General features: G+C 38.5%; 1 protein-coding gene across 4 annotated transcripts; it reads left to right on the forward strand.

Annotated features, from left to right (window-relative positions):
- The first annotated feature begins 39,128 nt into the window (after window positions 1–39,128).
- Window positions 39,129–55,600, forward strand: FAM204A (family with sequence similarity 204 member A). Of its 4 annotated transcripts, none has more exons than XM_033066550.2 (8): window positions 39,129–39,176; window positions 39,828–40,126; window positions 41,066–41,156; window positions 41,687–41,720; window positions 42,284–42,386; window positions 44,087–44,176; window positions 54,788–54,894; window positions 55,242–55,600. In XM_033066550.2, the coding sequence occupies exons 2-8, from the start codon at window positions 39,905–39,907 to the stop codon at window positions 55,291–55,293; spliced, it is 699 nt and encodes a 232-aa protein (XP_032922441.1). In that variant the 5' UTR covers window positions 39,129–39,176; window positions 39,828–39,904; the 3' UTR covers window positions 55,294–55,600. The 4 variants fall into 4 exon arrangements, with proteins under 4 accessions (XP_032922441.1, XP_032922444.1, XP_032922442.1 ...); XM_033066553.2 differs by having other exon boundaries at window positions 42,287–42,386; XM_033066551.2 differs by lacking the exon at window positions 39,129–39,176 and adding an exon at window positions 39,507–39,613.
- Window positions 55,601–72,089: the final 16,489 nt, after the last annotated feature.

Raw genomic sequence — 72,089 nt, forward strand, 5'->3', positions numbered from 1 at the left:
TTAGATGGACAGTCAATATGAACAGACTGCAGACACACCTGTCCCAGTATCCAGTTCACCAAGTAATGAAATGGAAACAATAAAAGTCTTTGAACAAACAACAGACATTTGAGTCTTTGGGTTTAAACAAGAGGATTGTAGAATTCAAATGGGTTTCCTCTAGTGCTGCCAAGGCAGCCATATCTGTATTGGTGCCAATGCTGAGAGCCACACAACAAAGCTTGACTTGTGTCTGCCCATGTGCTTTTATCCCACAGAGTATGGATATATGTACTTCATGGGGTGGGGGCTGAGGGAAAGAAAAGAGTTTTAAATTATACTTATTTTATCTACACTTTCAATGAAACTTCCAGTTGAAACCTGAGGAGAAAGTGGTGTGTGAGTTTCTATGATTTTAAACTACATTTTGTTTTTGCCATTTAAACATTGCATTCTGAGATTACGGCAGTTGTGTGAATTAATTGAATTAAGACACAATAATTTGTCCCTGGAAAAACTTAATTCTCTCCTCACATGGAAGCAACCTGCACCCCTGCACACCATGCTCATTTTCTGTCAAACACTCCCAGCCTGTGACTGCAGGGTCAGATTTACCAAGGCTACATCTGCAGAGCCTTAGCACAAATCCACCTAAGGGAGATTTTCAGCAGGGGTACTAACCAGTGGAACACCCAAAATCTTCCTTTTTGTGCTCCTCCAGGGGACAGTGCCAAGGGAATCCTCTGTCACCAGTCCAGGGACTTCCACAAGAGATCCATGGGCGCCACAAAGCCCTGGGAGAAAAGGAATCCCACCAAAGGTGAATCCAAATCTCCAACCCTACTGAAAAATAAAGCTTTCTAGTTTTGTTTGTGCTTGTTCTACAAAAGCAACACCAACTCTCAACAAGAAAGGTGCAAAGTAGTAGCTGAGGTAAAGCTTTTTATTTGATAAAACATCTGGGTTTTTGCTTTAAGACACATCCCAGCTGCTCTCTTTGAAGTCCAGAGGAGCTATGCAAGTCTACACTTGAGGGCAGAATTTGGCCCAATGTGATAACACAGGAGCCTGCAATTGGAAAATGGAGTGTGTTTTTATTACATTTTAAAGATTTTGTGGGTTAACTCAAATTAGCCAGGAAGAACTCATGCCTCTGAATAATTCTCCATCTCAACACACACTTCAGAATACTGTAAAAATTACAACAAAACTCCACCTTTCTTCCAAGGCACTGGACAAAATTTGCATTTTGGAGTAAGCCACTAGCTGGAGCTAAAGACCTGTAGAGCAAATCCAGGGATAAAAAAAAGGGGAGGGGAAATCTGCAAACCTGAGGAGAAATCCAGACTTTTTAAGGCAGGCCTGGAACAGGGTTTTGAGTAAGTTGTGAATACTGACTCTCATCTTTTAGAAGGACAGAATGATCAGCCTAAAAATGTGAAAACATCCATATTCCTGAATTGATGGCTAGTTGAACTAAACTGTGCAAAGTCTGGTATTTAACAGAAAAATGAAACAAAACAAACATACTGAGCTTTTAAAAGCACCCAAAGGAGCAGTGAAGCAATGAAAGTTAAGAAAATCTGACTAAAGAAGTAATAAAAGGCAGAAATTGTTAGTTAACTTGTTTGGAATTGGGAAGGAACTACCTAGAAATACACAAAGCACCTAATGAACTCTGTGACCTATTTACTTTTAATTATTGATATTGCAAAGGTTCTTTAATACATAATTGTTTATTCATCATCCCCAAAGATGCTTTCATGGGAGCAGAAGGAAAGGTCTCGTTTTGTAGATAAAGATCAATTTATCTTTGGCAATCAGATACAATATATCAGGTGGGAGCTGAGCACTCCCTGGTTTTGAAGGATCAGAGGGAGACAAAGAATATTCTGCACATTCTCCCAGCTCAGTGGCACACAGACAGGATTTGATCTTCCCATGTAAATTGTGGCACTGAGACATCTGCAGCGAAAACACGAATCTCTCTGAGTCACACGGCTGCAAGAAAATGTAATTCAGTCTCTCAAAACTTTTCAAAACATCACCAAATAAATGCCTAATGTGCTAAATGGGATTAAAAGGGCCAGCTTTCGCTGCAGGCTGGCATAGAGGAAAACCAGGAGCAAAGTGCTGCTAGGGCAGCAGTAAGCATTTCTGAAGTTGGCATTTGTGGCTCCCGTCCCCTCGGCTGCCAGGCTGGGTGTCACACCTGGGGACAGGATGTTTATGCATAAATTCAGTGTTCCCACAAGGGTTACACATGTCACACTAATATCGTGCTGCCCTAGCTGAGATTCAACAAAACACTGAAATGTGAATGCAGATTTCAGCACTTGGTGAGGAGCTCTCCTGGAGCTGCCTGATAACTCCCAGCCAGGTGTTCAGTATGTGCCGCGCTTTCTACACGCAGGCATTTGTTTTCCACAGCAAATTTAGCAAATTTCCACAGCTTCCAGAGGGTCACATATGCATCCTGGGAATGGCTGTGGTAATTTCACCATTGGGATGATTTTCCTAACTGAAGTTGAGTCCTGTTCTTTGGGCAGCTGGCCTCTCCTGGATTCCTGCAGCACCCACACCAGCAGCAGGGCAGATTCCAGCAGGAGCTGGGAGGGCACTCTGCTCTCTGGCCACTGCTGGGGTGTTGTTTTGAAGCAGTCATGTGTGACAGACTGTTCTGCTTATTACATTGAATGGGAGATGTTCTTTAATAATTTTAATATGTGACCTAATATTTTTTAATATGTACTCCCTCTTTATTCATAGGACTAAGTGCATTACACTTGGATAGTTACTATGCCTTGAACTGGACTTTTTGTTTCACTCTTTAAATTGAAACAGAGCTGCTTTCTCATGTGAACATGAGGCTTTCTTTCCTGACTCAGGATAGAAATTTGTTTTTTAAAGCAATTTCCACTCAACTAATTTCTCAAACCAATAGCCTGCAGACAGAGTAAACAGCTACATTTTCTCAACAATACCACAATTCTGACCATTTCTCCTTTTCTTTGAATTTTACAAAAAACCTTTGAGTTAACACCACCTTCAGAACTCCTTTACAACACTATGCCAAGTGTATTTATATGCTGCTCCATAGGATTCACAGAGAAATCATGTTGTTTCAGTGCTCCAGGCAGCATTGCAAATAAAGCTTTTATATTGATACACATAATGATTTAGAAAAGTTTTCTTCTGGGTCAATTTGTGGTGTATTTAAGTTCTGAAAATTGAGACAGAGAAAGACATAAAAACCACAAGGAATTCTGTGTGTACTTATGTATGTTCAACTTCAGCATTTGAAAAATTCAGCCAGGAAAAAGTACAGTGTTCCTGAAGTAGCAACTGCTTTTATTCTATTGCACACACACTTTGAAAAGTCCTGCCTGAACATAGGAATACCTTTTTATACATCTAGATAGGGCTAGGGCAAGGAGGAATGGTATTAAACCTAAAGAGAAGAGATTTATATTAGATGTCAGTAAGAAATTCTCTGCTCAGAGGGTGGTGAGGCACTGGCACAGGTTGCCCAGAGATGTTGTGGATGCCTGGAACACATCCCTGGAAGTGTTCAAGGCCACGTTGGGTGGGGCCCTGACCAGCCTGGTCTAGTGGGTGCCATCCTTGCCCATGGCAGGGCTGGAACCACATGGTGTTCAAGGTCCCTTCCAACCCAGACCATTCTATGGTTCTGTGAATTTAGAATCCAGCAGGGCAGACTCAGCTTTACTCAAGGCCCAAACTTTCTCTAGTGATGGCATTTAAAGAGCTGAGAAATTTCCAGAGGAGGTAAACAGAGGAAGGAGCCTTGGCTACAAATCCAAGGAAAGCACAGAATGACTCCATTTCCCTAAGGCACCCTGTGCACCCTGCATGAATTCAGAGTCCTGGGCAGTTGTGCTACATCTGATCCTATCTGTTGTGCATATAATCCCTTCATTCCCTAGAAAGGAGGGAACAGCCCTTTTAAGCTGTCCCCTAGTGAATCCTGCCACACTGATACCACAGTCCCACGACTTTTTGGAGTATGGATGCGTCGCTGTTGGGGCAGACACGACACACGAAAAGATGCACTACATTTCAGAAGGCTAATATCCCATTTATTACAACAGCTGGCTGTCTTTTATACACTCTACAAAGTTCACACTTTGCTGATTAGTTACAATAGATCAACATAACATTCATTGGTGTAAAACCATCACCACCTCTGTTTTTACAAAACCTTTCTAAAAATACTTTTCCCACCTGCAGGTTTTTTCTTGCTTATCTTCTTCTTCTCTTCTTGGTCTCCATACCAACAGCCTTGTTCATAAATAAACCTTACCCATTAACCCTCTCTGGCTCACAGGGCAGCTGTGGATGGGAGATGACAACAGAACAAGCAGTTGTGCTGCACAGAAATCAAGACATGGCGCAAGAAAAGCAGGTCAGGAGCAGAGGTTGGGCAGGATGTTTGTTTGGGAGAGGAGGAGCAGCAGAGGGTTCAGAGGCAGCAGAGGGTTCAGAGGCACCAGGCACAGCGTGTACAGGAGCACAGAGGGCTGGCTGGGCAGGCTGTGCCTCTGGTGACTCCGGGTCTGTCCCTGAGGAATCGCACCTGGGATCACACCTAGGGCACAGAGACATTGCAGTCATTGACACAGCCCGGGCTGCAGTGCGAAATGGCTCCTCGTGGAGTCAGACATTTGGGAGCAGATAAAGCCCCTAAAGAATGCTTCTTTTCTCCCTGAGAGATTAATGTAGATGTGAACGCATTAGCGCTGTTTAAGGGAGAGTATTATCTTTGACAGATAACTGGGATTGGGAATATTAGATTACCAAATAATGGACCTTTTAAATTCTGTCATCATTACTTATCAGGTACATTAGTTTAAAACCTGCAATTTTGAACTTAGCATTATTGAGCTTTTGAAAGATTGAATTACTGAGCTTTTGTTTGTGAATGGCTCTGTGAAATTTCCTGAAAAGGATAGTCCTCCTCCTTCATTGTGTCAATGTGAATGCCAAATAACATACTTTATTGATATTTACAGACATACAAATGATAGTACTAATGCACCTCGTCTGTCTCCCCAAGTGAAAAGCCAGAGCTCTGTGAGATAATATGGTGCACTGTATCTCTTTTGTAAACCTGTTTTTGGAAGAGTTAGTGTTTACCCCACCTCCCCTTCTTGCAAACCTCATTTGCACAAGCAGCCTCACAAGGGCAGGTTTGCAGTACAGGCTTCTAAGGGTCACTTTCTTTTACTCATTAGATAATCCAAAAAATACAAAAGTTACAGACATAGCTTGGCTGCATGGGTTGGCAGGAGAGCCATGTCCAGCACGTTAAAAATCAGATATTCAAAGCACATCCACAATTGGGTTAGATAGGGAGGATAAAGCCCCATATTCATTAGGTGATGAGTCTCAGTCAAGGGTTTAGGAGCAAAATTCCCTGCTGGACTGTTCAATCTCCCAGCTGCCTGCTAAGGGCAGTCAGGAACAGGGTGGTTCAGCAAGATCTGCTCCAAAAGCCATCACAGGGAACTCGGGACACAGGCACCGTGTGTGACCTTCTCCATACTGAGCTGTGAGATGGAGTCTTCAAGGCAGGATTTTCAAAGCAGAACAAGGAAATTAATCTCACAAATCCCTTAGACACAGCATGCAAATTGGGTGTTTTCTCTATACCAACACTTTTGAAAACTCACACTGAGTTTCTCAAAGTTGTTTGGTGAGAGCAAGACTTTTTTTTTTTCAAACTTTTCCGACTTTTTAAGAAGTCAATGGAGTAGCGAGCCAAAAAATATGAAGAATGATAAGCTACAGCCATGAAATGCAAAAGGAATGTTTGTGAGAATATATGTTTGTTTAATGAGGTAGGTTCAAATCATGCTCATAAAACAAAATCAGAGAAAAAGAAAAGATATCCAGTAAATATCCCTGACACTCCATTAGACCCCAAATGTAGGTACCGCCTCTGCCTCAACAACTCAAAACACTTGGAAACAGTTTAAAATATATTTTGTTTTGCTTGTTCAGTCTTTATGTGTTTTTTTCCTCTTTTTTTTTTTTAATTTACCACATTTTTTCATGCCTCTGAGATAAAACCTGTTATATTTGTGAGCCAGACTTCAAATAGATGAATGCTCTGTAAATGTTAAAAGAAAGAAAATTATTTCAAAAACAAAGTCTCTTCTTCTGAATGATGCTTTTTTTTTTTCCTTTTTTTCCCCCACAAATGAAATATACTCTCAATTCAGATGAAAAAAAACCTGGACATCTATTCAACTCATCAGTTCAGCCAACAGTAAGGAGCAAATTCTAGCTACAGTATTAAGGAATTGTTTATCAGGTCAAGTTTAAAACTTGTATGTTTTTGTATGCTCTTCCAAACTCCTGTATGTTTTTAGGTGTCTTTGCCACAGAGAGAAGCTTCATTGTTACACTTGTAAATCTTGGAAAATGTTACATAATTATCCAGAAACCCCATCCAAATTACTCATCAAAAATCAGTTTCATTCTCTCCTCAAAATGGTATTTCTCTTGTCTGCACTCATTGAAGGTGAGAAACATCAAGATAATGCACTTATTTTTAATGTGGAGCAATTTTGTTGAATCTCACCTGAATTACTCGAGGTATAATTTGTGGCACATAACAATGACATTATTTTCTACAGATATAAACTGCCCTAGCTATTTATTTGACTCCTAAACCATTGACTGCTCATCACTCTGCACTGGTACATTTTGAAATGTACCTTCCAGTGGAAAAGGTCCCTGCTTGTGACAGGGGGTAGGAACTTTAAGGATGATCTTTAAGGTCTCTTCCAACCAAAACCAGTCCATGATTCGATAGAAGGATAACAAAGATGTGCAAACACAGGAAAATACAATCAAGCCCAAATGAGTACAATGATTTCTTAGCCCAAAATTAACAAAGCTATGGATAAGAACACTGGAATATGAGGGTGGAGACATGAGAGCATCCTCTTTCTGTGTGACATGAAGGTGTTTTGTGCAAAATGGAACAAGTCAATATGCCTCATTCCAGCCAAGGCTAACATCTGCTTTTGTATTTGGGGAGTAATGTGACTCAGAGACCCACAAATGCTTTTTCTTGCCTGTACAAGCTCTTTTCATTATGCTAAAAGCTCATTACCATTTTAATTTTTAGATCACGATTCTCATTACTTGCTACTTAAAAAAAAAAAAAAAAAAGAAAAAGGCTTAAAGTTTGAGCTGTGTGTAGGGCTGGAGAGCTTGCATGAGCATCAAAACTTTTTTCCCCACAGTGCATGGGAAAGTACTCAATGGCTCAGCAGACACTGGACTATCCAGAACCTCAACATAAGGGTGGTAAATCTTTCCTCCTTGAGCTGTTGTTCATGAGGTTTTTTGCACCTTCTTTGAAATGGATGCTCAGATCCAAAGGAAGATTTTAGGATTTTGGGGGATGTGGTTTAGGGGTGATTATCATGATGCTTGGCTTACAGCTGGACTAGATGGTTTGAGTTTCTTGCAGCCCTGATCCTGTGATTCTGTGATCAGTTACTAAAAATCCAGTTTTCTCTGGTGTCCTCCTCAGAGGGAGCAGGTGTCTGTCCCAGGGGTGGTGAATGTTGTCAACTCACAAGAAAGCAGAACTGCTTGAAGTTAAACCTTTTCTGTTCAAGAAGAGTGGGAATATATTCAAACTGCTTCACATGACCTTACTCAAATTCACAGAAGCCTGTTGAAAGAGCACATCCTACTTCTACCTTCCCAGAGCAATTTTTAAGCATTTCAAGCCACATTCTGTTGACTTGTACAACACCACAAACACCCACTGCCATTCCTGCAGGCTAAATGACATGAACATCTCCTACCCTGTGGAACTTCACAGTACTCCAGTGAAGATGATGGGAAAGGAAGGAGATCCAGCTTTTCATTGCTGTCCCACTTCAGCCTCCTCTCTTCTGCTCCTACAAATCTTTGCATACTGAATGGCTGAAATGAAATTTTTAACCTGAGGTCAGCTGGGCCTTGCAATGCCCAGCATGAAAAGCTTTTGGGCACCTCACAGGAACAGCACTGGGACTAGAGTTATGTGCATTAGGCACTACCACTGTTATTTATATCTGTTAATAAAGAGTCTTCCAGATAATGACCGACAAATGTTCTTTAGTTTAGGGCACAGAACAAAAAGATTACATGCTAGTGGCAACAACCAGGAAAGAAACATGATAGGCAGGGACAGAGAAGAGTAAACAAGAGAGGCAGAATTTGAAAATGGCAAAGATGCAAGCAAATATTTGTGCAGGCTAGCTAATGTCAACCTACCACCACAGTGCCTGGGGGGTTCTGGTCCCCAAAGCTCCCTCCTGTCTGTGTCTCAAGGGGAAAAGGCTTAAAAAGCCAGAAAATGCTCCAGCACTTTGGGGAAGAGGAGATATTTCTCAGACATATGCTTTAGAGTGGAATTCTCAAAGAGATACTTGAGACACTTTGTTAGGCACAGAAACTCAGAAGCTGCTGGGGTGCAGGGCCAGACAAAGCCCCCGTGGGGAATTCTGAGGGAGCAGAAATGCTGGCACACACTCCTCGAAGTGTTTGTATTTTGTTAGATCCAGAACTGAAATCCAGCTAAACAAAAATATTCCACTTGAAAAAAACAAAGTTTAAGTGCCCAAATGCCTGTGTTTAAAGCTCAGGTACATTTGAAGTCAAAAGCAGAGACAATGTTATTGGAAGACAAGATGCAAATTAGAGCCTAATCTCTGTGCAGTGATCAGCACACTCACTTTATCAGGTTTCCATCTGTCATCTGAGCTGCAAGTTTACAGGCAATGTACTGTGTGTCCTGAAATCTACATCTCTGATAAGGCATTCGGGTTTCTGTACTGGAGAGTCTCCTCCACGGAGATAACCAGTCTTTCATTTGGGGATAAAGGTAAGGGAATTTATTCACAAACATCCTGGAAAACTGACAGCTTTTCTGTCTGTTTTCACTTTTGAAAGAACGTTGCTTCTTTCCAAGTTTTCTCCTAGAATGGGAATGAAATTTGCAAGCTCAGAAAAAATGTTTAGAATGAACAGGTTTTTTTCAGGTGATGGTAAAGAGTACTGTCAATGGAACTAAATGGAATTTAAAAGATCATCAGATTAATAAACTCTTCTGAATAGTTTTCCTATAAATTGTTTTTCTAGTAGATCTCCCTGTTAGAGAGTCAAAAATATTATTAAACAAAGAAATTAAAAGCACAGGTGCTATGGTGCCATGCTGGACAGAAGTCTTTGTTGAGGAAGCAGAAATATTGACATTTCTGAGTACTGAGCAATGTTCACATAGGAAATTTCAAAGGCTTTTCCTCATTTTATGTGTGATTTAATTTCAACCTAAAAATTGTTCTGTGCTTGCAATAAAGCACCAGGAGTAGCAAATCTGAAACCAGTCTGTAAATGAGATATCCCATAGACAGGGGAAAGGCAGAAGTGTTTTGTATCAAACCTGTTTAGTCCCTAAAGCAAACTGTGCATAGAATCCATACTTTATGACTGTCAGGTAAGACTGACCACAGATGACTTGGGTATTATTATAACAGAGAAAAACTTAATTGATACATCTGTAAAATTTACAGACTTTTTTTAAATGCATATATACTTTTGCAAAAGGAAATAAACACTTCTGAAACACAGACCCTCTCTGAGCAGCCCCTGATAACAAATCTGAACCACCTCTAAATAAATCTATTGTTGATCTTTGTCCACATATTAAACAGGATTAAAATAAAAAGTAGAAAAGCAGAGTGCCAAAAACTTGCATAAAACTGATTAAAACTTATAAGCCCTTTGTGCAACAGGTGTTAAATCTAGATGCAATGTGCATTATGTTACCACCTGGGCTCATCTTATCCTGGCCAAAACAATATCCTCTGCAGGTGTGCAGGAGAAGCAGGAACCTAACAGTGCTTTAGAGAAAGGGGAGAAAGTGGCAGCTTTGGCTGAAGCTCTCACATCAAGGGTGAAAAAAGCAGTCAAGGAACTTTGAGCTTGAAGGAGAGGATGAGCAGGTCTGTGTGCAGAAGTCTCTGTGTGCAGAAATCTCTGTGTGCAGAACCATGTGCAGATGTGGGCACTGAGAAATGCCTTTTGCCAGAAACATTTCTCTGAGTGTTTCTGCTGACCCAGCTGGAAATGGCAGCACATGCCAGTAGCAATGTTTCCTGGGATTAATAAAAGAAGGATCAATTAGACAAACATAGTCTTTCATATTTATCATAATCACCATATTTATGAGCTGATTCTGACATTTCTTTTTCTTTCCACTTTTCCCCTTTCTGCTGCAGAAGTAGCTGAAGAATGCTGATGAGATATGAATGACAGTAATTCCACCCTTAGCTGCACCCAGTGCATAAAATTCAGACCCAAATGAGAAGGTTTTGGTCACAGAAGTAATACATTTCACTGGTGATCCTGGTTTCTCAGCTTCTGTGAAGTACCAGATCCACCAGGAAAGCACTGGTTGCTTCATGAATACCTGGTGTTTCTTTCTCATCAGTTCAAAATTCATTAAAACTGTGAGTGAGACCCTGGAAGACTTTTCTTAGACCTTCTGCATTATTTCCTGTATAGGAAATGTATAATTTACATCCCTCTCATTCAGCTGAGAGAGGTTCTCAGCAACATTTTTCCACAGTGACCTGCATCACTTCTCCACAGCTATTTGGAAGGTAGAGCATCCAGACCAGGGGAAGAGATACACTTCGAGCATTTGCAAGACTTTGTTATTCAAAACACAGTTTGAAAATGGCTGTAGAAATTTAATTAGAAACTTCCATTAGGAGATTAGATGACTAGAACAAAGAAAACCAGTGAAAAGGCTTCTTATTAAAACCAGTAGCACTGCAGAATATTGATAATATAACAAAGGAATGAGTGGATATGCATAGCAAATTATTAAAGGTTACAGATAAATGTCCAAAACTTGCTTAGTTTCTGCTTGTCCTGGTATGTACAGAAGTCACTGAGAGGAGATGACACGTGGTCCCTGTCCCTGCAGAATGCAGTGCTGAGGTAGCCAGAGGTATCAGAGCACAAAGCTCAGCAGTGCTGTGCAATTACTTGTTTGCATCTTTCCAGCTCTAGTGTGTAAGTGGAACATGAACAAACACACACAGGTTGCAGCAGGAATTGTAGCCACAGAGATTAGTAAATGTAAACTCCTCTGATAAAGAATCATGCCTGGAAGAAGGTGAGTCTGTGCCTGGAAAAGGACTGGAGCAAGAAGAGACTCAGTTCTGGGCAGTGTAGAATCCCTGAATACCCTCACTGGGCAGTGTCAGCTCAGGTGAGCTTAACCCTAGAAACTGCTGCCCAGAAAAGTGTCTGAGCAGATTCCCTGGCCAGAGAATGAGGAAAAAAATAAATGAGAGATTTAAGATCAAACCTGAACATAATTTGATTAGGTTCACCTTCCTGGAATGCAGACAAGTTGTTGCCATTTGTGGTCAGTACTTAGAATGTTCTTACACAGAACAGCCCTATTGTTTCCCTCCAAGAGTGGTTTGTATTCTCAGTAACTATCTACCCCAAGTTCTTATGGCTCTGTCCTCTACAACCCTCTCATCTGTGCCTAGTTTTACAATTTCTATAACCAGGAGCTCAGCCTTACTTGACTCAACCTTTCTGATGCAGTCTGGCCCCACTTTTGAATCCTCAAGACCAACCAAGAGCAGTCAGTGGGTTTGCAGGATGTGGGAGCAAACAGCTGAGGCTCAAAGCACCTTTCTTTTCACATCAGAAATGCTGGATTCCCCCAGCCATCAAGGGTGACACTCAAGTTATCTGAGCACTGTGGTGATGTGGGTGCTTTGCTGTCAGCATGAGTTATGTCATGCATGGTCTGATCAGATATCTTTGCATGATGCTTCAGAAAACAGTGAATGATGAATTGTAATTTTTAAAAAATGCCTTTCTTACCAATGATACAGAGTTCAATTTATATGAATACAAATAAATATGCCCTCTATTATTGCTTGAGAAAGAATCCTTAAATAACCAAGACGAAATCAGTAGATGAGTAGCACTCAGCTGTGCCTCAACCAAAGATTCTCCCGTTTTCCACATTCCAGTGGGCTCCAGTGAGCCAACACCAACTTGTGCCTCATTGCACTGCTGTGAAAAATCCTTCTTAATGAGAATAATGTGCCTTCCTACCACCCTGCCCAGCTGGAAGTCAAGGCAGTGCAGGTACCAGCTGCCAATGGCCTCCTTTGGACAGTTTTTGCCTGTGAAAAAGGGGAGTAAACCAATAAATTAGCACACAAAGATGTGCACAGAAAAGTTTCCTCTTCGTTAATACAATACAGCATTTTAGTGGTTGTCAGTTAATAAAAGGTTAATAAATTTGAATATTTCCAAGAAAAAGTAAGGGTATTACAAGATGAACAGATAGCTAGATGGATGACTGTAAAATACTAGAAAATTGCTGATTACTTTGCTAAAGGGCAGAGGCAAATTACAATCATTGTCTTTTGTTCTTGTGAACCCAAGGCATTCTTTTTTTTTTTTTTTTTTTTTTTTTTTTTTTTTTTTTTTTGTAGTCAAGTTATTTTAAAATGAACCATACAAGAAACTATGATGTCCTAGGAAAAACTGAATATAGCCCAGCACATTTAAATGGGTCATGAAGCCAACCTGGAGCAATACTGAAACACCCCAATATGTTTGAACATTTCAGAGGTTTCATGCAGTTTGGAAAAGGCCAGAAAACATTGAAATGACATTGTAACACTACTACAGTATCTTAAGGTCAGTTTTATGGAAACACAAGCTTCCTTCCCTTTGAACACAGAGAGGAAATTGTACAATACAAAATCTCACCTAGTTCACAAGTCCAAAAAATAAAAAATCATTTATTCTACAGTACTTGCTGATGAAACCAGATGGGCTTACCTGCTTAGAAAAGTAAGGACTAAGGAGGAGAAGCACGTGATGGTGGCAGAACAGCTTTGAAACAGACCTTGCTTGGTACTTACAGTTTTTCCATAATAGTTATTGCTACCTTACTGAAACAAACCAACCCCCTCAAATCCAAGCATCACAAGTCTCCACTCTTTCAAAAGATGGCATTTCAGATGGTTTCTGAAAAAAACTTGGTTATACTGTGACTATTTCTTCTTCTAAACTCAGAAGAAAAAACAAACTCTGTCTGAAGAAAAATGAACCAACTGGGACCTTTGGAAGTCAGCAGCCTTGGGAGTCTCTTGGGCCCCTTCTTTAGGCAACAGTTCCTTCAAATTTCACTCAAAATAACTCTGCTATTCCCCCAACCCCACAACATCTATTTAAACGTATGTTTATATGGTAATATTTAAATTATAAAGGACTGGCCTTTCACCTTTAGGTTCCTGACTGGATTCAAACCCTCTTCTATGGGAAATGAGTTTGGTGGCCTAAGCAGAGTCTCGGGTAGACAAAAGTCCTTATCTCTAAACTCCAAACAATTCAGCACAACATGTCATGATTGGAATTCCCTGCTCAGGAAAAGACAAGGAATGAGCTTGTGTCAAAAGTAAATTACCTAAGTAATCAAATCAATACTGAATTCAAAGTGGAAATATCAAAATTATCAGGTGGTGCTGTGGAGGCAACAAAATCTCTGTTTAGCACAATGTTTTCCAGCTATATTCAAAATGAGAAATGTCATTTAGAGCAGATAAACTACAAAAAATGAGGCCAAAGCTGCAAAGAAGCATTAGCTGAGAACCTTAATAAATTAAAAAATTTCCTTGAATAGCACTTTATCTCCCCTGGAAGAATGCATAGAGTCTGGAACTGTGTGTCTTCCCTCCTCACGAGTAGGAGGCAAAGAATCATGATCTGCATCTCAGATACATTCAAAGATGGGTGAGCATGGGGCAGAAATACCTTTTAGAGGAGAGTCCTTACACAATGTGATGAGTTTAAAATTGGACATTGCATGTTGTGACAGAATACTTAGAGATGAACTCTTGTAACTTTAAGTTAAAAGGAATTCAAGAAAATACAGGTAAGTATAGTCCCTTTCTGGGGTTGGAGGGGATAAAAAGATGTAAAAGGCAAGGAAACTTTTCACCTGATGATGAAAAAAGCAAAACAAAGTACCTCTTAGCCATGTTGTGAATCCTTTAAGCACCTTGTGATCAAGTTCACGTGGCATCAGATATGCACTTCATCCCTGGATGTTTGCTTTATAGTCTCTACCCTTAACTCACCACAAAATGGATGACAGTTTCATTACAGAATGGCATCACTTGTCAGACTTCAGATTACTGATCATAAAAATATCAGTTATTCTTTGAAGGATTGTTTGAGCACTCTTCCTTTCTTTCTTTCATTGTTTTTTTTGGTTTTTTTTTTTTAATTTTTATCAGCATTACTGTTTAGTGCAACATACACAAGGGGTTGAGTGGGGGAGCGATGGTGGAAAGAAATCAAACCTGGCTGAAGAGCTAAGAGTTTGCAATACCCTACCCATACAAACAAGCTTCTATCGCAGTTATAGACAGCAGAAATAAAAGGGAGCTTTTTGGCTCACAGCTATAAAAAAAAAATTATCATAGTGATGAAGTTCCTCAGCCATCAACAGAGCTGTGATAACGCTGTTTGATGATGATTTTCCCATGAATGTTAAACAGCCGCCACTGCGGAGGAAAAGGAGCTTATCTGCACCTAATACTGATCTCTAATTCCTGCCCTTCTTGAACCATCCATTTTCTAACAGCATTAACTGGCAAATTTACATCCCATCTTAATGCTGCTAAAGAGGACAGGAGATGAAGAGTAAATGACAGCAGTGTAATGAGGATGGCTTTTTTCTCCTTTCTCTTTAATGGCTGAAGATTTACACAATTGTCTGTAAGCTTATATAGAGAGCTTACCTGAACCTTTTGCCAGCATGGATTCAACTTACAGGAGCTTTTGTTAACTAAATACACATAAATATTTTTAAGGAGGTTTAATATTGTGACTTCAAAGAAAGCTAAAAGACAGGATGAGAAAAAATATTTTTTTTTTAGCATTTTGATTGTGGATAAAAATTGCTAATATTCCTTTCCTAAGCAGATGCAGTTATATTTACAGAATAAAAAAATCAGATCGCAATAAAAATTCCTTTTCTGCTAAAAAACGCTTGTCTTTTATCTGTCACGTGGAAGAAGAATTTTTTTTTTCCAGTTACAGAATTTTAGTGAAGAATTATCTGCAAAAGTCAGAAATCAATGGTTATCCAAGCACATTATGTAGAGCTGTGTTTCACATGTCACCCACAATATGGATTGCTTTCTGATCATGTCGCTGCCATCGGAATAGAAGTGCTGCCCTGCATGGCAGAGGGGAGAGCAAGGAGAGAATGTTCCAACACAGGAAACCACAGCAACAACACTTGGCTAGATTCAGTCAAAGTCCCTCTACAGATCCAGATGATAATTTCAATGGAAATGAGAACCAGTTCAAGATGTGTTGTTGATATTCAAAAGGCTCTTGGTCTGTCTCTGATACAAAAGACTAAATTTAATTAGCGAGAAATTTTTTTAAGATAGCTTTTCTCCCCTATTCTTAATTTGTTTCATATATGCTATTTCTCCAGGGTGTGTAAGGAAGACTGGAGTTGAAAGGGCAAACAGAAAATATTGTTTAGAAATACAAGGGTGGATGCTTCAAATCCCACTCTATGAGAATAACCCAGGACAGCAAAGGTGTATGGAAGAAATACAAGATGAGGACATTGCTATTTTCCAAAGACTTTTGTTAAAATATATTCAATTTAATCATCAGAAATTTCAGTCTTTGTTTAATACACATTGCCACAATTTCCATGTCAGGCATGTTTCAAGTATTTAATACAAGATAAATATGCATCTATGCACATGTGCATGTATACACACACACACAAAAGTTTAATATTGTACTGAGGGTACATGACCAAAAACTACAGACCATAATAAAATATTAAAAATTAATTTTTATTTTTCTGTCAGTAACATTAGAAACCTGTAAATGTATCTTGAGAAGAGCACCTGTGTGTTGCCCTACCCCTGTGATGGCTCAGCTGGTGGGGGTTCAGGAGCCCTGAACCATTGCTGTGCTGGAGATGGGAGCAGGAGCAGCCCCAGGCCAGGTGCTGTGTCTGCAGTGGCTGTGGGGACACTTAATCCTGGAAGCACATGCATCTCAGAATGCAAACTTCCTTTACTCTTAGGATAATATTTATAGAGCATTCTCATCTAAGACTCCAGGGCCTAGATTTTTTTAAGATGTTTAGGTTTCTAAACTGTTTTACTACCTTTGATGACTTTGGCATTTATTTTTGAAGACATTAGAACATGCTGGAGGTAAAACCCAAGACACTCAACACAGAATGCGCAGGACTGATTACTGAAAGACACACTTTTTCATTAGCTATAAATGAAAATTTGGGTGCCTGCCCCTCTACATCCATACCTTGGTTCTAAGAGGCTGTAAAAAATTAAGCTAATTTGTAATCTGTCTTTTCTGTCCACAAAAATGTAAACAATGTGAGCTTCAAGCCAATCTAGTCAGCCCTCAACCCTAGCAAACTCAACACAACTTTCTTCTAACCATTTAAAGACACTTTAATTGCCTGCCATAAGTAGATCTCAGTGAGTGAAATAAAAGTCCTACACAGGATAAATAAGAGGTTCATCTGAGAGGTTTTGTTTACTGATCAATTCAGGGTTTTTTTTAAATAATTGATTTTTAAGTCACACATTGCCATGGCCCAACACTACTTAGGTTCCAGAATCACTAAGGAAGTTGTCACACAGAGGTCTTCACAGAACAGAGAAACTTGCATTTTGTGAAATGTATAGACCAAACCCATTTCAGAGGCTAGGAAGGTCTGGATAATCCTGTTTTGGTTTTGATTTTCTTTTGAGCATCATCCAAGCCTTCACTACAGCTGGCTTTTTGGCAGATAGAAATGTCCTGTCACAGACCTGTTTGCCTCTTCCAAGGAGGTCCCAAACTGAACCATTTTCCTCACCTTTATATGCAATAACCACGTGCATATTAATGGAGCTGTCTCCATGACATATTAGTGCTCTCCAGTCTGACTTTCCTGGCAGCCCAACCTTCTCATTGCATAAAACTTCCTGAAAGGACACAAAGGAAGAGCCCTAAACTCAGAAGCAAATGAGAACCCAAATACACAGCAGGATAGAGATGTAAGGACACTGGAAAAGATTCTAGGAATAAAAAGCTGCCATTCGTGTCTCACTCTCTCTGCAGGGCTGTAATCATGAAAGTATCTCACTGCAGCTGGGTGAGAATTTTTTACAAAATGCTGTTCCCAGGAAAAATAGTGCTTTTGTCATAAGAATCAAAATGTTATGATTTTCTTATAAAATCTGAATAGATCTGTCAGGCAGGAAGTCCCTTTGAAATAACGGGTTTGGGGTTTGCTTTTGTTTTAAAATGAAACTGAAACTGATTAATTGAAAACATCTGAATTATACTTCCCATGAGTCACTGCAGTGTATTGTGAAGAAAAACAGTTCAAACTACACCACAGAAAACATCTGTTTGGTGTAACAAGCCAAAATGAAACAGTTTAAAATTTTTATATTATTTATATTATATTATTGATATTAAACTGAAAAATCAGTGTGATATAATGAATCAAGATATGTCAAAACTTAAGAGCATAGTAGATATTTCTGTTTCCAGCCAGTTCCTCCAGGCACACTTAGATCCAGAAATCAAATGAATTTCCAGGTGGCTGGATGGCAAGAAGGTGCAAAGCCATGTCAGCATGGCAGTGTTTCCAATGACCCTGCAATTAAACCAAATTTTCATTTTGCTGCCCACCATAAATACATAGAACAGTATGAAAGAAAGGAAAGTAGGAGCAACAGAACATATCCACCTGCATTACACGTTTGAAATGAGATTAAAAGATAAAATTTTGTCACAAAATTTCAGTGTTTCAGCACTGTTGGAAATGCAGAATGCCAAGTGTACCAAAACTCTACCTCACTATGAACTGCAGATTTTTTTCTGTGCATATTACAAACATTTTAGCATAACAGGACACAGCCAAAATGCACCTTCAGCTCTACTTTGCAAAAAACTTGATCCTGGGCTTCTTATTTGTGAAAATTAAGAACGGGGAAATAATGGAAGAAAAAAATAGAGGCAGAAATTAAAGGTTTTAGAGAAAGAGCAGACACACCCTCACAAGAACTAAATAAAGAAAGAAACAAAAAGCCCCACATTCTGTTAACACAAAGCCTTACAGTGAGAGATGGGAAATATGATGTAGCATGACTGCATTTAATCAAGGTGAATCCCTCTCTGATGATTATCAAGTGAGGATAGATTTCTTGCTCCACTCTCTCTATCGTTGTACATGAAGAAAGATACTGAGATAACATCAAGAACCATAATAAGGAAGAGAGATTATGTTAACTATTGCTTAGGAAATTTCTTTGTACCTGAGTAACAAACAAATTGAAGGCTTTAGAAATCAAAGGGCAATTTAATGTAGCAGTTCTACACAAACACAAAAGGACTAATAAAGAGCTGTCTCCTCTTGTTGCAGGTAGATGACAGAACTCACTGTTTCCAGCATGTCAGCAGTGCTGCCTGCTACCACCACCTTGCACCAGCCCTGGGCTGACTGGCTTTATCTTCAAACCTGGAATTTTGGCTGTCCAGTTTAACTTTATTATAGTACCTGATAGAAGAAAAATGCACTAGGAAGAAAGCATTCAGTATATCTGCATAAGCAAGGTGTGTTTTTCATTTGTCATGTGGCTATGTGTGACCTAACAGCTATGTGGAATACCAAGCCAGAGATCTCTCCTCAGCTACAATGGTATTAAATTATATAACAGAAATGGATTTTATCTCAGAATAAAACAAGGTAAACACAGAAGGAACAGGCTGCATCAGAGACCCCTACATCAGGACCCAGAACAACAAAAATCCCAATATGCTTGACCAAACTGAAAATCCCTTCTCACATAGAGGCTGTCTGAAGGTACAATATCTTCAGAACAATGAACAGCTGGATTCTGCTGCAGTATGAAATGTTTCTGACTACATTGAACCCAGGGAGGTGTTTTCAGGTGAGAGAGTGCAGTGACTGCTCTGTAGTGCCACAGGTCAGTGCAGGACATTGCAGGATTTCCCTGCACAGACTGTGTGGTTCACCTCAGGTGATCACCCTGATCTTTGTCTGTCTCTCCCTCCCACACCCTGGCTCAAAGATGAGGATGTGGACATTCAAAAAGTCCAGTGCCACCAGCTTTGAACTTTCCATCACCCACTCTAAGGCTGTCCTAGAAATCCTTCAGATTCCCATGAGGCCACACATACTTCTAGTATGGTTTTTGCTTTGTTTTGCAAACCAATGTATTAATTTCAGTTATTGTGATGAGGAAATAGAAGAAAAAATAAGAAAGAGGGAGTCATGCCAAAGTGATTTTATTTCCAACCACTCAATAGTGGGCATCCAGATTTGGTCAAATAGATGGAAGCTGTCAGTTAAATTTTTGTACACAAAACCCAGTGTTTTGCTTGTAGCTGCAGACTACATTAATTTTTGTGAATGTATCAAATTATGATGCTTAAAATGCAGTATTGTGGATTCAGCCTCTGCAAAATATCACCAATGGCATTTTTAGTGGTCCAGTTTGAAAATGTGACCCTTAGAGACTTGATGAATAAAATTAGTCAACTCTGTAACTTTAAAATAGCTCTTTTCTAATTAAAGTGTGATGAAGCTTTCAGCCTATCTAGCTAGGGATGCAGAGTGCACGAGCAAACCAATTAGAGATAGTGGCAAAAACAAAATGGTGTCACAAAAAGATTTACCACATCAGTCCCTCCAGTAGCTGCACCATTTCTGCTGATAAAGGTGAAACAACAGCTACTGCTGCAGCTAAGGCTGAAGCTAATGTTAAGCTGACAAATCAACTTTTAGAGTCTTGGGAGATTCAGCAGAGCTATCAAGAGGCACAAAGGCTACTAATGCTTGTGTCATACTTCTCAACTCTCACACTTTACCCAGGAGACACCAGATTTTTTTGGCTTAAAATTTTTTTTTGATTTTTGTATTCTCTTGGGCAAAAAAATCAAAGAAGCCCATTAATTCAATGAGAATTTCACTTATCTTGCTGCTTGATTTTTTTTTTTTTCCACAAGACTCACACTGTTTGAGGTTGAGAAGTATGCTCTGCTTTGACAATGACACCCTGAAGGATGAGCACACAACAAAATCCCAGCTGCTGCCATACACACAGGACATTTGATGCTTGAATTCAGTGGAGGGACCACCACATGTCACTGCACTGCCATTGTGGGGAGCCTGTGCAATCAGACCCAAACTCAGCCAGAATTTGGAGCACACAGCACAGGGAAGAGAAGAGCTTGGCCTGGCTCCTGTGAGCAGGCACACAGCTAGTAATAATCTGTCAAACATTTGCACGCCTTGTGGTAATCTGGTTCACCACTTCTTAGAGGACGTGATTACATGCTTACTTGAACAAATCTCCCTGGCTGTCTAGTGGTGAGCATTAGTAGCAATGGCAGGAAACAAACAGATATGATGCCACAAAAAGAAAAAGCAATGATTTTTATGGCAGACTTTCCTTATGGCATTCCAGTCTTTCCTATATCAACATACTGAGGAGTGAAAATGATTTTTTTCAGTGATTGAAGATCTAGACAAAAGCTAAAAGCAAAGTGAGTCTTAGAGGCTGAAACAACATCTTGCAAGCAAAGTATTTCTCATGTTAGGTTAAAATTAGGTTCCAAAAAGCCCCAGATTACAGGTCCTTTGTGGTCAAAAATACACAGGTATGGGCACCTGAGAGCAGAATTACTGGACCTTCTGCAAACTGTGTGTTACCCAAACCACCCAGTGTACTCTGTAGTCCATTCAATGTTATTCCACATGACAGAATCTTAGCAGCACAAGATTAGGAAGAATTACATGGTTTACATTTTCAAGATCTATATCCAGCTTCAAACAAGCAAACACATCCTCCTTGCTTCAGTTCCAGATAATTCTGTAAAGAAACAGTAAGTACCTACAATATACATCATTCAGAAATTAAGGTGAACTATAAATTGAAACAGAGATGCAAATTTTCAGTGCTCAGTAACCCAGTGTAGTTCACCTGTAAAGTTCAGATCTGAGACCTAATTCAAATTGTACACGTGTAGCTCTTCAAAGCCGTCGACTTATTTCAAGCTTAGCTGCAATATTATTATTATGAAGAAATAGTAATTAAAAGACTAAGTTAGCCAGAGGAATTGCAAGAAAATGTAAGACAAAGCGTAATTTTAAGATGTAGGTAAATATGGGAGAATGATGTCTAGTTAATTACATGCAAGAGAATAGAAATAATATGAGTGAGGAGCATGACAGTATTGAAGGTAATAACATCCAGTAATACATCACAGATTATATGAGATAAGTGGAAGAAGAGAAGACTCTTTTCAGTGCATTCAGAAAAGGCTACAAGAAAGTAACCATCACATAGATATGTATAGGATGTGATATGGAAACTGCTTTAGAATATAGCACAGGGATGATGGCTGGAATTCTGTATAATTCCCACTCAGTTTTTCAGGCAAGGCAGAACAAAAACTGTCAGAAGATTTTCTGACTCATTGGATTAGCAATACTTGCAAATTATGGTGAAAACATCAGCATTTTACAAAAGATGATGTAATCATAGTGAAGGAGACCTTTGGAAACACAGAACTGTGTTATGGACCAGGTATTGGGAGCAGGAACTAGAGAGATTCAATAAGCTCATAAAAACTCAGATAAATTCTCCAAATCAATATTTGATTTTCAGTCTGCAAAAAAGAGAGGAAAACAATCAGAATAAATATTATTATATGTGCAAAAATAGTACATTTCCACTTAACCCAGGCCCTTCTGCCTTTATAATGCTGATACCTGTGTTTCTTATTTTGTCTTACTAAAGACATTTTCTAAAACTGTCATTTTGAGCAGCACGTGCAAAATACAATCTGTTTTTTTCCTGGGGCCAGCTTTTTTTTTTTTTCCTGGGCTCTGAAAGCACAGCTTTGATACAAATCTACATCTCTGTGTGCCTGCTGCATTAGTGATCATACGCAATGGCCTGTCTGCTGTGCGAGATTATGGGGATACTGCAGGCAGGGGGCAAGGGATCAGCCAGGATGTGTACAAACTTCAAATTGCTGGCTACACCCCTGACTGAAGTCTACATAAATTATGTCCACCACGTTCCCATCATTTATTTCTTTTGTCATTCCTTCAAAGAACTCGGTCATATTCTGTCTGACAGGATTTATTCTTGGTAAAACCATTGCTGATCTTCTTTTAATAACCCTTTCTCCGATAAATACCCAGCGCTTTCATCCCTAATGATTGATTCTCGTATCTTAACTTTCAGCAATATATCTGAGGAGAGCTATTGAAAAGCAAGTTTCATCTGCTGAGGCAAGTTTAAAGATGAACTCAGGTGGCTCTATGCTTAAATGTCTATGTATCTATTTATCATCTGTTAAGGTACAAACAGCTCATCATTACAACAACAACCCCTGAAGATGAAAATGATATCCTTCACTCAGTCAATTCTAAAGCAGGAATCAAGTGTCTGGAAATAACAGTTTAACTTTTTTGAACATGAAAAGGAAAAAAGCAACCCTTTATCACAGACATTTCTTCTGTCAGAAAACCATTCCCCACCTTCTCTCTCAATACATATCTGCCACAGCTAACACATATGTACTGAAAATGTGACTAGTTTGTTGTAATATATACTCCCAACTTTTATAGATTTGAGGTTCAAAATGCACTGGTTTAACATATTTCATTGGTGAGACTCAATGACCATAGAGCAGGCAATAATAGAGGCTGTATATTCTAGTATCCATATTGAGTTAGTCACTGGCAGGTTTATTTCCTTTTGTTTTAAAACACAGAGAAATCCCCATGGTGTCTGCCCTTGCTGATACAGGTTTGCATGGCTGTGCCCACTCTAGAACTCGATTATGCAATTCCATGTCAGCATTTTGTCAGCCTCACTATTGCACTGATGAAGAAACTTCAGTTAGTCTGGAACTCAGCTGCTGAAATTTTGACTGACACCATGCATGAAAATCACATTACCCTGGTTGTAAAAAACCTTCTCTGGCTACCTGTAAAGTACAGGATTATGTGTAAAGTCCTAGTTATTAACTTACAAGTCCTTAAATTGACTTGGGTTTGAATACCTCAGAGACATTCTGGAACCATACATCCCCAGTCGTTTTCTTTGGTCTCAGTCAATTGGATTAGTTCTTTTTGGCTGAAGACATTGAGCTACAGGGCATTTTTAGTGTTTGCTCGCTCCTCATGGAATTCATTAACCATGGAGGTCAGACTGGCTGACTCTCTAACATGCTCTAAATCTGAACTTAAGGTACACATTTTCAGATTGCTTTTATTAGGATGTATAAAATGTATATGATTATCTCTACTATGTTGCATAGCTTTTCTATACGTACATCTGTACATATCCTTCAGTGTCAGTATTTCAGAACTAGAATTAGTCTTGTCTCAGGGTTATTTTTCCTCTGTGCACCACAAGAAAAAAACACTTTGTGTTATTGCAACTTTTCCCAATAACTTTGTAAGGATCCGCAGAGAAAAGACTTGGCAGATGGAAATCCAAAGCTCAGACAAGACATTCCTACTTTGAAAGCACATTTGACAACATGATCTAGATCAATATTTCCAGGAAGCACAGCAGATGAAATAGAGAACAGCTCTCTGTTTAAGTTTTTGAGGTATTTAGTGCAGATATTATGACCATTTCCTTTTAAGATATTTTAACTATTTATACACTTTTCCTTTTTCTCATGAGTACATACCCAAAGAAGTGCCCTTGGTTTAGCTGGTCTGCACCACAGCACATGAGCACTGAATTCAGACAGATCAAATTAAACTCTGATGTAAATAATTATTAAGTAAATAATTATAATTAAATTATGATCTGACTTGATCAGATCATATTTTTACTGTACTAAGAGGTCTTCTTACAAACTCCTGCGTGGTGTGACGAGACTTACATTCCACAGTGGTACTGCAGGTGGACATTTTCTAAATTATGAAAGCATAACAAACTTAAAAGGTTGACTAACAAGAGTCTAAGGGGATTTGATTTGACCCTGCCCCTGTGTCCTGGGGATAAGTCAGCTGGCTGCAGAGAGGATGATGCAATCAAAAGAGGGAGGCATGGATGCAGTTAATCCATGAACGTGCTCTCTATATTGGTATATCATAGAAAGAACAATTCCCTATCAGCAGTGTATGAATAACTGTGTCTTGAGCTTGCATGCCAACAGTTATGGGTAGATGTCATCACTTTAAAAAATAAAAGCTGTTTCTACAGACATGCAAGACAGATTGGTGAATTTGCCTGGTTTAAATTAGGCTGAGTGGTTCATGATGGTGTAAGGAGAGGAAAGATATTTTAATAAAACCAGCCAAATCAAACCTTGCCTGCCCAATCGACTTTTCACAGAACAGGTTGACAGGGTATTAAAAGCTGTTCCATTGCATTCTGCATGTGAAAAGGGTGCCTAGCATCTAGATTTAATAGAGCCCTAAATAGCTATAGATAATTTATTCTAGTTATAGCTTTAAGTTCTGTTTTTCAGAGAATGAGTCTTACAAAAATGGTTTCCATGCAAATCAAAACCAGCTGAAAGCTTGCCAAGGCCAAGATGTAATTTAAGATGGCATTTAAGCTGCTCTGTCTTTTCTGCCTCTAGAGATATCATCATAAAATAAAAGAATTCATCAGGTAATGTTTTCTTCATTATTCAGCTGCACAATTCTGAAGTGAAAAAGTTAATTAGACATACAGTGCTGTCGACACATAGTTTATTAGGAGATTCTGATTAATTAGCTATGGTAAAAGGTTTTTATATAGTCATAATTAATTTATATTTCAAGAAAAAAGGCAAACAGACAGTACACAGATTTTAATATTTCTTCCCTCTGACAAATTTATCAAAGTAATTCTGAAGTTCTGTTGAACCTACTGCCCTTCATTGTTACTTTATAAAGTGGGAAACAGACATCTAAGAGCACAACTAACACTGACTTCCCTGGGAGTCAGCTTAACACTCTCACACCATTTTGAAAAATGGATTTTTTCTCCGCTGAACCAGCAAATGAAACCACTGTGAACTGCTCACCAAGACATATCTTGGTTTGGAATACATTGAATCAGCAATGCAAAATTTGGACATAACACACAATTGCCTTCTGACTTTTTCAAATTTCCTTCTATATGATTGACCTGATTTATAGTAGGACTCAGGTAAAAAGTTGATTATTCCATATTTCTTTAATTTTGCATATTGAGTATTATCTGCCAAAGTTAGACATATTCCCTTAATCTATTGTCATGTTAGCTCCAGACTCGTGCTCACACTCAAGCCTGAACTCCCCTGACAGACCTCACAAGTGATCCACATTGATTTATGTATTGGCCAACACTGGAATGAGTCAACTGGTGCAGCAGGCAAAGAGAAGGATGAGACAAACTCAAGGAAATTCAAGAAATGTAACTTGTTCAAACCATATGGTAAAGAAAAAGTGAACCTTGACTCAAACACAGACATCAAGGATGTGCCAGAGTTTTGGTGTATCTTCACTAAATTACTGGCAGGGATTAATTTAATCCAAATAAAAGAAAAACTCTCAGAGAAAATCTCACTGATCTTTAAGACAATCTCTAAACTCCATCACTGTGTATTCAGGTTTATTAGCCCTAGTATCAACATACTATGATATAAAACCTCATTTTTTGTGAAACAAACACCTGGTGAATCCATGTTTGGATATGAGGCTAAAGGTAGAAGTACACATGCAATCATCAGATACTGATCAGTTTGTAAATCACTTATTCTGAGAGACTTAAAGTGTCCTCTTGGAACGTTCATCAACAACTGCTGGACACAGCAGGGCTCTCTGCAATTTGGCTCAATCCTTTGAAAATGCTCAGGTGGCACTTCAGCCATGGGTAGAATTAGAAGGACTGCCAAAACCACTGTTTCTACTTTTTTTTTCTACAAAAACCTTAGTGATAAAAAGCAGTTCAGAAAAGCTGAATGCAAGATTCCAAGCAATGTCCATTCAGTTTCTGGTTAAGCTTATTTGATGCAGTCCATTACTCAGAATCATTTAGAGCTATAAAAAATGCTACAATAGTGAAGATTCCTGAATAAATAATTCTCAATTAAGTGTTAGCACCTAATTATATTAACTTATAGTAATTACTGATTCAATTATGAAATTGAAGATTAACCTGAAAATGCAGACTGGCTAATTTATTTTTATGATAGCTATACACTAATAGCACATGTAGATGGGCTTCTTTGGGCACAAGCAAGGTAGGGTTAATTTTAACACTCTTTTAGGAAGTTAGATTGTCTTGCCACACTTGAACAATATCTGACTAGAATACATACTGGATTCTCTCTAACACAATGTTCCATTTATCATTCTATAGTCTCATAGCACAGAAATAGAGGAAGTAATAGACCTTGCTTTTTATCATCTCTGTTTATTTTTTTCAGTCAAAATTTGCAGGGGGCAATTAATGACGTATTAAGTACAAGAAGCAAAAATATTTCTTGCTATATTTGGTTTTGGATTTTGTCTTGTGAACAGGAAAGTTAGAGAATGGTTTATGGGTCAGGTTTGGTTAGAGGGGAGAACAGGTTCAACTGTCAGTCCAAATGACATCAGTTAAGTATTTAGGAAAAGCTTTGAACTATAAAGAACAGTGAGGTTGAGTAAGATAAAAATTACATGGTTAAGCTTTCTTTGGGTTGTGCAAGACAGACTAGATGAACTTTAAAAGTTCCTTCCAGACCTCAGATTTTATGAAAGCGTGCAAAATAAGACTTTTGATGTTTTGATCTCTCATGTAATCTCATGATTACATATTTTCTTTCCATATGGGTATAACTACGAACAGAGTTTTGCCACTGATTTGTACTTTAAAGTTACATGACTAAAAAAAGAATAGCATGCCTTGGAATCCCAATCAGCTAATTTCTCCCAATCCAAATTTTCAGTGATGATTTTCCTTATTGTGCTACTTACAATAAATATCTTGATTCTCAACTACAAAGATAACAAGCTGCATTTTTGAGTGGTGTATGTTGCATTTTTGAGAAGTAACAAAGCAGTAAAGATTACTTCACGTCTACAGATTATGTATTATTTGTTAGTGTGTCACTTCCAGAACTCTTTATTTTCCAAGGGAAAGTATAAAAAACATGTGATTAGCTATGACACTTTGTATGTTAGCTTTTACCCAGATAAATGTCAGATTTAGGTAATCCTATAGGATCTATGCTTCAAATGCTTAGAAACATGACTCTGGAAGTTTAAGAAAATACATACATACATATTATTGGGATTAGTACACCAAATAGCACAGTCCTGAAGTAATAATGTATGGGGCAGATGGAGTTTAACAACCATCTCTGAACATTTTCTGTGTGAATCAGTGGAAACCAAGCATATAGGAAAGGGGAGTGGATTATTCACTGAAGGCGACTAATAAATGTATCTTTGCTCCCTAATCCATCTCTATCTTAGCATGTTTTTTAAAGTTTCAATCTCAAGTATATTCCTGACTTTCAGGAAGATAAAATATAGTACAGATGCTTCCAAAATGACTGCTGGATAATTTCTTTCATTCCAATGCATGGACTTTTGCATAAGTAATTGTTTTTTCCTCTCTCGTCCCTTTTTGTTTATGTTTTTTGTTAGTTTGAAGAGAACACTTGAGAGGACTGCTGTGTAGTACTTCTTTGGCACTTACCTCGTTGCTGTACAAGAAATGAGAAAACTTCAGGCAATTTGTGCTTTTGAGGTGTTTCCCTAATTAGAGAATCAAACTGGAAAAATATAAAGAATGTAAAGGTAATTTTAAAGAAAGAATTTTTTTTTGGTAAAATCCCATTTATGTTCTGAAGAAAGTCAGATCATTCCATGATTACACATAAACCTGTCACTACCTAACAGAATGTAAACAAGTTTTACAGGAGTTCACTGTCCCTCTCCATGACTCATGTACTGCAGTTTCAGTTACTTCCAAAACACACTGTACTACTCTGCATTCTCATAAACACTAAATATTTTACAAACTCTTTACTGTTAAGAAGTTGGCAATTTGAATGCATGAAAGCACCATAGGGGAGGCAGTTGAGCTTTCCAGTACAGAACAGAATTTGATACTGGCTGTGTAGAAGTGTGAATGGCATGGTTAACCTTGCACCCAACTCCTCCCTTTCCCATTGCTAAAATCTATTCCTTGCTGATGTTAACTCACAAATACAAAAACTGCACACCTGACTGCCAACCACACACAGCTGCACAGATCTCACTGCTGATCCAACCATCTGCAAAATGCAGAAATTCAGAGCACTCTTGAGAAACAATATTTTATTTTCCAAGTGGTGCCTGCACCTCAAAAGAGGCATCCATTCTTTGGGACTCTTGATTAAAAGCATTGGATTAAATTTAGGAACCTGAATGGTCAGGCCAGCCTGATTTAGCATTTCTGAGTTTCATCAAGGGCCTGATACAAACCAGCCTGGATTTGATTCCTACACCAAAAGACAAGCTAAATGAATCAATCTTACTGGTGTCTACCTATAATAAAACGGGAAGAAAGGTGCAAACCTTAAAAAAAACCCCAAACCATTCAGAAATCTACATCAGATAGACTTCTGCTGTTTGCACCCAGTTCAATATATAGAAAATATATAGAAAAAAATATATAGAAAATATATGCTGAGGCTTTCTGACATTTTGAAATAGATGAAACTAAATATATGAAGAATATAGAGTAGGAACACTAAATTTAGAACTTACCAAAGCATGTATTTTCCCAGGAATAAAAAAAAAGGAAGAAGCAGAGCAATATTATGCAATTTTGAAGGAAAAAAAAAGGATGAAGAAAATATCCTGGGTTCTTACAACATAAATGATGGGCTGTTAAAAGATAAGAGATGGTACAGATGATGTCTCCCTCACTTAAACTACATCCTTCTCTTGGAATCCAGCTCTGTGTAAACTGCAGCTAGGCAAGACAGCGCTTAATGAGAAAAGAACAGGATTCCTTTTATTGTCAGCATCACATACAATTTTTAAACAACATTTAATCAACATTTCCAAAGCTCATGGAAAATTACTCTTGAAAAATGATGAGACACAATAAACCTATGGTTAAATGTGCTAAATTATGATGATCTGTCTTATGTAGAACTAAGAAGAAACATTTTCCAAAATGCGTGTTGATTTACAACCATTAATTCCTTTCTTCATTTAAACAAATAATTCTTCCTGACATGTTTATTTCTAATCAAAGACCATTTAAGATATTAAAAGAAATTAAACAGCACTCACTTAACAATGTGTGCTCAGGACCCTTTCATCCCCCCAAATATACACACCAATTACCTTAGCTTTTGCAGTGACTCTTCTATCCCAAAGAATCCCAACGTGCTTTGCAAATATAATTAACAATATGGCATGTCAACGTCCACTGTTGATATGCAACTGCTATTTCTGAAGCTGTCAGCACTTGGCAATACTGTGTAAATGTTTAAAACTAAAGGGAAGAATTGGTTATCAGTCTAGGGGGCAAATATAATCATTGAACTTGGAATTTGATCAGGATTAAGCCCTGGGGTTTACAACCCTGCTCTTCTTACAGCATTGTCATGGTATCTTGGTGGTTAGCATCCTTTAGGTGCACAATGAATAATGATATTTGATTGAGTGACTGCATCAGCAGGAAAGATAAAACACAATGAAAAAGCCTGATTTATGTTTTGCTTTGCTGCTTTTTTTTTTTTTTTAATATAAGAGTTCAAACTTTTTATTCCAAAATACCTACTGGTATAATTAAAAGGAAAGCAGTTTGGGGTAGGGATAGGTAGGTTGGTTCCAACTGTAGCCTCTGGAATCTGCTCACTCCATGTCCTTTCTGGACATGTCCCCTTTGAAGGGATTAGCAGCAGGCAGCTCCTGGCAGTCCCCTGGGTATCAGCTGGCACCTCCTGACACACTGCCCACAGTAAAATGAGTCGATTATTGCAGCTGACACTTTGGAAGAATCTCAGACTGGTCACTCAGGCTGTCCATACAGCCTGACACAAGGACTGTCACAGGATACACCAAAGCACAGCACAAGGCATTGAAGCTGGAACACTCAATGATTGTGTGCTTCCCCTTTATGTTCAAATTATGTTTTACCAAACAATAAATGGAGTTTACTTTCCCTGGTTATGAAAGAGGATACGAGAATTCCTCGGTTGTTCCAAAAATGTAAAACAGGATCAGCAGGAAAAGATGTTGAAGCAGCAGCGTTTCCCTGAGAAGCAGCCAACTTAGAAGTGGAATATGGATTAGTGTCACCAGGAGCAGAGCACGAGCTGCACAGCAGTCTGATGGGGCACTTTCTTCACACATCATTCCGAGGCTCTACAGCTGAGCCACTCAGAAAATCACAGCTGAAAAAATTTTGTCCAGAACTATCAAGCAGATTTGCACCTTCTCTACACTCTGAATTTTACAGGTTACTGAATAAAGATGAATGAATATCTTATGTAGCAGGTGGAATTTCCGTCTCCTGAAAAGAAGAAAATAGCTCCACTACCATAAACAGCAATGGCATAAACCAGAGTTTGATGTACAATACTGAGTCTTTGCAGAAGTTTGTAATCTCTTGTGGGATGAAAAAATTAAAGCTCTTTTAAAACAATTCAGTCAATCTCTTCTATATTTATTTTTTTAATTTATAAAAATGGTAAGTGGGAAGTCTCTAACGTTGTGATACAAAAAGGAAACACTCAAATAATTTTCTTCTTTAACATGTCATTTTGGGATTATTGAAATATTCTTATTAAATATAAACATAAAATATGCTAGAAATCAGCCTTCCACACCGATTCGGTGGTAGCATTAATTTCAGTCTCTAACTGGCTGCAGTCAACAAGCCCTCAGAGAGCTTGTGAATCTCTTGGCTGAAACTGGCCATCAAGATCAAAACTGTAAAGGCATTGATTACTGAATGATTGATGTCTGACTGGAAGACCAAACAATATTTATACTGAGAGTTTTTGAAGTGGAAAAATATATTTAAGCTCCAAAAGCTCAATAATGTGGGCGGGTGTTTTTCCAATTTTAAACCATTTGGAGTTACCATAGGGCAAATTTAGATAACCTGACAAGGTTCCATTTAAAAAAAGTATTCTACAAGTCTGGGTTTACTTTTTAAGATGTTTCAAGGTAGGCACCTGAAATTGCAAGTACCAGAATACTTTAGAAAACATAAGCTTCTATTTCCAAAGCACAGAAAGTTATTATTCTTACTGACATCCAAACATGAAAAGCCTTATTTATTCACCACACATACTCAGAACCACATGACTACTTTCTTTGCCCTTGTCTGGATTGAGTTGGATTTTCTCAGTGCCCTTTTTTTGGTTTGCTCCTACACAATTTTTTGTGTTCTTATTCATATTCTAAAGAAGTTGAAAAATTGAAAGTAAGGAGTTTTCCAATATGAAGATCTATACTATTTACCACTACAAAATTAGCTTTAAAAGACCTTCATGCTACCTAAAGGGTTGGTAATCCTTTGTTTTGCAAAGACTTCTTGTCTTAACATTGAAAACTTTCTTGTGTCCTTCTGTTTAAGGTGAGATAGCTCTGGCCATGAAGAACCCAGCTCTGTAGGATGGAACGGTAAGGACAGAGTATGAAATTCTTCTTTGGTCACAGACTCTCCATTCCATGGTGTAACAAAATCCTATGACTGTTATCACCTGGCACATCCTGGGAGCAGGTGACAAACATGACAATTCCTTATTTTAATACCAAAGAACAGCTCTACCCAGAGAGCTCTTTCACCCCTGTGTTACTGCTTTGTACCATCAGGAAACAAGGCAAACTTCTGATCCTCATCTTACAGATGGGAACAAACATTGAGGGAGCAGGACCAAGTGACCTATCAAATCTGTGACAAAATCAAACCTGCATCACAAGCAGGAGCTCATAACTTCCCAATCAGGCCAGTAACCTCCAAGTGTGATCATAGCCCCTTGAAAATAGTCCAATGGACCACACAGTCATAATAACTATGCATTTAAATTAGCCAGTTTGTTATAATTACAAGTTTAATCTGGATTCTGTGTGTGTAAGAAAATTTAGAACTACCTCAAATATGTTTCTCATAGCAGATTGCAATTTTTAGTTTCTTGACACTGTGTAGATGTCAGGAAAGGGTTACTGTGATCCCTATGTCTTTTAATATGCTCTAAAGATAAGTGAATCAAGATGAAAAAATCCAAGAACCATAGGCAACCTCATAATCCATACTCTCTGTGCTGTTAATTTCCTAAGGAGTGTTCTATATGAGGGAAATTATCTGTATTCTATGTATACTATTGCAGAACAGACTTATTTTCCATCTGCTACATTTTCCCCCCTTCAAACTCTACTCCCTCTGTTGGTATAATCAAAAGATTGCTACTTGTGCTCAAAGACAAAAATACAATAAACATCTAAATTTTTATCATTTATTCCATATTTTTCAGCAAAATACACCAAAAAATTCAACACAATTATTATAGATTCTTAGAAAGGAGTTAGGCCTTAACATTTAGCTACCTCATTTTATTCTAAAATTCAACAAACTCTGAGAAAATCTCTTTTTTTATACAATCTTTTGGATATGTCATTTGCCATTTATATTTGATGGCCTTAAGGAAAAAAAGTTACAAAAAGGTATTAATGCAAGTAGATAATAAAGCTGCATTCTATAAATCTATAGCAGCTTACAGTAATCATTAAAGCATGCAAAACTCTTTCATCTATTCAAAAATATGCAGTGCACAGAATGCCTGCTAAGGTGCATGACAAGTCAGAGTTAAATATATATTAATAAATGAATTAGCTTCATAAATAATAGCCATAATGACATTTTAGGAGACAATAAGTCTGAGGATTGTCAGAAAATGGTTGATGTATGAGCTTCACGTCTCAGTGATTCTTCAAAATGAATAGGCTTTGCGAGATAGTTCAGACCCACGACCAGCCTATTTCCTTGAATAATTTACTTGTTGTCAATTTGTACAGCCACATTACACATGCAAATTGTGCTGCCTGTGCAAACACCACTTGGAGATGATAAAAACAAATTTACGAAGGCTATAGAGGAAGGATTTATTTCACTTTCTCGCCCAGGTCAAGCAATACATGTATCTGACGATTGTGTGTACCCAATTTTGTTGTAATTATATCAGCAAATTATTCTTTATAATCTTATTATTTTTAGCAGTCTCCTTGTGCTTGGGATAATTAGCTTTCTTCACTCAGTGTAAAAACAATTCAACTTGCCAGCTAGGCAGGGCACAGCTCCATTATCTGTTTTGGGTTTAAATTTATTCCCTATATTCTTGGACACTTTGTGTAAATTAAAAATTTCATAGTCCCTAATACTGTACACGCTGTTCATTCAGTGATGAATTAAGGTCCCTAAACCTCTACGTTTGCTATTAGATATCTCACCCACTTTATATGTTAATCTGTGCTAATGAATTCCACAACCCCTAGCCACAGCGAGATGACTAAAATTATTACCACTTACAGAGATATGCCTTTTTCATTTAAAGTTCAATTCAAATTGCTCCCATAAACAGTCTGCCACACAAAGATACCTCCTTTAAAGAAGAGTTACTTACCTGTAAGTAGAGTTCTCTGAAGGTAGCACTATCTGTGGATACACATTCCTCAGCCACGTGACCCCTGGTTTGTGGCAGGGGGGAGTGGATCCATCCCTTGATAGTTAAGATTTTTCCCTCAAGGCACTTCATTACCTCTGCAGCTCCTGTGCCTCGAGGGTTGTTTATATCACAGCCTGTCAACACAACCACCCCACTTTTGGAAGGCCCTGGACCAGGCTGGGGAGCAGAGAGGCTCCTTGGAGTGGTGGCCATTGTGTTGAGGGAACATCTACACAGTGGTTCTGTGCTGAGCAAGTCTCAGGTGTCTGTCTTCTTCCCTCTCAGGATTGCTACCTAGGAGCCTTCATGGCAAGAGCTGCAAATGCAGTGAAACAAAAACACAGAACTGGCACAGAATCACACGTGTAGCACAAGAGTCACCCAGGTGTCAGCTTGCCCATGGTGCAGCTTCTTGCCCTTCCCAGAAAGCCTGGCTACACAACCAAAATTCTACTGCTCTCAAAATGAAAATAATTTAAATATTACAGTTTTCTCAATAAAGGAGAACAGCAATACCCTCTGTTGAGCGAGTGTGTTTCAAACCAGTAGAGGGCATTGGCATACACAGAGACTAAATAGGTTTGTTACAGGAGCTTGAAAAATCAGCTGTTATTTATAAAAATGAAACAATAGCACACTTCAAATAGAGTACAAAGTCACTAAACCAGCCCTTCAAACTTAAATCAACACAAAAATAAAATGATTGAGAATCTTCTAAGACTTTCCAATTATATAGACCTTTATTGGACTACAAATACTAAACTAATTAATTTTATCTAATATCCTTGTAAAGTAGTTAAAATACTGTTGTTTGTTCCACAAACTAAACCAAGGAGAGGTTAAGTACCTTGCCCTAGCTCCGTATCTGAGTGCCACATGAGCTGTAAGACTCCCTATTGTACTTCTAAACAACATCCATTAATACACAAAGCAAAACTCTCTGACTCTTTTTGTGCAAAAAAAGTCAGGTGCTACTCCATTTGGTGATATGGCAGAAGGGTGCTTCTCTTCTGTTCCAGGGAAATGCATCCAAGATCCCAATCCAGCACAAAGATTTTTGTATTCATTACAACAAAATTAGGATTGATATATTTGGATCAATGAAATTTGTCCAATACTAGGCGAAGACCCTCACATTGTAGGGAATTTCATGACTTCCATAAAATATATCCTGCACTCAAAATAACAAATGCAGCAGCAGAGGGGTCAGGACAGAAAACACAACAGTCCCCACAGCTCAAGGGAACCCCAAAGGGATAAAAAAATGCTGTGGCACAATGAGAAATGAACTTCATATCCTCACTGCCTGCCCTTGCTGGGATCCAGTCGAGTCAAGTTAAGGTTGGGTACATCTAGAACATCTCATTTATGCTTTTGCCTTCTGCAAAAAACTTACTTCACAGAACCCAGGTCATCAGCACCTTGAAGCACTCACATTTTTTTTGTCAAACCCACACTGCAAGATTAATTTGTGCAATTGTTATTTGCTCCTTGGCTTGACCTGCTGAAATCCAGTGCAGCCCTGGCCAGTGTCTGTTGATGCCCTGGAGTCCAAATGGGCTCAAAACCTTCAGAGATGATGCTCACAACAGACGAGGGTGATGAAAACTCTTCCACCTGTGAGGCACTAAAGTTGAAAAGACCTTGTTCATTCCTCACAGGAAGCCTGTGGCAAGAATGGGCAGTGAGTACAGATCTTCCAAGCTTCAATCTGGAATTTTGAACAGGTCTTACTTCCTCCCTGAACACTCACTGTGTGTTAGTGCTTTAGAAATGCCTTTTTAAAGAGCAGACATAGCAACTTGTTCAGGGGCTGCTGATGCTTAAAACCACAGACATCTCTTTCTGATTCTACAGTCAGAATTTCATCAAAATGCAAACCTCAGAGGAGCAAGGACATTGTAAATGGTGCCACAAAAATATTCTCATTAAAGCTCAAGGCTTGATGCTACATTGATCAATTATGTACTTCTCTAAAGTAAGAACATTTAGAAACATCTGGGCAGACATCCTTAGCTCTTATATAGCAGAGTAGTGGAAAAAAGCCATCTATAAACCTTTTAACTGACTTTAAATGTTAATTTGACTATAATTATTTCAAAGGATTGATAAAAAGTATATTTTAAGTTAGCAACAAATTAAAAGTTTAAGAAAGAAAACTCAGAGGCTATTTTTTTGTCTTTACATCTCTCTTTAAAATCAAACTAATTTTCCTTTCCAACACTATTTTATTGTATTAAAATACAACTATGCTAGAAAAATTTCTCATTATGTTAGCAAAAATGAATACAAGGTAGATAGTATACCAACACAATGACTGTAATCTGCTAATACAATAAGGCCTTCCTATTATGTTTAAAGAATAATCCAGTTCTTGATCATTTTGACACAGTTTGAAAACACTTTTTCAAAAGGATAGAATAGGGCATATTTCTCTGCTTAAGTTTCTTATGTCCTCATTTACTGCTAAAAATCAGATAATAATGCAAAATTAATGTTGGAGTAGATTTCATTTCTGCACTAGGAAATTGTGTATATTTTGTGGAAATAAGCATGTACAGAAGTTTCCAAACCTACATCCAAGGAACTAGTTCAGACCTTCAGTGTGTTCCATAGCTGGCCTGAAAATGTGAATGGCACTGTGAGAGCCTGGCACATACACAGCCACCAGCTTTTCTGGGATCTGCACTCTGACCACTTCTGTGACTGGTACTCATTAACAGAATTTCAAAAAGAACCTAAAATACATCTGAAAAATTACATTATCAGAGCTGGGACCCATGGTAGTATCTGTAAATATCCAACAGGTAAAGGAAGAGATAAAGAGAAAATTGCCTAGAATGTGACAAATCATAGAGATCCTGGAAGATTCAAATTAAACTTGGTTTATATTTAATTGCAGTAGTCCTTCTTTCTAAAGTTCAAGTCATTTTTTAATAACAGCATCAGAAATAGCTAAGCTGTAATTACTGTGTTGTGCCAGTTTGATGTTCCACAGGAATCTCAAAGGCATGACTCGTTTCATTCATGAGAGTCATTGTTTGGCAGGTCTCCAGGACAGGAATTCAAGTGAGAAAGGAAATTAGATCAGTTGACCAAAAGGAAATAAATCAGATTATTTGAATATTTGCTCAATGGGGAACAGAAAATTGCCATAAGAAGAATTCGACACTGAATCAAGTGTTGGCCACAAGAGCAGCAAATCTGATGTAGGGACATCAGGGTTGGTCACAAGGTTGTGCTGCCTTCTATTTTCCTCTGCAGATAAAAAGAATTTATACATTATTTCAACACAAAAACACAGCAGTATATTGCAAATTCTGATAAGTAGCCAACAATCTCTTTTGTAGTTTCATCAAGCACTGACTTTGTGAATACAAATACTTTTGGATTGATGAAAGTCTGGCAGGAGCTCTTGCCACCATTTTTCCCATGGAAGAACCTGTGAGAAGTCAGAATTTTTTTTGTGGGAGGACTGAAGACTACCTGAAAATGTGGCTTTTAAAATGACATTTAATTTGTAATTATAAATTGCAATTAATGTGACTTTTTGACCACAGTGCACCACCAGTGCCATTCTTGATACAAATTGGTTGTGGATACTAAATAAGGGGCTTGATGTTTGGATAAAAGTTGTATAATGAAATTAAATTTGCCTTCTGAAAATGTATCCCCACTAACCATATAAATTTACAGGTCAGAAAGATGTCACACACCTTTTAATTTTTTGAGTGTGTTCAAATTTGGTCACATTACGAAAACATCTTGCAGCCTAATGGTCTAACAACTCGCTAGAACAAATGGCAGTGAATACCCAGTATCAATACAGTTATTAATTACCAGTTATCTGTGTACCAAATACAACCTATTATTCAATGTAAATAAAATAACTCTTTTAAAAATTGATTTCCCAGATGAGAGGAAAATCTAGTTAGCAAGCTGAGTGTGAAATTTACATGTAGTTCATGAAAAAGTGATTACTTACGGAATTAATTGATTTTAGAAATGAATCTGAGGATGCAAAATTAAGGCATAAAAAGGAAAACAATCTGAAGATCTGATTTAAAAGGCATTTAGTTTTTCCTTCCATGCACAGCCAATCCCAGAAGCTGGGATCAACCAAGAAATTCCTACTCAAAGCCACATTAATGATTATCCATCTTCTTAAACTCTCACCCTTTCCTCATTCCCCTCGTTTGTCCACAACTGAGCCGTGTTGTGGTTTAGGGTCAGCATTCCTTTCTTGAAAGCCTCATTATCATACTGAGATACAGTTTTCAACCTGTCATGCTGTCAAAAATACATCTTCTCACAAATTATTTAGGAGATGGGACACCTCCTGTCTTTCAGACACATTTCAGTGGTAGTGATGTCAGCCCTGTCCCTTCATCTTTTCCTTGTGCCTCCCTTCCTGCTGCTCCTTCTATGCAAAATGTTCTTGCCGAATCATCTTCAGGCTGCTCCTAAATACCTGTGTCACCTAGGAAAGCTGAAAGGACAAAGGGTAACAGAATCTTCCAGATAAACAAATCCTTTGCTCTGCACACACTTTGCATTTTTGTGGTTTTCTCTTTACCACATTAACCCAAGGCACTACTGGGAATTTTGGAAGGACTTTTCAACTCTTGAAGAGTATGAGCCTCGTCATTCTGTCCCAGCGTAAACATTTTGGCGTGGCTTAATGTTGAAAGAGATGCCATATTCCTTTATGGTAGCAAATATTGCTGTACAATTTGATGCTTGTCCTTCTTCTGAAAGAAGCTGAAGTCTGATGAGGAGTAGCCGAGGGAGATGGGGGTGTTTAATCTGGAGATAAAGAGATTTAAGGGAGAACCCTATCACTGCACAGCTCCCTGCCAGGAGTTTGGAGCCAGACTGGTGTCAGGCTCTGCTCCCAGGGAATAAGAGGTATCATGAAAGGAAATGGTCTTCTGATGCATCAGCTGAGATTTAAGTGGGACTTTAGGAGTAATTGTTTCACTGCAAGAGTGACTAAACATTGGACTGGGCTGCCCAGGGATGAGGGTGGAGTGACCGGCCCTGGAAGGACTGCAGGCAGCACCCGGTGTCATGGTCTGGCTGACACAGGGCGTTGGGTCCTAAGTTGGGCTCGGTGATCCCGGAGGCCTTTTCCAACCTAAGCGATTCTGAGACTCTGACTCAGAATCCAACACACGGAATCCCTGCAGCCCCGCTCCGCTCCCCTCACAGCGCCGCCAGCCACAGCCGCCATGGCCGCCCCGCCGGGACCCCCTGCCCCGCCCCGCCCCGCTGCCATGGCGACCAACGCGCCCGCTGATTGGCTGCGCCGCCCCGCCCAATCCGCGCGCGGGGTGTTCCGGCGGTGCCAACATGGCGGCCAGGTAAACACGGCCGGGGGCGCCGGGCGCGGGGCCGGGCGCGGGCAGCGAGGGGCTCGGGCAGCGCTGCCGGCCGTGTGGGGACACTGAGGGGGATCCGCGGGGCTCCGGCAGCGCTGCCGGCCGTGTGGGGACACGGAGGGAGATCCGCGGGGCTCCGGCAGCGCTGCGGCTGTGTGGGGACACTGAGGGGGCTCCGGCAGCGCTGCCGGCCGTGCGGGGACTGGCAGGAGGCGAGGGCCGGCTGCGCTCCCTCAGGCCAGCGCTGAGCCGCGTTTGTGTTCTTGTCGCTGCCTCCGGAGTCTCCATGGCCTGCCTCCTGCCCGGACGGGTGTTCCTGCCGCGGCCCGGCGAAGGGAGCCGGCTGTGCTGTCCCGGGAAGTTGCCCCTGTGGAGGCACGGGATGCGTTTGCTGCAGTGTCGCCCTTAAATTGAAAGCTGTAAGCAAACGCTTAAAGACACAACCTTAAAGAACAAGGAGTGAGGTAAAAAAGCCAGTAGTGTCAGCCTCTGTACTCAAGTCGTCGTCTTCTTTCTGAAATAGGAAATATTAGGACCTTTATAATGCTTGTCGAAAATATGTAATGATAGTTATGTAAGATAAGCTAAAATACTGATGACGTGTTTTGCTGTTTCTGTTTCTCTCTTCTGCAGGTGGTTTTTGTGTTGGGATGGGTGACCTGGTATCTTTGCACTGACTTGAAATAGTTTGGACTTATTTAAACTGGAAGATGTGGAGTGGCTTGTTACCTCCTGGCCTGAATGAAAGTGATGTTGATCTAAGTTCTGATGATGGAGATGAAACAACTGATTCCTGCTCAAAAGAAGATACTGAAAGACTTCAGGGGACTGGACAGGAGAGTAATGCCAGCAGTGAACCTGTTGTACCAGTGACAGATGGAGAAGGTGAATCCCAAACGTGCCCTCCTGGAGTTTCTGTAAATATCTGGAATGTATGTATCATTGCAGATCTCCAAATGAGCATTGTGCAGTGTACTCAGATGTCTCTTTTAGATTAAAATAAATCAGGGTTGAATAGTCGACGTACAAATCTGAAATTAGATAAAATATAATCTGAGTATACAAACCTTAGATTGCTTAAAGCAAGGTGAACAGGAATTTAGGAAGGAGGTTATTATGTGCTAGTTTGGTGCTGGAAAGCACAGCAAGGAGTTTTCATAACTATACAGTTACATAAGATTTGTGCTTTCGGTGGTTTATGGGCTCTGAGCTGCTTGGGGTGCCTTCTGCATTGGTAAGGATTTACAGCTCAGTGTTTCAGCCTCTGTGGGGGTGCTGCATACCTGGGAAGGGGAGATGTGCCCTGCTGCTTGCTGTAGGGGTTAATTGCAAGCATTCAGACTCAAGAGTTCCTTATAACCTCCTGATTTTGCATGGAAAGACTGGGGAAAAAAAACAAAAGCAACAAAACAAACCTCTTAACAAAACAATGTGTTTAAGGCTTTGGATTCAAAATTAGAATTGATAAAAAATAGGTGTCCTCTTTCATCCCTCAATCCGTGTAGGTAGCCTGCTGTGCAAGGACCATGTTGTCACTAATTTGTGGATTACAAACTACCAGCTAGGCAATAAAAGTACATGGTATAGCTCAGGAGTACACAACAAGCAAAAGTGTGTTCTGTGTCACATCTCATGAGAGAGCTGTCAGATCTGAACAGTCCTGGGATGTAGGAAGGGCAGGAAGTCAGAGAGGTGCTGAAAGGTTAGCACCAATTCCAGTTTAACATCATCAGAATTGCATGGTCTCGATTTATAAACTGGAATGTAACAGATAACGCAAGGCACTGTGCATAATTAAACATTTCTCTGTGTTATTTCTTAAAAATGGGGGAAAATTAAAAATACTGACTTGCTGTTTGGTAATCTTGTAGAAATTTGTGGAGCTTCAGAAGAAACACCGTGAAATGAAAATGCAAGTAAAAGAGGAAAACAGATGTCGAAAACGAAAGCGCCACCGAAAAGGTGTTGTTTTTGTGATTAACAGAATTTATTTTTTTTAAAATTTAATTAGTGTCAATACATGCTGTTTTGTGGGGTTGGTGGTTTTGGTTTTTTGAGGTTTTTTTACGTGTTTTTTTACGTGTTTTTTTTAAATGAAGAATTGTATTCTTGCTGTTATCTAGGATTTTATTTTTCCACCTTGCAAGGTTGTAGTGAGGTTGTAGATTGCCAAATAGAATATAAGTAATATATTTGTCCTCTTCTTAAAAAGAAGGCAGAACTTACTAACTTAATACTGATTTATAATGGTTAAGTGGATTTCAGTAGTTCTGTAAAACTTAGTTTTGCACATTCTAGTTAAAACTTCACAGCTATTACAGGAGTTTCTTACCGCTGAGTGGTTTAAATCCACATGATCATTGGGTAAAAATCCCAGTGTGTTGGTCTTTGAAAGGAAATGTGACCAATTAGAGCTCTGTTAACTTCATTGGATGCTTTGGGGTATCACTGTGTAATGTTGAATTTTTCTTTCTTTTTTTTTCCCCCCTTAGCAAAACAGAGAAAGACCGATGAAGTGGCTAAGAGGTATAACCAGGTCATTGGGATTACCTGAGGTCTGTTAGTAGCAGGCAAAACTTGTAATAAGCCTGACCACAGTCATAGCCAAAGCCTAGCTCTGAGTTCTTTTAAATTTGTTCAGTGTGTGTTGGGCAGTCTGAATTTGTACTAGTGATTGCTTGATGGAGTGTTATTGCTTGGTTTTAAAAATCAACACAAATGTATTACTTAAAGTAATTTGTAATAGATTTGATATTCTTCCTACTTCCTTCATACAAGCTCCTGTTCAGCCTGCTCCTTCCCTTCTTTTTCCTTGATGGTAGTGTTAGGTTTATGGTTAGACTCAATTTTAAATTTTCAACCTAAATGAAATTTAGAACCTAGCAACCTATCAGCTTGCTTTCAAGATTGTGAAATTACACTTACAAAGGGGAAGGAATAATTAATTTCACTTCATTTAAAAACTGATTGAGTGAAAAGACCATATCTACCAAATGGAACAGTTTATTTTAGCTTGAAAAAGTTATTGCAAGTGATGGAAAGGGAAGTGGTTATAGTAATGACTTGTTTGTTTGTTGGTTTGTTTTTAGTAGTCAGCAGTTGGAAAATGAAGACAAATGGAAAGAACTTACACAATACTTTGGAATCAATGATAGATTTGAAACACCTGTGTACAGCAGGGCTCCACAAAAGGTGACTTATTACAAAGGCAGTGTCAACTTGTATATAGCAATAAAAGAACTTGTCCTTAATTGAGATAAAAATGAAACTGAGGCTGTTTGGGAGTAAAGAATACAGTCACTCTGAGAAAGGATGATTTTGTGAACTTTTTAAATAAATCTCCTTGAATGGTTGTGCTTTCTTTTAAGACAGTATCCAGGCTTGTTTCCTGTCTGGTTTTGTTTTGTCCTGTTGGGAGAGACAGAACACTTCATGTGCATTGTTTGACTTTGCCCTTTGTTTTGCTTCATCATGTTGTAACTTAAAAATGTGTCACATAAATCCTTCAGTTGACACCAGTGGCTACAAGAATTAAAGGGGCAAACCTAGCATACATTTTGACTGGATTCATAACACATTCTGTTGATAAATATTGCTGTTTAATTACTGATATCTGAAATAGTTGGCACACGTGATGGGTAAGTTAAGAATCTCACTACAGTGTGAATTTCTGTTTGCACTGTTGGTTCTATAGTATTTCTTCTCAAGTTCTCTGTAAGTTCTATTACATTAAATGTTCAGTTAGCTTCCTTTATGATAAGTTTTGTATTTTCCATCTTCTTAAAGTAAATTTCTACATGCAGGTCATGAAGATTTGCTTGCTTCTTAATTTTGGTGGTTATTTAGTTGCCTTTAAAGTGCTCAGAGTAGATCTGGAATGAGGCCCAAAGTGTTCAGATGCTGGTGGTTTCATTGTAATTTCAGGGGTATTATCACTAGTGGAAGGTGTGTCATTATTTTCAGAAAATGCACCTTAACAGAATTTGTTATCACTGCAACTCCCAATTGTGCATTTTTTTTTTCATTTACCACCTGAAATAATTCAAGTGCAGTGTTTGCAGATCACTGTTCCTCAAGAATTCCATTAGCTTTTCCACTTTTATTTCTTAAAGTGTATGTTATGGAACTGTCAAATGTGTTTTCTTTAGCTTCACTAATATTTAGAACCAGTGAGGCTGTAAATTCTCTTTTGTTATGAGAGGGAGGATTTTAGTGAAATTCTGAAGTCAGTGGTACCCTTCTGTATTCCATCAAAAGTTTACAACTATAATTTCCAGGAAATAGTTAGTCTTTATTGTTATGTTATTTGTAAGTGTTGCCATTAAACAAGTTATGCTTACTTCTGAAAATAAGAAAACAATCATTAAATCCTGAAGCTTTTTCATTGTTTTCCATAGGGCTGCTAGAAATTTTAATTTATTAGCAGAGTGGAGTGGCTTTGTGCCAGAACTCTGGTTTTTGGATAAAGATAAGATCTTAGAACTGTAACGATACAGTGGTAATTGCCATTCTTCATGTTACCTGACACATATATTTCACATTTTGTTTAGAAAGCTCCAGGGATGGAAGAGATAAGCCAGATCTTCAGATGAAATTTTATTGTGACAGGCATAAACTAGCCCATGTAATTTTTTTAACCTATAGTATTATCCTGCACATAAGGTGGAACTAATGCAATGATTTGTGCTCAGGCAGCCTCTCAGTGAATTCTTAATTATACTGTCCATTACAATACACAGCCAGAGTGATTTGTGGTGCACAGAAATTACAGGTTTATGCAGTGTCTTAAAGAATTTTATGAAAGAAATATTTTTAGAAAGGAGGTATTCCCTTTTAATATGTTCTTTTTGTTCTAAAGGCATTTACTGTTTTTTTTTTTTTATCCCTGGTAGTCTGGCCTTGAACTGAGCATAGAGAAGTGTGTGGCTGAAGGTGACATTGCCAAGGCTGAGGAGCTGAGTGACAGATTAGCCATTCGTGAGGTAAGTGGGCTGTTAACAAAAACTCTGAGTTTAGTTTTGCACATCTGGACTAAAAGTGTCACGAGTAAACACTCATTGAAGATTTTTCAGCGTCTTTCCTGTTTCCTGAGCAGATTGCTGTCAGTGACTGAAGGACTTTGCTGCTGATCTAGCTGTGCTTGGACAGCTGTGGCTGTGTTTAAGAATTGAAAATACAACCATGAGCTGTCCCAAGTAACTTTGCTTTAGGGCCTTACTGCTCCCTCTGTAACTCAGAGGAGTTGGTGTCTGGTCATCTCTGTTGAGGTTTTGATTTTTCTCTATGTTCAAACCAAGAGGACAGGAGTAGGATGTTCCCTTCCACTCAGTTTCCTGTGCCTCATAAATTTTATTGCATTACCTCACCTGCAAGCTTGGGAAGCCTGAAGACAGGTAGAGATTTATCAAGCCTAGAGCAAATAAGGACATGAGCCTCAAGCTGTGTGCCAGTACTTGTTTTCCTGTGTATTCATGTGGTCAGGAGTTGATGGCTGGAAGAATTCTGAAGAAGAATGGAAGTAGATAGTTGTCTCTCTGTACTACTGCTGTAGCCTTAGAATTGTGTTGGATATTTTTTTCTCCTTGTCATAATTATTCAGTATATAAATACATACCTAAAAACAAGTCCAGAGTAACACAATTTTTTCAAGACGTTATCTTGTTAGTTGGTATAGCTAGGTAGTTTCATGAAAGCTGTGCTCTCTTTGCCACAAAAATGGGCGTTTTTAAATCTGTATGTACTGCTTAATGAATATTTAAAACTGGTGAAGAATCTATCAGATAGCTCTGGTAACTTAATTTAAGAAATTGTCCAATTTGTGCTCATAGGGTAGGTGGTAGCAGCTGAAATAAAAATTGTTAAAGTCCACACAGGCTATTTTCCCCACTGCAAGTTGTGCATGGGGAGAAAATGCAGAGGAAAAAATTTGGATAAAAAGATAGTTGAATAGTTTTGAAGCCAGGTAAGAAAAAAAAAAAAAGTACTGTTTCAGTGAGTGGAGAAGTGATCTTTTTAAAGTCATCTGAGTAATATGATTTAAACTATACATCTTCTAGATTTATACTAAAAAATAATTATATATTTTTTGCTTTCATTCCTTTATCTTGCATATTCTTCCACCTTCACAGAGGTAATGGGAATTTTCTGTTCTCTGTATATGCTTGCAAATTCAAAGGTATTAGAAAGGGATTAGGAAAGCAAAGACAAATTTTAGCTGCTTCTCATTCTCATACAAATATTTTAAATGTTTCCTAAATACAGTGTTTTAAACTAAGCTTTAATGTAAAATTTCAGATTTAAATCTGTTTAATGCAATGTATTACAGTATTGTGATGGCTTTAAAAACAGAGGCTTTTGAAGTGAGAAATAACAGTTCTTAAGGTTCTCTGAGGTTAGGTAAAAGTAACTGTTCCTCAGTGAGTGTTCTTACAAAATCATTAAACTCCTCCATTTAGTCACTCAGGGCAGTTTCTAATGACTAGACTCTTATCTGCTTTGTCACCAGGGATCACAAAACTTCAGTCTGCAAAGATAACAGCTATTGACAGTGGTAGGAATGTGTCCTGATGTTCCCTTTGAGTCTGACCAGCTTCTGACTGTTTTATTACCTTTCATGTGTACAACATGAAAAACACTTGCTGTTCTCCTTCACAAATGTCATTATCCCATCTCCTCTAAAGTGGTTGGAGTATTATAATCAATAAAACATACTGAGGTTCTAGTGCAAATTGTTTGACTATAAAACAAATTAATATGAGAAGTTTTAAGGTTTTGTAATATTTATGATAAACTGTTATCTGATTTTGGTGGCCATGGGATTATACAACATCTAGTGTATCCCAGGTGCTACAGCAGTGTATTATTATTTGTGGAACATTAGCTCCAAATTGTTGACTTTCAAATATTAGCATGTTGTAATTCTGAAAACAAAATGCTTGAAACATTATTAGTATTCACAGCCTTGACTTGGTTTTGGTTAAGTGGGTTTATCTGAACAAATAGTGTGTTGAAAGAAGGAAAACTCAAATGACTGGCTTGATCTCTCATGAGGAGTTCTGTCGAGGCAGAGTCCATGTGAATTCACTGGGGTTCTCTGCTCTTGCAAAGATGTGCTCCATTGCTCATTGCAAGGTTCATTTTTCTTTGTGACTTTCAGAAGCTTTTTTTTTAAGTGATCTTTTAAAATAATTTTTTTTTCCCAAGGAAAATGTTCTAACAGTGACTGCTTCAGTGAAGAGCTATAAAAAGAGAATTTGATTATGGAAGAGGTTGATTGAACAATCATTGTTTTTTCGTGTTGCATAGTATTGATTCAATTGTTGCTTTTCTTTTCTTAGCAATTTACAGAAATACCCATTTTAAAATACAAGGCCTTTAAGAAGTGAGTTAATTTTTAAATTATGTGGCTATTTATACCCCTCTAACTTCCAAATGCAGCACAGCTCTGTGAGCAAGTCAGGCATGGAACTGTGCTGTGGCTGTATTGAAGTACACCACTTCTGAAGTCTGGAGTAATAAGGGGATGAATTATTGTTCTTTTATCTCAACTTCATCTCTTTATGTATAGTTTTCATTTTTCTTGAGCAGTGTTACAGGGCTGGGGACAGAGAATGTGTGACAAACAGCTGTGTGGTGTTTGGGGTGCAGCCCCCCTTGCAGCCTTGTGAGAAATGTTCAGTGGGTAGGTGTTCTTTTTGAAATCAGGTGTATGGGGTTTTAATCGGCACCATTTTCTTTTGCAAGAAGCAGTGACTGGAACCTGCTGATAAAGCTTTTGCTTTGAGGCACAGATCCCAGAGTTCTTAAAGCCGTTTCCTGCCTTAATAAGTGAAACTAATTTTTGATGTATAACATTTATAAGCCTGTGAAACTGATAGGGCAGCTTCAGTATTTAGAAAAATGAAGCCAAAAATAAACAGATGATGAGTATAGACGGTAAAAACATGTCCTAAAAAGCAATGGAATGTCAGAATGATGCTGTCAATACCCTATCGTTGTGACACTGTGAGAAAAGGTTTTTTAAAATCAGATTCATTTAAAATCAGTGATGACTTAGGCAATATGCATAATCTAGCAGCTGTCAGTGCATCATGGAATTTTGCATTCTGAAAACCTAAATGATACTGCTTTAAGGTTTTGGGTCTTCAGGTTTCCAAGTGGTACTTGTTGCAGGTTTTTAAAGGAGGGTGCTACTGCACTGCCTTAAATGAGGCTTTGGGCAATATATTTTTTGTTGATTTTTTTGCTTTGACAAATACACACAAATGCTTATTTTAAAACAAAGCTTCTCAATCCAGGAGCATTCAAGGTTTTGGAGTGAGAATTAGAACTTGCATACCTCCTGCATGAGGCTATATTTACTGGTGGCTGCATGGGTGGATTCATATGGAGCTTTTGAGACTGGCTGGCGTGTTCCCCCTTTTTTGTTGGCATTTCTATTATAAAAATGAACTATATGTGTAAATCAATGCTGAATATTCTGTCTGATCTCTGGGCAAACCTCACTACCAAGTATTACCCCTTGTCTCCTGCAGTCAGTCATCAGGGCAGCAGATCTCTACCTGTGGAAGCCTTGGCCATTCCCACAGCATGTTCCCTTGTGGGGTGTTCTGCTCCCCTGAGAGGTCTGGTGATCCTGACGTTCTTGATTTCATTATTTTATTGAAAACTTTCCTGAAAAAAAATATAGGTATCTCTGCATTATGTTGTAGAGAATAAGTCAGGCCTTCAATAACTCTGCTCCTTCAGCTTCTGGCTGGAGCACCTCAGTGCTGTGATGCAGTTACAGTGTCCAAGATCAACACTGCTTTGGTAAATGTGTTGAGCAACAACATAAAGCAGGTGGCTCATACTCCTTAATTCACTGTAGATCTTCAAGCACACACTGCTGAATTATTTTTTAAATACCTGACCTACAGTACTGTTAAATAACTGAGCAATTCATTGCAGTGTGCATGGTACAATATGCACACTTAGTGTTTGTTATTGGAATCCAGTTGCTGTGTTTGTTACCACATTCCAGGGTTTCCAGCATTGGCAGAGTCCTTCACTTTTTATAGGTGTGCTTTTCAGATGTAGACTGGCATACCTAAAGCTATTGTTTGAACATTGCATTTAAGGATGACTTACTTAACTTGAGAGATGCCAACAGAAATGTTAATGTAATGCAGGAGCTACCCAAAAAAATCTGAGCCTTTTAGAATGAAGGTTATTAAGAGAATAAAGTATATGTGAGCACTTATCTGGGATGACATGATTTTTTGGTGATGCCTTAGGGTAGGATAGCTGAGATCTAACAGTAGCAGGTACTTGGGATATGGAGCTGGGAACAGACACTTGGAATTATGTCAACTTTTTAATGCTTTGTAAAAATCTTTCTGGGATTCTATCTGGAGATGTAATTAAATTGTTCCTACTGTGTTAGTGGGAATCCACCTAGATTTTTTTAAAGAATAAATGTTGATAAATTAGAGCACTGTGACTGTGCATAGCTGGATGTGTTTATCCCTTTGAGTAAGGATGGTATGTGCAGATATCTGGTAATTTCTTTCTGCTATGAATCAAAAAATTATTTTCATAAGTAAACCAAAAAAAATCTTCAAAGATTCCCCACCACCACTCCTTCCATATATTTTCCAAGTTTTTTTCCCCTGTAGAGAAAGAAGTTTTTTTTCATAGTGCTTTTGTGCTTAAATCATGGTTTGGTGTCTCAAAATGTAGAATACAGATTTCTTATGGCTCTAATATTGTAAGAACTGTAGACTTTGCATCTGTTGGTGGTTTTTGTGTGAGCTGTCTGGTAGGTAGGTGCCACATTGTCTATGAGCACATTAGCCCGAGGACTGGAACTTGAACATGATTAAATGATCTTGACCATATTAGACTTACCTGTCAAAAGTAACTTTAAAAATATTTTGTAATTTAGTGTGCTAAATTGCTGTAGCACTTGTCAGTCTCTAAATAGCACAGACTTTGACAGCACTTCCTAAGCACTTGGCTTAGTGGCTTCTGGCATTTTGGGGAAAGACTTAAAAAGCTGCAATTTATAGGGACACTGGTATTTAATCAAACTTAAATGAAAGATCTACATTGTAATTGATGAAATAAATTGGCTATTCACTGGAATATCATCCTCATGTTACAGCAAGATCAGTCCTGCTGTTGTCTTTAAAATTTGATGCATCAGTTTTGACCTTTTTCTCATGATCAAATTAAGTATCTCCTGTATCTCCTGTCTGCAAGTGACCTCTGGTCATATAAATTAGAAAGGGAAGTGCACAGGGCAGTTAGTTGGTTAGAACTGTTAAGAACCATTATGGAAACTGGTTTCCATGTGAGAATCTGGGTAGGAAATGATTGATTGTGGTGACATTACTGTCAGAGATGGACAGGAGTCAGTACTTGATGCTATTCTGTTGGTAAAATAAAATTTCTAAGTTCTGTGCAATGCTCCAAATTTCTCACAGTGTTTTAGGTACCTGAAGTGATAAAATTTTCTATGGAGTGTAACCAAGCACAAATTAAGTTGGAGCTCTGGTGGTGGAAGAACTGCCCCCTCCCCAACAAAAAAAAAAAAAAAAAGTATTTATCTATGAAGGATTTCCTTTCTTACCTTAGTAAAGGTGCTTCCAAATATTCCTCTTCATTGAGGTGGTTTTCTTTTAACCTTTGGAACATGGCAGGGTTATCACCTAGAATTACATTCTTATGCTCCCTTAATTATGTATATCTTTTCCTTAACAAACCTTAAAAAAAGATTTCAGATGTTACAAGTCTAATTAAAGAGACAGACAAAGCACAGTTTATACTGTAGATTTTTTCTGCAGTTCAATTAATCAGCATGTTTTCTCTTTTAATTAAAACCATTTTAGTAAATTAAAGCCCACAGCAAAACACATATATAATTTGTTTGTAATTAGCTCTTAATTGGTGGTAGTTGAAGCTTAGCACCCTTGGTTTCTTTCTTCATGATTGCCATTTTATTAGCAGCCAGTCATTAATTAATCTTTTTTTCTAATTAGCTTATAAAACTGTTGATGGCACATTATTGTAAATGTGATTTTAAGTTCAAAGCTTGTTAATAAGCTTTCTTACTTAGAAGAACAGAGATAAAGAAATTGCTGAAAACAGTACTACAGTTCTTTTTTTAAAACTGCCTTTGTTATAAGGGGGCTCTGTAAAGCATCTAACAGCTTATGGTTAATTTTTTAATGCTGTGTTTTCTCGTGAATGGAGGAAGTTACTTGCATTTAAATGTTTAAGTCTAGCAAAGAGCTTAATATTAGACCAGTTTTCTGTCCTTGCTCCATTACTGTGTCATCCAAATATAATTTGCTGTTGTAATGCACAGCATAAAAATACAACAGAGGTATTACAAAGTATTTTACAGGGGAAGTTGAGCCCATCATTGAAAGGGGACAATTTTCACTGCAAAATCCACTTGGTATTCTTGTTTGCTTTATATATTTTATATACGTCAGCAATGGATAACATTCCATAACATAAAAGGAGAAAATCATTGCTAGAGGCAAGCCTGAAATAACTAGATTCATATTTGATGAGAAACTGTAACACTATATTAAAAGGCTGTTTGGCTTCTCTGCTATGATCATAGGATATTTCAGGACCTGTTTGAATATAGATGTTTTGTTGGAGCTTTTGTAGGTTTAATATTTTGTATTTCATACCTCAGTATTTCTAGGGCAGTTCTTGAATCCCTTGTGTCAGTATCATTCAGCATTTACATTTTACAGTCCTGTCTTAAAGACAAGTCTTTGCTGTGTGATGTTTAATGTAAAATGTCCTGATTTGCAAGGAAGTTTTCTGGAAGTTGCAGTACATTCTGTTGCAACTTAATAAAAATGTTTACTCTTGTGCCTGAACTTTACATTCTATTTCAACTTCAGCCATTTCTTTGCTTGTTTTAAAAGTGTTTTATGATGCTGTGCAAGAAACACTAGAAAGGGATAGCTGACAAGGAAAAAATTAAAAATTGGATAAAAAGTAAATGAATAATGTCATATTACTAAAAAGATGAGAGGCTAATTTGTGCCGACTTTTTGCTAATTTTGTTCAAGCCTCAAAATGAGGAGCTGTCACCCGTTCTGTGTAGCACTGATGACAGTGCCAATGATCCATGAAATAAGCTGCCGCTGGCTTTGTTCTGATAAGAATGAACAAATCTGCACAATGTACGGCTCCCAGAATCTCATTTTCATACTTGCATGCAGGCTAAAAGAAATAAGCTGTTTGCAGGCTTGATTAATCAGACATTTGAGGGTTTTTTGTCTCTTTGATCTCTTTCGTCTCCTAGGTAACTTGCTTGACATTAATGTTGAGCTTGAGTAAAGACAATCAGGAATTGTAGACCAAACTGATATAAAAATTAAAGACCTTAACACTTTAAGTACTCCGGTAATGGTTCCGCTTTACTTCAGAAAACATCTGTTTTCATTTAATTAAAGAACAAAAGAGAATGGCATAAATATTTTTCATAGAGACCTGTTATTCCATAAAAAGTTAAAGTATGATAATTGGTATTTTTAAAAAAATGCCTTGAAAGTGTTCAAAAAGAAGCAAAGCTTCAGATACTTGTTACAAGGTAACAATTTCAGATGAGTAGGAAATTTTCATTTATGCTGCATTAAACATCTAGAGTAAGATATTTGACATGATTATTGGTCAACTTCAAAATGGAAAGGGCTTTGCCCTGTCGAAACTGAGTTGTTTTTTAAGTTTGCCTCAAAATACACATATATATAGTGTTACAAGGATGAACCATTATATCAGCTTTACTACCCAGTATGATTTACACACTTTAAACCTGTAAAATTGAAAGGAATTTAAAAAAAAAAATGTCGCAGTGCGTTTGCTTGAGGTTATGCAGACGCTTTTACAAATCTTCCAAGTGGCTGTAAAGATGAATGCCTCAAGGGTCTAGCCAGGGCCCTGCTTTTCCAACCAGCTAAAGCCCTTATCTTAAATCCAAGCAAAGTACCATTAATCTTTTTGAAAGACCTTTTATGGCTTTTAATATATCCCAAATTAGAACATTTTACACCCTTGGTTCCTGAAATATGGTGATAAAAAGCCTTTAGAGCTTAATTTTCCTTACTGCGTGCTCTGACCAATTTGCAGTTCTTTGTGATAATGTTTAGACACCTTAATTAAAATGCAGCAAAATATTGGATGTTCTATATGGAAAATGCTGATACTTTGACTACACAAGAAATTGTTGTATATATTTTTATTCATGCTTTCTTACTTCTTTTAAGATTGTATTTTATTGAGTTATCTGATGACCTGAAATGTTAGTGTGGGGGTTTTTTTTTTAAATATAAAATCCATTGACCAAGCTTTTATGGATTTCTTCTGGGGGGGGAACAGGGAGTGAAGATGTGTGTCTGGCTTTGGGTGGGAGCAGAAGACATTTCATCTGACTAAAATGTTTGTGTGTGTTTATATGCAACGTTTGTTTTCATGTCTTGAAAATTTGACTCTGGTGTAGCCTAGAAATTATAACAATGCTGCAAAATGTTTCTGCCTTTCCTTCTGCATACACTGCAGAGGATCTTACCCCATTTTTTTCTGTTATTTTCAAAGAAGGAAGAGCTCATTCTGTCTTCCAAAACATGCAGATAGAAAGATATTTCTGCAGCACTTGTTTAGAGCTCTCTTGTGTATATTTGTATGTGTATAAGTGCTCAATAGGCCACTAGAATACATTTTAAGGATATTCATCACACACTAAAAGTTAATTTTCAAGTGTGTTAGGAAGTAAAATATGTCTAATAAAGGCATGGTTCTGCTGACTGACTTCAGCCATCAGATTGCTCTATTGTTTAAACTAATAATTACTCCTGTTTCAGTTTAAAAGTAAACATTTTTTGAATATTTTAGGTGAGTTTTCTTAAGCATTTTTACACTGCAATTATATTAAGGCTAATAGCTGCCCTTAAATATTAAGTGACAATGCAAATAAAAGAATGTTATGATTTAGTATTTGACCTGAAATTTAGCAGTTCAGATGTTGGCATTGAATTACTGTTAATAAAAAATGTTAATGCTCAGGGGAAAAGTATGTAGATAATATAAAAGTTTTGAAGCAACTGGTCACAGTATTTTGTTCATGAAGGTGATTTCAAAGGTACATATTTATGACCTTAGAACACATGCAAATATGGATGAGAAGCTTGTTCAGCTTTTTTTTTCTTTTTAAATATTATGTTTATATAAATATTTATTTTCCTTTTAAACTGTTACGCTCAGCTCCTAACTGCCTGTGTTGCCAGCAGAGCCTCAAACAAAGCACAAGCTGATGTTGTGCTTGCTGCCTTCTCTTAAAGGCTGCTGCAGAAAGGCTTTCTTCATTCTTGAGCCCTGAGAGGTCCATAAGGTAGAAGAGTTTGTAGTGATGCTGGTTTGTTTTGGTTTTTTTCTTTCTTAACAAAATGATCACCTACCTATTGTGTGTTTGATGGGATAGTTGTGGAAAATGTATCAGTGCATCTACACCTGCAGATGTGTTCTTGAGTTCTCTCATTTTGCCTGGATAAAGCATTTCTCAGAGTAAATATTTGTCTGCATAGATGTTACAGATTATTCAAGAATATTGCCATTAACAGTGGAACTCCAGCCAAGGTGCTAAAGAGTGTTCTTCTCTTGGGTCTCCTGTTCTTTGATGATCCCATGACATTTTGGAGGAAATTCAGAATATCCAGTCAGAAACTGTTTGCTAATTTCAGTAGATTTGGGTGTGGATTGAAAGAAAACCTGTTTGTCCACATCAGCTTGTAGCAGTTTGGGGTAAATGAATTGCATGCTTTTGTTGGAGAGCAGCAGTAACTTCTGAGAACAAATTCCTTCATAACTCATAATGTCAAGTCAAGGCAGCAACCACAAAATGTAACTACAAGTTATGAATGCTGATTAAGGGAAATAATCTGGTCATAGTTTACTGGATCTTCTTCCATTTGTTTTACTTCACTCTTCCAGTTTGCATATGTTTATGGAAGTGGTGTTCACCTACATGGAAAGCTGGCATATCATGCCCTGGCAATCTAAAAGCTTGTAAAGTGGAGATAGATACAAGAACACTGCATCATTTATTTTTGGACAGACTGATTAAAACATATATAGTGATTCTACTGAAAAATGTGTGGTGGTGGCAGCTCTTCCTGCATGAAAGTGTCTTTTTGGGTGTTTTTGACATTGGTAAGACCTGATTCTATTGTACTAGCATAGCTGAGGTCACAGACTGGTCCCAGTAACGGAGACTGAGTTATTTGGGTATGTCTGTCTATGTAAAACAAATGAACAAAAGGATCCAGTGGGCTGTTGCCCTTTGCTTTTGTTTTTGAAAATGAAGGATTTGGTGAAAAGGGTTACTTGCCCCAGGATCCTGCACCTTTGTATTTCCCTCAAGAGACACTCTTGTTTGTCCGGTCTGATAGTGCATCACCAGCCTGATACTGATATTTTAGTATCTATTGACTTTTGAGAAACAATATCAGACCAAGTAATTTGTGAGGCTTAAATTTCATATGAGCCATTTGCATCTAATCAGTTTTCCTTTGTTCCTTTTCATGTCTTAGCTTGGTGTGAAAATTGCCAAAGCTGCCGCTTGCCGCAACTTTGTAAAAGCCAAGCAAGAAGCAGAGGCTGCCCAAGAAGCTCAAAAGAAAAAGAAGCTTGCTTGGGGGTAAGTCATTTGAGTATGGAATTAAACATTTGTGGTTTCATTGGCGCTAAGTGTGTACAATACAATCTCAGTTAAATGTTTTCTTAGTTGAAATAGGCTTGTGCTAATCTTATTTGTTTAGTTTAACCTTGTTGGGCTTTGGTGGGCTTTTTTAGGAGTGTATCAGACTTAAGTACAGAGGCTTTATCAGAAATAAAGTGATGGTTGTATGGCTATATTTATCTCCATGTCTTTATTAAAGTATCAAAAGCAAGTTTTTATTTTTGTTGTTGTTAAGAATAACATGGTGAAATACTTGAAATGCATACGCTCATCATTCCTAATGTGGGTTTTGTGCTCTGTTTCAGATTTGAAGCCAAGAAAAGATGGGAAACAAAAAGCAACATGGGATACATGTAATCCATCCTGTTTGCCTCAGGAGTCAAATACCTGTTGTTGCTTGAAGAATTTTTGTGGGCAGCTTATTAAATCTAAACATAAAATCCCCAAAACAAAACATCAAATGCCTTGTATTTATCTTAATGATTTTAAACTGCACTATCTTATTTTGGCACTCTCTTGTAAATAATACAGCAAAAATTCTATCTAAATGTCAATACTGTTTTAAATTTTCCTCCTATATATGAAACCTAAAGATAATGCATTTCAGGATGAATGTGGAGTCTGGTAGAGAGCTCTGAAGTTGAAATAAAATCCTTGGTCCAAATGTGTTTTTTGCTGTGCTGCAATTAAAATGTGGGTATAAGGAGAGGGATATGTTTACTTCAGGGGCTACACAGATTTTAATGCAGTAAGTTCTTCTTTTCTGCTTGAAAGTTGGGGGAAGACACTAAATAAAGAAGAGCAAATTCAACCTATCTCCTTTAAACCAAGGGCATTTATAGCCTAAATATAAACACCAAAATAAAACCTGAAAAAAGTCCATCCTCCCTTTCCTGGAAGGATCCGGTATTACTGGTCATTTCCTGGTGCCACATTCTTCAGAATATTTCAGATTCCCAGTTTTCTTTCCTTCCTAAGAACACAGGTTTTAAAAGTCTCACGTAAAAATATATAAACACATATCTTGGAAAAATATCTGAACTGTTATGTTGTACAGTTAACTGCATCCAAGATACAAATGCAGATTTAACTCCAAGTCAAATGTTTTACAGATCAATTAAGATTTGAATGTTTATGTTATAAGATTATAACAAGAATTGATGATAATGTTTCTTCAAAATTGTTCTCAGTGAAAAGTAAGTACACATTCAAAACTAATAACTTTTCTCCCTGAAGCTCTTGCATATATGTTTAGTCACCACAATGCCTGAATTGAATTGGTAATGTAAATGTCAGTTATTGTTAACCAAGATTAATATGTTTCAGGCCAAAGGTATGGTATTAGTGTAATGGTGATTTACTGTGTAAGTACTTGGGGCTAAAACAACTTGCCAACAAATAGCAATTTGAAGTTTTACAGCAGCAATTCGAAGAGTTCAGGTTTGCAGTCCAAGATGGAATAGTGCATTTTTGTTCATTAGCCCTCAGGATGTTTGATTCTTTTTTCTACCATCATATTTCTTTCACACAGATGAGGGTTTGCAATATGGTAATCTGCAGTTAGCTGTAATTAGTTATGATGACAGAGTTGAATACAATTGCCAGGATTGTAAATTGGGGGCTAAACAGGTTTCTGCAGTATAACATCATAAATTTCACTCTATGGTTTACAAAATAATTTGCTTTGCAAACTTTTGTGTGGAAGGAAGCAAGTGCTATCTCTAGTGAAGTGATGTAAAGGTAAATTGCATGTTTGCATGTGTAAACACACAGGTTACACCATGACCCTTCATCAGGATATTTCTCTGTTCCAGGTGTTCCTGTCCAGAAGTTACAGGCACTCTGCCCATAATTTCTGGGGGTTTCTTTCAGATGAGTGTTAGATATAGTTGACCTTTGTTTTGTACTGAAATGTAGAATGATGCTGATAATTAATACCAAACGCACCAACAGCATTCCATTAAGCTTTTAAAAGTATAATTTATTAAATAAACTATTTTCTTAAATATGCAGAAATATGCAGAATATTTTCATCAGGTCACTTGTGATGAATTTTAAAATGATATTTCAAACCTTTCTATCCACCTGAAGTGTTTACTTAACATATTAGTTGATTTCCAGAACTATATAGTGTTCAAAAATCTCTAACAGGGAAAATCCAAAAACCTAATACAACTTTATAGAGTTCATATAAACACATTAGAAATAAATTAATAAAGTACTGTACCTTTAATAATCATCTGCCTAAATAGCTGATCTGTTTTTGAATGTCTCTTTTTTTTCCTTTTTTTTTTTTTTTTTTTCCAGTAGTTTTGGTCTGTGATGTGAATTTTGGCCAAACAAGTAGAAGTGCATTCTGAGACTTAACATTTCCTGTTTAACAATGTTGAACCAATCCAAATGCTTGTTTTAGTTAACTGAAAGCTTTTTAATCAGCTTAAATATATAACCTCTTACACTGAACTAAACGTGAGATGTAATAATAATTCTTTTAGCAGATGAAAAGTTTGCAGTATCTCCTTGTTTGACTGAAATTACCTATCTAGAGAAATGTACTTCAGTTATAAGTATGAATCTGTTGTGAACCAAATGTTTATTAGAAGTTCATTTGATGCTATCTGAGTTGGGCAACAGTTTAAAGGCAACCTTCCCGAAGTGCTTCCTCCCTCTCAGAAGTTCTGAAAAACACAAATGCATGCACTGGTTTTGCCTCAGTTTTTTCTCTACCACAGTTTCATATTTCATCCAATCAATCTTGGTACTTTCTTGGATAGCCTGAGTAGCCTTAACTCTTTTGGGGAAAAATTGTACAACTTCCCAAGTGTGGCTTTCTGGAGTAAAGAAACTACCTGGAAAGTAGAATGTGCTCTCACAATTTCCATTATTGTTTGAGCAAGGCTGGCTGGAGCATCCTGACTTGCTCTGGTGTTGGCCAGGCTTTGTCAGTCTGGCTTCTGAACTGGGCTTGTCACTCAGGTGCTGTGCCAGGGTGAGGGCTTTGCTTTGGGATTTTCAGCAGCCCTAATGGTATCAATTTGGGTGGCTTGCACAGTTTCACTGAGCAGTGTTGATGCTCCTTGGACACTTCTCACTCGGGTGCCATGTCTTCATTTCTGCTGCCATCTCATGTTCTTGCAGTTCTATTGTGTTTTAAGGCCTACATGAGAAATTCTTTTATCAGCTTCTGTGATAAAACACAGCCAATTTGAAGTTTGACAACAGCATACTAATACAATTACTTGTATTTCTTAATACTGCATTCCTGAGCTCCTTAACCAAAGAGTGGCTGCAGGGACAGTTTGACAGATAAAAACATATATATAGTTGTTAGGGTTTTAATAGTTTTTTGCCTGCAACCATAATCTGTATCTTTTTTTTTAAAGTTTAATTCTGTTGGACAAGTTTCAAAGATAAATGTGGTGTGTAATAAGTCTTTGCAGCCTCTAATTTGTGAAGGAGTGTCTGTCCAGTTAATACTTGCTCATTGAAGCAAAGGGTTTTGAAATAGCTGAAGTACGAACTGTAATTACTGATGTCTGTTTCCTATTCACCTATGGCTCCTGGCATTTGATCAAAAACTGTAATGTATTGCTTAATCTCAGAGCATTCCCCACTTTCAAAAATATTTACCTCATGAGAGTTGCACAGCACTAAATGACCTTAGCAAAACCAGAGTAGATTTTTATTTGGCAGTGATCATCTGTAGCTAATCCACAACAAGTATTTTTCCTGTTATTTTTGAATGTTGGTAATTTAGGTACAGATGTGTCTATAGTGTACCTTTAGTGCAAGTTCAAAACATCTTAAAGAGTATTAAACATATTAATAATAGGGTGGGATTTTTATTTCACAAGTAGGGTGGCTTAAAATAGGAGTACAAAGGTCGAGCAATTTATGTGAGGGCAAACTCCTGGCTGGCAGCAAAGTGGCGAGTGGAAGGAATCTCCTGGTTTGCTGTTTGTCAAAGCTGAGAATAGCAGAGGGAAATCAGTCTTGAATGATTTTGTGGCAGGTGCCTAAAGCTCTTTGAAAGCCCCAGGGAATTGGGCACCTCATTACCATCTGTCCCACTGAGAGGGTGAAAGAACTGTGATATTGAATGCAGATGTTCTGAGCATCACAAGACTAAGTAAAGAATTTCATTTGAGAAAAGTTATCATCTTGTTGAAAAATGCCTGCATTGCTTTGATCTGTCTCCAGCTGTGTTTATTTTACATCAAATCTTGTCTTCCCAGTTTCTGTGGGATTGTAACAGTGTTGAGATGTTTCTATTTCTTGTAATTGGACCTGGAATAAAACATTTTGCCCTGAAAAGGCATAGGAGTTAAACAGGCACGAAGAAATACAACCAACCAGCTTTATAAAAGGTCTTCTACCTATTTTACATGTGATTTGTGCTTGTCATGCTCGTTCTCTGATACTGAATCATCATCCTGACTTAAATAGTATGTTCCTTTCTCTTGGAGTTTCCCAGGTGTGCTGGCTGCCTGACTCACAGATGGAAGTGACTTCAGGCTGGCATGAAGTGACCGCAGATTGAAATGAGCACTTGTATTTCCATGTTATATGTCCTAGTGAGTCAGCCTTTGGCAGCTTTTGCTGTAACTGAGAAAAATAGATATGATACAAGAGAAAAGATAGATACAGACATAAGGGGTTTTACCCAAATGAGAACTGACTGCTTTCTGCTAGCCAGGGAATTTTGTTCATCCTGTTGTCACAGCCTCTCTGAAATGAACAATGCATTCATGTAGCCCAAACAGCAAGTTCAGATATCAAGCAAAGTGTAATGCTGCCTGAGGACTCTCTTAGCTAGATAGTGTTTATGGTATTTGAAGGATTTCTCTGTGGAGAAGTGGTTGCTGACCTTGTCAGCTCTTTAATGCTGAAATGCCAATTGGCCTCTACTGGTGCAGACCAGTATTAATTCCAAACTAGTAGTGCCCTGAATTTACCAGTACTGCTCAAAGAGAGAAAGAAAAATAATCTGCATCTTTTCTGATTACTCTAATTCAGTCATCTACACCTGTGATGAAAAATCATCGCATTCTTTTGTGAACTGAAAAGATTCCCAGCATAACCGAGGATCACTGAGATTGTTTTAATGTTGATTCCTCTTCAGTGAAACTTATAAAAATACGTTTTTCACAATTATATTTGAAGTATGTCACCAGCTCCTCAAACTACACTCTGTAATAGCACAGGATTGTAAGAAAGCCCTGAACAAACTAGGTGTAATGTGCTGGTACAAAGTGTAAACATGCAAAGAACATCAGAAAGTTGACGTATCGCATGATTCAGCTTTTAATTACCATCAAACAACGTGGGATGGAGTTTTTATTTTTTGCAAGTTAATGAAGAGAATGTTGAGAGCAGCCTGCTAGCAAGAGCTGTCCTCTCTGTTATCTGCTGGAGGAGTACACAAACTGCAAAGGGGGAGAGTCAGCCAAACGGGCATTTCCAATTTGAATACTTCCTCTTTTTAGAAATACATTTATAAAACGTCCTCTACTCTCAGCACAGCAATGCCAAGGGCCATGCTTGCAGAAATACATCACAGAATGATCTTTGTTAAGAATTATTGCCTTTGCTTCTCTTGCTATGTTTGTTTGTTTGTTTGTTTAACAAACAACACTTTAAAATATGCTTAGCTTTAGGTCACTTTAATTTTTAAAGATCAGCTCAGGGAAGGTATTTGCACTTTGTTGATCAGCAGCACATTTTTCCCAGCTCTGTGGGGCTGCTGTTTCATGGTATACTTTTAGCAGGCTTTTTAAAGATCAGTGTCACATCTCACAGGTTGGTGTGCACTGCCTGCCACTGGGTCAGGCCTCAAGGTTGGCTATTTCAGGTGTGTCTGAGCAGTTGCTGCTTCCTTTCCAATCCCTTCTTCCTAAAGCAAAAGTGTCTTTTTTATTTAAAGCAGTCCTTTTTCAGTGATCTGGTTTAGAATGTGCATCCACAAATAATTGCACAGAGCTTATTGGGGGAGTGGTTGAGGATGAGAGCAAAAGGATGAGATTCCTGTAGAAGAGGAAAGAGGGAGGGAAAAATGTCTTATACTGGCATTATCTCAGGTCATACTGTACTCAAGGGCCCTGTGCTCAGTTTTAGTCTCACTGTATTCCCACTGGACTCACCTTCATTGTTTTGGATAATGGTGATAATGCTGGACACTGTTGTTGTTAAATATAATTATGGATTTGAAGCATAGAATTATCTGATGTAATTAATTTTCTAATTCAATCAAAAAGCCTTAGCTCTAGGAATATATTTCCAGATCCTTTCATGATGGAAGTGGCACAATTTAGCCACAGACTAATCTCTGGGGATCATATTCCACTGCCCTCAATCAAGGAAAGCCTTTACTCCAAAACTTGTCAAACTGGAACAAATAAGGGTGGCAAAATTTGTATGAAAACAAAGGACTGGAGACGTGGACCTGCATTTGCTGTGGGGTGTGGATATTAGCTCCTATTTCAATGCTGACTTCACAAGGGTGTATAAATCTTTAAAGTCTGAAGGCAACTGTTAGGTGGAGAAAATTAAGCAGGCAGTGCTGTACTTGGTGCTGCTAAACAATCTAGCACTTAAATGCTGACACAGTCTGCATAGAAAGAGCTCTCCTGCATTTGAACTGCCTGCAGGTGCCTGAGCTCTTCTGCATTAATTTTCATTGGTCCCAGCACTGCACGTTGTCAGAGTTCTAGCAGGTGTTTACAGATCCTCAAAGTGAGATTCCCAGTGGATTTAAGGGGCTCCATCAAAAAATCTGTGCCTTAGCTCTGAAGTTTCTGGAATAATTTGCTTTCTTACACTCTTGAGGAAGCTGAAGTGGAATGAGTTCTGGAGAGGGGACTCTTGTGAGATATCCAGGCTTTAGATCCTATTTCTTTGATGCAAGGAAAAGGGTATGTTGAAGGGGGAGGAGTGGGGAGTAGCTGAGATCAGAAAAGGCTGCAGGACCAGAGATAAAGGCAAGCATCTCGTGGAAACTCTTCCAGCTCCACTGATGTCAATGGTGAGAGTTTGTTAAAAGAAATTCTTGGTTTCTACAAGTTGAGGTGCATAACTTGTATTTTTTAGGTACAGGGCAGTATTAAACACCTTCCTCAAGGCTGCCTGAATGTTGTTTATATTCCAGTGTGTGATCTCTGTGAAATTCAACACAACTGTCATAACGAAAATAGGACTTTCCCAGAAATGTATTTTTGTTGTTCAACGAGAGCTTATCACAGCTAACACATCCCTTTAGTTACTGCCATGTAAGATAACCAGATGACTGCTGCCAGAGCCTTACCAGTCACCACTGCCACCACCGGAGAGGCTGGTAAGGGCTGGAAGAACTCCCAGACAGATCCTGTAGGACTCATTTTTTGTGCCAACATGGAGTGCACCTTCATCAGCAGAGCCCCTTAATTTAGAAGGAGGAAGTCCATGGATTATACAAACTGTTCAGGTCATCAGTGTAATCTAAATGTCTAATGTAATCTCTAAATGTCTCCCTGTGGTCATGCAATGTGGAAAATAAAGCTGTAGCATAACCTCGTGCCTGAGCTCCCTCTGGTGTAGACAGAACTGCTGCTTGCACAGACGTGAACTAAACTAAATACTCCTGGAGCTGGATTCCCCTTAGTCAATGCTGTTTGTTCCTGTCACCCTGGCCATGCCCACAGCCCAGTCAGGACCACTCACTCACAATTTCACAATTCATTAACCCAAGGATTGGAGTGAAAACTCTTTTTTTTTTTTTCTTCCCAAATAATAGCACAGACAGGTTAGGAAAGTTGGCCAAGGCTGTGGAGAAAATGACTCACAGGATAGAGAGAGTTGATCTCACGTAATTGTAACCAAGCACAGGCACCCTGACATTTGACTTTTACCCAGTGAAAACCTGGCTGCAGCTCTTGTGATTCACACCTACCCTGCAATGAGCACCTATTTTCCACTGCTCATAACCCTCTTACACATTCTGCCTACGTCTTGTATTGAGTGTTTCAATTGGCTTAATTATTGTCCTAAGTAAATGTTAACTAGAACTTTATGAGCCGTCATGACAGAGAGGATGCAAATTTTTATTGAAATAGGTTTTGGGGAATAATTGTTAGACTTTCACAATTCTTTCGTTATTTGTTGTGAAATTCATCCATTCTGATGACATTTCAAGAGCTGTTTAATCCTTGTTGCACTAATTTGCTGGTGGAGTATGCCATAGACAAAAGATTTTCTTTACCAAGACTGAGCAGATGCTTTGTTTGAAATTTCTTATAGAGCCCAGTATTTCAGATGGAGCATAATGGCACTGCAAATGTTAATGCACCTCAATTGATCCTTCCAGCACTGCTCAGCAGTGCAATTCATCCTCTAAGCACAGAATCTTACTTCTAGAAAAAATTAAGTAGAAGTGCTTAGATCACATAGACTCCATTAGAAATAGGATGTCCATCTAATAATAGAAAAAAATGTGTGAATTCATCCTGAGGATAAATGGGCACAGATCTATTGAAGCAAGCAGTCTTTTTATGTAAGTGGAGTTGCACATGTTTTCTCCAGGGATCAGTTCAGTCCACTTTGCCTTTGTAGTTTATGCTGAAATTCTTCAAGATAGGAAAAACTTGCAGAGCATTTGCATGTACTAAGTGCCTGGCATAGATCAGAGTCTTTACTTCTCACTTTTGCTAGCAGTACAGTCATTTTAAATGAAAGAAAGAAAAATAAAACAAGTAATTAATCCTGTATGAATGTTCAAACATTTGGTTACTAAGAGTTATTTTCTCCCTCTAGACCTTGGACTTCCTCTGTGTAGGATCCAAGAAGGCAAGTAAAACTCCTTTCCAGGAAAATACAATTTTCAAGCACCCTGATTGTGCTATGATACTTGCTCTACCTGAATCTTTTTAGATAACAGGCATCATGCTGCCTTTCGTCTATTTATCTCTGATTGAAGAGCAGGGGAACAGAGAAGTGGCAGTCAAGGAACAAGCTAGAGGTGTGTATAGAGTTTGTGATAGTGAGATCAAGCAGGACTTGTAACAGGAATTTTCCTCATCTAGAAATTCAGCTGTGCTCATAATAAGATCCTCCCTCACAAAGAAAATAAAGAACAATCTGGGGGAATAAAAATCCCCACTCTCATGAAACAAGAGTCTGATCTTGTTTTTAAGGTATGGATTGGGACTCTGGATATTTTTCCATCATATTTTGCAGGCCAGACTAAGATCACCCTGTCCAAGCTGGCAAGCAACCAGCCAGCTCTGCTCCCAGGTCTGTGCATCTCTATTAGTGTGGTGCTGTGTCCACTGCATTAGACCTTCCCTAAGCCTTGTTTGAAAAAAATCTGGATAGACATTCCTCAGAACACGGTTCAGTATCCAGCACTGGCACCTTTTCACTGTGAGGCCCTGGAAAAAGTGCTCTGAGCCAGTTTTGAGACACACAGAGCCATCCCAGAGCCCACTGGTAAAGTGCTGCTGATCTTTTAGAGGCTCCTGCTGAGCTGCAGTCTCTGGTTTTGCCAGAGGGTGTGTGCAGAGCCACTCAAACTCTGACACTGGGAGGCTGTGAATGAACTCCTGGATTAACCCCTGAGCACAGGCATTCTCCTCCAGATCCACTGGAAATTTATTTATTGACACAAACCAACTCAACACTTTCAGGGAGGATCAGTCAGCCCTGGGGTACCTGGTGCCTCAGGAGCTGGGATATTTCCTGAGCTGTGATAAGGATGTCCTCCATCCAGTCAAGATGCGAAGCTCAAAATTCAACTGCTACCTATAGGGAGAGCCTTAGTGAGGAAGGACCTCCTGTCTGGTCTGAGCAAAGTGCCTGGTGTCAGGCTTACTTGTGTAATCTCAAACTGCTTTGACCACAGCTGAGCTCTTCAGGCCCTATGTAAGGGGGACACATGGGGAATTCTGCCATGATTTAGACAAAAATCTGTGCAAGAAGCAAGAATTTAGTCTGCTTTACACAGGAAGGCTCATGAAAATCCCAACTTTCAAATCCTGTTAAAACAACATCTAAGAAGACTGCTTCAAAAAATATGATCTGTTATTTTTTTAACCAAACTTTTTAATTAGTATGAATTAAATTTTGGCTTTGCCTGTGTGGGAAGAAGGAATGTAAAGGCAATTTTTGGATATCATCATGCAGTAAGTACCTCTGAAGAAGGCTGCACTCAGTTCAAGAGAGGCATGCACTTGAGAGCTCATAGGCCATGCTTCCAAATTGTATTACAACCAGAGTTTTAATTTTCTTCTAATTCTAAGACAGGAAGATCAACAAGACAGTTATTTGCAGGAGATATTGGACATAGAATCTCATTTAGAAATATTTATCCGATCTCCTTATGCTTCTTTGACAATGGGGCTTATGGGGTTGAAGAAGTCTATGAAATGAGCTGTTTTTGTGGGAGAAAGGCAATGCTACCATTTGGCTTTTCTTCCCCAGGGAGGCTGGGGTTGTCCTCCCTGAGAAGCCCAGCTCTGCACAGGGAATTTCATAAGAGGCATTGACTTTCCTCTGTTTTGTGTGTCAAGAATATGTGATTTTTGCTACTATTTTGCATGGTGAAATCTCTGACAGTTTTGTCCATTTAGACCCATCCTCTCTTTCTACATTAAATGAAAATTTAACTAAAATTAAGCTCTGCATGTGGAAGAACCAACAGCCTTTATGAAAATATTTATTTTATAAAAATAAAACCAGAAAACAATATTTTGATATGCAGGGAGGTGCATACATTAGAGGGAAGCAGGGTGGGGTGCAGAAGCAGCCAAATTTTTTGCTTCAGCATAGCCTGGAAGCAGCTATGAAATGAGAAACAAAGGCTGTGGCTGGCCACACCTTGAGAGGAGGGCAGCACCCACACAATCCGTGGCAAGCTGCAGCAGTGCCTCCTCCCTGCCCCTGTGCCAGTGCAGGGATGTGCTCTCCTGGCTTCCCCCATGGCTGCAGCTCTGCCTTTGTAATTCTGCTGCAGTCGTGCATGCCATTGCAATTCATTTGTCATATTCCAGGAACTGGAATCCATCAAAGCGTACTCACTGGCCTTTTAATTAGTGTTAGATTAGCATTTTAAGATATGGGTAAATTCCCAAGTCTAACTTTGTTTAAAGGTGCATATTCAGCCCAGTAGCCAGGAAATCATGTATTCTCATGTACTTATTACCTTAGTAATGTAATGCTGTGAGGGGAAAAGGCAGATAATACTTCCGACAAATATTAAATGTTATTTGTATAGCTACTGTCTGTGAATTTAAACAGAAAATCATTCCTCATCCCTCACCATGAAACACACAAATTTCTTTTGTGGCTTTCATGTTTCATTAAAGCTTTGTATGTGGAGGAGAAGAAAATCTAAATTGCTACTTAATTAAAGGGATACTGTCAGATTAAATATATTTTGAAGAAATGAACTTTGCTTTTTACCTGGGTTGTCAGTAACACCTAGGATTATTAAAAATGAAATATTTTTTAACATCTAATATACTCCTCACCATTTATCAAGCTGGGTCTTTTCTTCTCCTTGGCTGGTGAAACTAAAACAAGTCTCTTGCTTTTCCCTGTAGTCAGCTTCATTGTCTGGATCCTATTAGCTAACCCAATATTGGAGAGCTTTAGGTTGTAAATACCACAAGGTGAACCTTACATCTAAAAAAAAAAAAAAAAGAAAATGTATGGCTCTTTCTTTATTCCATTAAAATATTTCTCTAAAGCTGGACATAATGTAATATACTCTCCTTTAATCACGTTTTCATCACCACACAGCATGTGCAGAGTGGGTTAAATGCTGGAAAGTGCAGAGCAGTGTGGTGTGTGTGCCTTCCCCTCTCCCTGAAGGCCAAAGGTTCTGGAGGTGCTCAGTTCCATGGGAAGGGGTCACACATCTCTGTCACAGTGTTTGGAAACCAGAGCCCAGCCCCACTCGGCGAGCTACTGACTGTTGTGGGAAAGGATTTAAATTAGGAGCAGGGCAGGATTGGAAAATACGTGGGTACGTCTGACAAGTGAAAATGAGAAGTGATGTGGAGCCCCTCCAGCACTTTGGCTTTCCTACAACATCTGCATGTCCTGTGTAAAAGGGCAGGCAAAATCTTACCCAGGCAGATGCCAGGTGCAGCTGTAGAGGAGACTGGATTCTGCACCAGTGGCTTTGTTGTTGATTTAACAGGAGCTGCAGAAAGAGGATGGAGAAGGTGTGTAGTATGGGTTAATATTATTATATTTGGATATACTAATGCATTCAGCAGTCCCAGAACTCTGCAATATCAGGAAGGACATTATTTACAAAATGGCCCTATCTACATACACCAGTGAAAGCTGGTTTTGGAGTTTCATATTAATGCACATTAGCATCCTCATGAACCTATCTGATAATACTCATACATGGAGACTTAAGCTCCTTAAGCAATGTTCACACCTCCATGAAAAATAATACAGTTAAGTTCTTCCTTTAAATAAACTTTCTGAGCAAGTCTATTAACAGTTATCTGCTATCTGCCACAAGGGGAAACATGTAGACAGTTCTGTAGTGTCTTATAAATCTTGGGCTGCTGAGTATTAGGTAGTAAATTAAATGAGAAGTGAGAACTCCTTTCACTGGATCCTCCTACTTCATTTTACCACGTGGGAATGTTTGAGTCCTGAGGAAACAATCTGCATCCCCAAGGGATATGTTCCTGCATTCTGACAAATAGATCTCCTATGTAAAAAGCATTTTAGAATGCTTTTGTAGTAAAGATTTACCATGGCCTGGGTGTATGAAAGCCTGCCTTGTACAGTGCCTTGCACAGTGTTATATAATTTTAAGATGAGTGTGTGCATAGTGAGATCACTCACAAAATCTGACTTCAAATATCTGGAGATGTCCAGAGGCTTCAATAGCAAACAATAGCCTGTGGTTTGGCTCCTGCTCCAGGGCTGAGCAACTGGAGCTCGATTCCCAGGTCAACTATTTCCTCTGACTGTGAGCAATTCACTTCATCCTTCCCTGCTCCACAGTTCCCTCTCATTAAGGGTGGTGAGGGGAGTGAAGGAATATATTCCTGGCCTTGCAGTGCTGGGATGGCTGGGGATCTCCACAGCAGAAACCATAAGAGTCTCTTTGGGGACAGAGGTTCTGGACAGGGCCATGGAAGCTGATGGGAAATTCTGTCTGCTATGAAATGCTATCACATCATTAAAAAGCAAACTCTAAAGAAGGGCTGCCATTGTAAATAAAATCCCACAGACTTTTTGGTTTGTGTTTGATGCATTTGTGTGAAGTCTGACTGTTTTCATCCCATTTATTGCCGTATAAACTTTCCACAGTGGCAGTGGAATTTCATTTGAATAAAAAACCACCCTCAACAACTGGAGGATTTGGATTCTAACCATAAAAGTTAAGTTAGCTGGATTTATAATATGCCATAATCAAGTAAAAATACATAAACAGGGATTCAGACATGTACAGACAGCACAGAACATGGATAATTCCTTTTAGGATTTAGCATATGGCCAGCAGCTGGCAGATCCCTGCAAAACTGAATGATAATGGAGACATCCTTTGCTGCATGTTCCTGGGTGACAATAACTGGTAGGAAGGAAAAGACTGGCCATTCATAATCTTTATTTTATTTCTGTTTTGAAAGGCAGAAGGAAGACATGGAAAAGCAGAAGCTTCCTGGAAAGTAGAAGCCAGCATAAATGGCACCAATGGGAAAAATAGGCTTTTATTTTCTTTCAAGGACATAAAATTAAACAGAACTTTCCAGCATATGTTAGTATTCATAACTCTTGCAGACCATGCATCAGAACAGAAGACTTGTGATGATTATTAGTCCTTTGTATTGCGGTAGGTCCTGGAGATCAGGGTACTATTGTGCTGGTTGCTCATAATTAGAGATTGTGTACTCCCTGGAGTAGTGACTATCTCAATAAACAAGACAAAGGGATGAGAAACAGGAATTGGTTTTGTTCTCACTGCACAAACAGTGCACTGAGAAACTGGCAAATTAAATCATTTGCCCAAGTTCATGAGAGATTTGGCAGAATTTGGCAGGAAAAGCTTCTTGGTTTTTTGCCATGTAGGTGTTTAGCGGACTGATCTCCTTCTGCAAAAGAAGGAAAACATGGTTTTAAGTGTCAAAGTAATTGCAGATTTAAGAAATAAATTCATTATATTGTCCTCTAAATCTGTTATGGCTGCAGGAATGTCAGGTTTTTATTTTTTAAAATTATGGTTTTCTTTTCAATTTCCCCAATTTATTTCCACCCACCTTTCTCTTTAAAAAGAGATGAGTAGGAAAACTAGGTGAGGAAAGAGCTGAGAGGCTTGGTGAGGAAAAACAGCAAATCAAAGTTCTAATTAAAGCAACACAACCTCCCCATAGTTTCCAGCTTCTTTTAAAAACTCAGAAAATTGGTCAAGGTGAGAAAAAGCATCCTTTTCATGAGGGACAATTATTTTGCTCTCTTATTTCCACTTCTTTTACCAGGTACAGGAAAGCCCCCAAACCCAATCTGAAAGGAAGCCAGTAGAACATTTTGGCCATACACCAATGGGGCTGCCCAGGCAAATCAGCCCAGGGCACTCTGCACGTGTCCATGAGTGTTCCTGATCACTTGGGAGAGCTCCAGGGCTCCCCTGCCCAAACTGGCAGGGTGGGACAAATGCTGGAGCCAGGATGGTGCCAGATGCACTTGGATATGGGAGAGGCTGTGCTGCACATCTGGGGGAGGGTGAGGGTCTGAGCTGGGACTTGCAGCACTGGGAACATTCCAGGAGGAATGGCTGTGGCAGAAAACCTGTGATCCTGAGCTCTTGTTCATTACTGGGTTTTAAGCCCATGTTTCTGTCTCCTCCCTACCTGTGGCACAGAACCTAAAAGAGGCTTCTTACAGCAATTTCCTGCCATGTCTACACCAGCCAGAACCTGTCCTTTGGTCCAGGAGCTTATTTCACTCTTCCAGTTCTTCATGTGATGTCAGGAGTCCACAACACCATGAGGAACTTATTGGTTATATTTCTGAAGAGTCAAAGAGAGGTGCTGGATGCACAAGGGAAGGGTTCTTCTTCATCCCTTCATCCTGTCTCTCCTTTAGTACATTGGAGGTAAAGAATGCAGTTTTTTTTCTCCTTATCCTTGTTTCTTAGTGCTACGATGGCTGTGGAATGACTCCTGTGCTCATACTGAGGTCGAGGGTTTTCCCCTAAAGGCAGGGCTGGGGATCCTTGGACATCACCCCAGAACATCCTGTGACATAAACAAATTTTAAATATTTTCTGAGACCTCCCATCATTTGAATGATAATGATGTAACATTTTTATAACACTTAACAATTTCAAAACCTGAAGGAAAAGCAACCAAATTAACAGAACAAAACCTTTTGCTCAAACTTAATACTTTTTAGAGCACTAAGTTGCCATAACAACTTGATGCAAAACTCTTTGGTGCCAACTTTGTGTTTGGTCCTACTGAGGCTAAAATAACCTTACTCTTGTGTTAATACTTAGACAGCATGGTAAATACTATTGGTTACAGAAAATTAAAACTTTTAAATAGTGAAACTACTTTTACTGAAGTAAAAGAAACCTCTTAAATCTAAGTGTTTTTCTTCTTTTAAAAAAGCATAATTTGTCAGACATTAAAATAACAAAAGGTCTTTGAAAAAGGATTATGGTTTCTGATGTTTCACTACGAGAATGGATTTACTTTATATCCTACTGATGTTGTAATCTTGAATTCTGAGGTAATGTTTTAGCCCTTTCTTTTCACATAAATAAAGATTTCAATGATAGCACTTCATTTCTTCTGTAGAACTTTCCTTTATTTTTCAAACTACTCATTTTCTCTCGCTTAAACCATTTCATCAGAATAACATACAAATTGGATGCAGTGCTTATTAGGAGGAGGGGAACAGTTAGAAAGGCAAAGCATTTCAAATCAACACACTGCTGACTGTGAGGTAGATTTTAAATGAGGAATTTCCATATTCCTTATTGCTTGTATGTTTTCCTCCAAAATGTACTTTTAAAATAAGTCTTATTTTTAGGAGTTCCTTGTAAAACATGGAGGTGCATCTTTTTGAGCATATTGTGGGGTATTTTTAGGTCACTTGAACTTTCATTGCTATGGAGCACAATTGTTTTCCATCAGTAGTGAGCACTGAATTTTAAGAATCAAAAAGCATATTTTAGCATGGTAACAAAACACTTGCTAATCACACTGACTTCACCCCTCCTTGAAAAATGGTGCTATATTTCTCTTTGGGCTGCACAGGTTTTAATTAACACTAAGTGTCTTTAAAGAGTTGCAAATTCCCACCCTTTCTGAAAGGAAATCCACTCTTTGCACACAATTGGGGTGCTTTTTGGAGTTGTTTAATATCTTATAGCAGGGTGAGTGGTGGAGACAGCAGAGCATCTTTAAAAGATAATTGTTTACTACCGAGGGAACAAAGAGTGCTCAGGGAGGCTCGACAAGAGATTTCCCTGCAGCAACTTCATCATTATTGTTAGCCTGCTTTCCAAATGGGGACTATTCTCCTGACTCTCACCCTACAACCTGCCTTTGAAAGTATAGAAAAAGTGGTGTTTATAAACCAGATTTTTTTTTTCTCTTTATTTTGTATAGTGCAGTGAAGGCCAAAGCCTTTTCCGCTCCAGCAGAACCAGCAGGGAGGAAATACAAGTAGTAATTACCTTAAACAAGCAGCAGATAAAGGCAGCCGCCCCTCGAGCCGGTGCCTGAAGGGGACGAGGAAAGGTTGAGGTGTCAGCACTCCCAGCCTGGAAACTGGCTGGAAATCTGGCATCCTCCTGATTGTCCAGCCCTCTCCTGTGGGCAGGAGTCCTGGCTGGCATTCTGCAGGACTTTGGTCTCCAGAGCCAGTGGATGGCTTTGTTCAGGTGAGCGATCCCACTGATGGGCAGGGTGTCCTTGAGTGAGAGAGATGGCAAAGCATCTTGAAAATCAGTTGTGGAGAAGACAGGGTTTGGTTCAATCCTCTCAGAATAATTCTCTGTAGAAATTTTCACTCACCTCATTTCTTGGTGTGGTTTTCTTTTCTTTCTTGAACAAGGATCAAGTTTACTTTAATTTTATATTTCAGCACAAAATATTCTTCTTCCTTTTTTCTGTGTCTTCCCCTGCTATGGGGAATTTGCTGAC

Source organism: Catharus ustulatus, chromosome 8, assembly GCF_009819885.2.
Source record: "Catharus ustulatus isolate bCatUst1 chromosome 8, bCatUst1.pri.v2, whole genome shotgun sequence".
NCBI lineage: Eukaryota > Metazoa > Chordata > Aves > Passeriformes > Turdidae > Catharus > Catharus ustulatus.

Bases quoted from the DNA above. Each gene is read 5' to 3' on its own strand.
- FAM204A (XM_033066550.2), top strand. From the start codon at position 39,905: ATGTGGAGTGGCTTGTTACCTCCTGGCCTGAATGAAAGTGATGTTGAT. The intron at 41,721-42,283 runs GTATAACCAGGT...GTTTGTTTTTAG, and splicing joins ACCGATGAAGTGGCTAAGAG to TAGTCAGCAGTTGGAAAATG. The intron at 42,387-44,086 runs GTGACTTATTAC...TATCCCTGGTAG, and splicing joins ACAGCAGGGCTCCACAAAAG to TCTGGCCTTGAACTGAGCAT.